Genomic DNA, 72089 nt, shown 5'->3' with positions numbered 1-72089 from the left:
CCCTGCAAATTTCTCTGTCTCATCTCTCCATCTCCTGTCTGGCCTTTTTCTGCTACGCTTACAATTTCTTGGTGTCCAGTCAGTCAGCCTCTTGCTCCATCGGTTATCCCTTATTCTTGCCGTATGGTCTGCCCACCTCCATTTCTGTTCTTTTATAACTTCTATAATATATATATATATATATATATATATATATACAGCAGATGTATCATGGCAATTATGAAAGCTACAGATGATTTCTGTAGATATGGCTGCGGTTGTGAGAGTTTTGGTACTGATATTTTATAAACGTGCTGATAGTAATGGTAAGTGTAGAAGTTATAAGGTACCTAGGTTCTTGTCGCAGTGAAGGGTCCTGAGGAGAAGTGATCCGCTTAGCTAACGCTTCACTGACACATTTAGATGGGGAAGGCTTTGGGAATGTCGGTGGAGAAGTCTGTCTATCTATCTATTGCCAGACGCCTTAATCCCATACGGTGTAGCCACATACAAATCGCCTCCATGTCGCCCTCTCCCCCGCCTTTTCACTGCCCCACTCCCAGCTCACACACCCCCTCTCTCATATACCTCCACTCCATCCCTCCATCTAATTCTTGACCTCTCCCTCCCTCTCTCCCCCTCCACCTCACTCACACTCTCCTCGTTAGTCTCTCACTTTCCATCCTCTCCACTTGGCCAAACCACCTCAATGTGTTTCTCCTAACGCTTCCTATCACATCCACATCCACACACGCACCTTCACATCTCATATGTCAGTCTGTCTCTCCATGTGACTCCACATGTTCCCCACAGATAACTCATTTCCATTGCTCTCACTCTAGACTTGTGTCCCTCCAACAAGGTCCAAGCTTCACTTCCATTCGTTAGAGATGGTATCACAATACTGTCATGTAGTAACTTTTTCACTTCCATGCTCACTTCCCTGTTTCTTATCACTGCTTTCAAGGAACCAGCAACCTTTCTTCCTTGTTGTACCCTTCCAAGCACTTCACCCTCCAAACTTCCATCCTTACTCATCACACTACCCTAGTACTTAAACGTACTCACATTTTCCATTTCCTCCTCATCCATCCTCACTGTACATTCAGTGACTTCGCTTTTCTCGAAGACCATAACTTTACTCTTCACTACGTTCACCTTTAGATTCCGTTTCTTACACACCCTCCCAGACTCATCCACCAAGCCTTGCCGCTCCCCTTCGTCTTCACTTAACAATATCAGTACAGGGAGTTTCCAAACACTGCCCTCTCTCATTAGGGCCACTCCAACATCCACTGCCCTATCTTGTATCTCTTTTATAAACCCATCCATGTACAGACTGAACAACCATGGAGACATGACACATCCCTGTTTCAGTTCAACCTTCGGACAGTAAAATTCACTCAATTCATATCCACACGCACTGCAGCCTTAGCACCCTCATACATACTCTTTACAGCATTCAACAATTTCCCATCTACTCCATATATGCTTAATACTTTCCACAGTCCTTGGCTATCCACCCTGTCATATGCTTTCTCCAAATCCATGAAGACCACATACAACTTCTTTCCGTTCTCTAGAAACTTTTCAAATAAAGATCTAGGAATGCATATCTGATCTGCACAATCTCTTCCCTTCATAAAACCTCCCTGTTCTTCTCCAACTAATTCCTCTGTTATTTTCCTGACTCTGTCAATAAGTATCCTACCATATACTTTTCCTATTACACTAAGAAGACAAATGCCCCTGTGAGAAGTGCGACTGGAAATTTACGAACATGTTCAAACACATGAAAGAATATACTACTGCACACTCTTAAGTACCGGTATCCCCCACAGGTGAAACTGAATAAAGGTCAGGAGAACTTTTAGACTGACGCCACTAACCCGACTTCCCGAGGCCCAAATTAATCACTGAAGGTGATTAAACATTCGCTAATTCACTCTGGCTAATGTGAGCAATGCGGCAATCAACAAGAACTGCAACCAAGCAATCATAAGCTTATCAATCTCGGCATGCAATAAATAAAAGACGGACGCACGCAATAAATTTAAGACTCACACACGCAATGCAAATTAGGTGCAGCTGACACTACTCTTGATTATTTTGCCTCTGGAGCTGTGCGTTTCGAGGGCTTGATTGATGAGTGGATGGGGATGAGGCGCCTTTGTTGTTGTTGTTGTTGTTGTTGTTGTTGTTGTTGGGCAGGTCACTGGTATTACTCTAAATATTTGTAGCTTTTTTCTTTCCAGTTCCTAGATCTTACTCACCTGTTTTATAATAATGGGAATAAAGCAACAATGATGATGATGACGGAAAACGTGACAAGGATAAAAATTACAATATCCTACAGATAATGACGATGATGTTGATGATAACTGTAGTGGTTGTGGGCAGAAGACATTATATATATATATATATATATATATATATATATATATATATATATATATATATATATATATATATTACTGAGCAAGCTAGGTAAGATGAGTCTAGAGAAAAACGTATTCCTCTTACGCCAGTTCTTTCTAAAGATATCTGGTTCATACCAGTCACGATACGATAAATCATGATGTGCTTAAAGAAAGTGCTGTAGTGATGAAAGTCAGGTTACTGCAAGCTTTATCAACAATGAAATTTTTGGCGATGCTGGTAGCAGTGCTGAAGTTTGTTGTAGTAGTGATGGTGGTTGTAGTGGTGATGTTAGTAGCCGGGATAATGGTTGCAATGTCGTTCTGTTGTAGTAGTTATGATAGTCATAGTGATCATGGCGGTTGCACTGATGTTGGTAACAGTGGCTATGTTGGTGGCAGTGGTGATGATGGTAGCAATGGTGATGTTTGCAATGGTGATGGTCGTAGTGGTGATGTTGATGGCAGTGTTCATTTATAGTAGTTATGTTTATGGAAGTGTTCGTTTATAGTAGTGGTGATGGTGGTCGATGTGATGTTGGTGGCAGTGGCTATATCTGTGGAAGTGGTGATGCTGGTTGTAGAGATGATGATGATGGTTATGGTGATGGTGATGATGGTAGTGGTGATGGTGGTAGCAGAGGTTATGGTGGTAGCGGTGATGTTGACTGTATCCGTGGTGCTGGTAGCTGTTACACGGGCAAAAGTATTGTTCGTGTTCTTTCAGAAGCTATAGCGTTTTCACTTGTCCAATTATGTGGTGAGCATAAAATACGCGATCTACACAAAGCTATTGTTTGTTGAAGCAACGGACAGGTCAAATATACCAGAACTTTAGAATGACCAGTACAAATGTACTTTTACTGGAAGGGATGACAGAAGTGAAATGCTGGTGAGTAAGGGTGCAAAAGACAGGGGAAGGACCTATAACTTCTTCAGTCCGATGGCGAGTTCTTTATTACATTCTGGCACCAGGCAGGCTAGGGTATTAAGCAATTAAAAAGTATCTCCAGTAACTAGTTAAGTCCTCCGTTAAACTGAAGAAAATAGCCAGGTAGTAGCAGAAATAGAATGCAAAATACATCATCGGAGTGAAGTTATTAACTCATTCAATCCAATGAAGCATTTTTCCTTTTTTTCCTGCTACTTACATATAAGTATATTTAGCCAAAGGAAGGCTTTTCGAACTAGATGGGTTAAAATTAGATATTCACGTGACTATAAGAATTCTTTAAGTTAAATGAGAAAAGTAGAAAATAAAATCTATACAATAAATGGCTCTGGATGAAATAGGTTAACCCAGTCACTTCAATGACGTCTTTCATTTTTATCACACCAGCACCAGACAATTGCATTCAGTTAAGGAAGGACCTGTAGTAGTAAAGGGATAACTGAAAAATAAACCTGACCCCTCTAGTTCGAAAAGTCTCCACTTAGCTGACAAATGACGTCTGGGGATAACACGCATACAACAGACATCCTTGTAGCTGTTAGTGGTTTACCCTAGACAATCGGGCCAGGCAAGTGGCCCTAGCAGGACCGTCCAATGCAGTGAACCAATGTTCCTTGCGGTTGACAGCGTCTCATGATAGCGAGGCATTTACGTCTCTTCATCCAGTTAATTATGGAATCATAGTAGGCTCCACTTCACCCAGTTATTTGGTTGCATAATTACCACTCAGCGTTCTAAAATGCTTTTCTAGGTTACATATAATCATTAGGCTTGTCACTCTATGTAGGGCCACTGAAATGGAGAGAAATGTAACAATAATGACAGGAAGGAAAAGGAGGAGCAGGAAGTGAGGAGGGCAATCGCGGAGACAGAATGATAAAGGTGATGGGAGAAACAGGCAGCATTACATCAAGTAAACGCCACCACCTAGTTTAGGTGTTGTGAAGATTTGATACCTTGACAAGGGAAAAGAGGCGTCAAATTTGCAAGGACCTTCATCTCATCTGGGACTGTGCAAACAAAAAGCAAAGTAAACGAAGGCGGGGAAGACGCCACGAGACGCCATGAGGCCTTTAGCAACAGTGTTCATCTCCATAACTTACTGTAAGTGTCTGTGCCTATGGCTGGCAATTCCTTCAGTGTTCTGGGATACAAGTCTATGCATCATCATGTTATCACACTTACCTCCCCAAAGTGTTACCCAAGATATCCATATTACCTACCACCTCGCAAAGGGTAGATGAACACTTGAGTCGAGTGACGCCTTCCAAACATTTCGCTGCTTCTGCCTTTCACTTTCCTCTGCGGGTTAATATTCCTAGGTTGAGGGATTATCGATATATTTCTCTGCACGATGATAATTGTCCTTGATATGATGATCAGACTGGTGCTCCAGATGGACGCCTTCACGTAGTGACACCGAACAGATCGGGCAGGTCAATTGCTGAGTAATTCAAATGCCCTTCAACTGTTTCCCTGTTCCCCGGAAAAGGATGATGGGATGATGGATGGCAGGAAAAGAGCAAGTCCAACCCGCAGTCCACCTGGTTAACGTTCAGAAGGGTCTCCGACAACAACAACTGCAACCAGTAAAGTGCACTTTGTGAGCGCCTGACGAGCGAGCGAGCGCTCTGTTTTTACAAGTTCCCTCTGATATAATATGTCTTCATGATGGTAGCTGAACAATGAAAAATATACTGGAACGAAAACTCTCTCTCTCTCTCTCTCTCTCTCTCTCTCTCTCTCTCTCTCTCTCTCTCTCTCACACACACACACACATACACACACACACACACACACACACACACACACACACACACACACACACACACACACACACACACACACACACACACACACACACACACACACACACACACACACACACACACACACACACACACACACACACACACACACACACACACACACACACACACACACACTCCTTTGGAAAACTCGAGTTTCCAAGGGGTTCCTGCTCTTTGTGGGTGAGTTTTTAGTTGATGACAATATTTATTGAATGAATGTATCATATGCAGAACGAATTTCAACTCTATTTCACATGGGAGTAAAGGTATTAGCTTCTGCTTAGCGTGGCGGTGGGTCAGGCCGGGCCGGGTCGGGCCTCTCATTTCTAAATTTAACTGAGAGTAAACATCACTCTCTCGCTCGTAACAACATCATCAACAACATCAACAACGACAGGGAAAAAAACTGACAGAAGTACCCGAAGTGCAAAGCAGATGCAGTGGAACAAACATTATGCGAACATTTCTATGTGATTATACAATAGGTCATCTTGATGATGAACGTAACAGAGGCTGGGTGGTTGTGGTTGAGAGGGAGCCAGTGACCATGAAGAAGCCGGGCAACCACGGTAACTTGCTGTGTTGTGTTGTGTGGGCACCATCCTCCTGATGAGAGCATCAGAGGGGATGAGCCGTGATGGCCAGGAGAGACCCATTGTTAAGAAAGTCATTCAGTGCTGCCAGGGGCTTCTCCTTCCTGGATTATATTTGCCCCTATTTCTGGCCTGCCCTGCCTCTCTTGAAGGATAATGAAGCTTTTAAGTTCTTTGTCGTTAGCCCCTTCATTTAGAGATCGCGTAGATTAATAAATTTGTCGGTATGTATCTACATATCATCTAGTTCTTTATTGGCTCAACAAGAGAATACAGAATGGGGGCTAGGCTGTTTAGCTGAAGTAAATGTGGCTGGTGTGGTCACTCGCTTATTGTTGAGTGACATTATGTAAGCAATAAACCCCAAACAAGTGTCTCCGATGTAAACCCTTATGAAACATATCGAAGTGGATTCTTTGACCTAAACCACCGCACATCCATTTAGTTATATAGTTAGCAGGCAATATAGTATATGGTTAGCTGGGCTACATGCGAAAACTTTTGGCTCTTCACTGAGTGAACAGTCACCTAAGGGGATATACTGCACGAAGTGAGCGGATGGTGAACTCCCCCATGACAGTGTTGTAATCCAAACATAGACGAAAAACCACTGTACAACCTGATGAAGTGGGGGAAAATTGGGACAAAGTTTGAAGAACGGGGGTTAGGTGTGTGGTAGTTACTTTAACACCTTGACGCCTATTACATCATTTACCTTCCATTGTTCCTGCTGCCTGATAATCTTATTCACATTAGAAGAGCGCCCTAGTATTGAAGTAATTTGTGCTACATAAATTTGATATAACCCATCCTATTTGAAAAGTGTCTCCCATGTACAACAAAACAGTCAGAAAATACGAAGACAGAAAATTGTAAAATGCGTCACCGAGTTGAATGGTTTTAATGCAGTCTCACAAAATTCCAGCAAAACAATGACTTCAGGACGAGAACATTTTTAGCTACATCATTCTTGCTTCCGCCAGATGATTTTATTTGGCTTAGGACTAACTTCCCAGCCTCAAGTGATGCACTGTGTAATTATATTTGTAAGGATAATTAATAATCCTATACCGCTTGCTTTAAATTGGCCTAGATTTTAGTCCTTTTCCAGCATATTTCACGTAGCTCAGTGGAGAAAAACAACAATACATACGTAATTTCCACAACACTTCTTCGTGACTAGCACCAAATTCTACTGTTAATCTACTGTTACAGCTCAGCATTCAGGATGGCGAGAGAAAATCAAGGTCAAGCTAAAATTGCAGCTGTTGTTGTTGTTGTTGCTGTTGTTGTACTACCCCAGTCGGTCTGATCAAGCAGACCCATCAACTGCAGGCAATTAGCCACCCATGCAGGGCCATCCCGTGCAATGAATCGATGGTATCATATGGTTGACAAAGTCTGGCCACAGCGAGGTGCAGGTATTAGAGTGGAGGTTTGGTTCTTGGGTGTGCGCCATATTTGCGTCATTCCACCCATTGAACAGGGGCATCATAGTGGGTACTACGTCACCCCGTTGTTTAGTAATATGCTTATCATCAAGTGCTATAAATGATTCCTTAAGTAACATGAAGCTATTTGGCTTGTCGTTCAGTGTAGAGAGATCAGATGAGGAAAAAAAAAATAGTGGCAGGAAGAATGGGAGAAATAGGAAAAGAGGAGAACAGACATAAGAAAAGAATGATAGACATGAAGGAAGAAGTAGGTAGCACTACCTCAAGTGAGAGGATGATGGACGCCCCCACCTACCACTATGCCAAGTTAGAGTAACAAAAGTCTAGCACTGATCACAACAGTGACAGTAGTGGTTGCCGTGGAAAATGAACATGATGAAGGTATTGATGATAGCGCTGATGATGATCCAGATGGTAGATGTGATGGTGGTAGTTTCACTGATGATAGTATCGTAGCCGTAGATTATGATGGGAGCTGTGGTGGTGGTGGTGGTGGTGGTAGCAGTGATGGTGGTAGGTGCAGTGATGGTGGTACCGTAGCTGTAGATATGACGGGAGCTGTGGCGGTGGTGGTAGCAGTGATAGTGGTAGTTGCAGTGATGGTAATAGTTCGCAATAGTGATGGTGGTAATTGTATGATGATGATGGTAACAAGAGTGATGGTGGTAGTTATAGCAACGATAGCATAATAACTGTAGCAACGGTACTTGTCGCAGTGATGGTGGTAGTTGTAAGGGTGGTAGTGGAATTTGCAGTGATGGTGGCAGAGAGTTGTAGTGATCATGATAATGGCAGCGATGGTGGCAGCATTAGCGATGATGGTAATTACTATGGCGTTGGATACGACAGTAATGGCTGCGAGAGCGATAATGTTGGTAGTAAGGGGGATTGTGGTAGATACGAGAATGCAGGTAATAGAGGAGGTACTGGAGGTGGGGCTGGGCGGAACTGCCATTTGCTATTGACATTCTTGATTAAACCTGGGTCTTGAAGTTTACGAGAGAGAGAGAGAGAGAGAGAGAGAGAGAGAGAGAGAGAAGCATGATTATTTGAATACGATAACACACAAACACACAAACATACAAGTGCGCGCATTCGTCTACGAGTATATACATGTGCATACAGTACATACATACTTAGAGAGTAAAGCAGACAAGCACGCGACAATATAACGATAAACATAAAAAGTAAGGTCCCGCAACACAGCATGTAAAAAACAAAACAGCTGAAAGTAAACACACCTGTACAAGCCAGGAAAGCGCACAGAGATACACACACACCCTCATTCGAACACACATGCACATACTATCAAACTAGGAAAATTATCAAATTAACACACATGCAGGTAAACAAACCCATACGCACCTGCACACACACACACACACACACACACACACACACACACACACACACACACACACACACACACACACACACACACACACACACACACACACACACACACACACACACACACACACAATCCCCCCGCAAATACAAACATACAACCAAACGCACATATACAATACGTTCACTAACAGTAAGGACACACACAAACACACACACACACACACACACACACACACACACACACACACACACACACACACACACACACACACACACACACACACACACACACACACACACACACACACACAGCAAAGCTTGATAAATAACTAAAAAAATCGCCAATTATTCAATTAATGTGAGCCCGAACTTCCATCACGGTCATAATTGGTACGTTCATTAGCCTCCCTCCGTACCCCTCACCCTGCCTTACCCTGACTCATCCCTGCCTCATTCCTGCCTCACCTCACCCTGCTTCAATTCTCACCCTGCCTCATCCCTCACCCTGCCTCACCTCACCCTGCCTCACCTCACCCTGCTTCAGTTCTCACCCTGCCTCATCCCTCACCCTGCCTCATCCCTCACTCTTCCTCCTGTCTTCCCCCTCCATTTGCCTGACCTTTAACATTTCTCACCTTTACTCACCCAAAATGATCCTTCTCCACTGCTCACCTTGCCTTACCTCACTCTGACTCTTTGCTTCACCTCTCGCCCTACCTCATCCCTCATACGTCATTTTGCTCCCCCCTCCCATTACAACTATCCTTTGAACTCGCTTTACCCTCATCCTTTCTAATCCTTTCTCACCCTGCTTGATTCTGCCCTACCCCTCACCCTGCCTCACGTTACTTCATCCTACTTCATCACTCTTTCACCCTGTCTCATCGTTACTATCAACCTAACAGTATGCTTTTTCTATTACCTCACCATCCCTCACCCTGCCTTACCATCACCCCTTCCCTCACCAATACTCAACCTCACCCACACACCATCACCCTCATCAACCCTCACCTTCGATCACTTCCATCCTCACTCTGCCTCACCCTTTCATTTCCTTACCCCTCACCATGCATCTCCCCTCACACTGCTTCATCATGCCTCCCATATCGCCCTGCCTCCCCCCCTAACCCAATTTCTCCCCTACCCTAGCCTGCCTTACCTTCATTCTCAACTTGCCTTCCCTTTCACCTTGATTTATCTTCACCCTGTCTCATTCTGTGTCTCCTCTTACCTTGCCTAACCACCACCCGGCCAATATCCTCATCCTGCCTTAACCCCTCACCCTGTCTTGCTTATATCCTGTCTCACCCTGCTCATCTTGTCCTGTCCAGTCTCGTTCCTCACCTTCATCCTGCCTCCCCATTACCTTGCCTCACTCTTGTCCGGTCTCAACCAAACCCTGTCTCACCTTACCCTGCCTCATTCTCACGCTGCTCACTCTACTTTACCTCACCTTCATCCTGCCTTACCCTCAACATGTCCCACCCTCTTTCTCACCCCCACTTTTATCTTCAGCCTTTTCCTTATTCGCAGCCTTCCTCATTCACTCTCACCCTTTTCCACCCACTTCCTCTGAAGTATCCCATCTCAGTCGCCCTGGATGCCTTTCCATTGACAGCAAATCTCACACCTACATAAATGACAGGATAAGTTTAGAAAAAGTAGCACCGGTTACTCACAGTTTGTTGAATTATTTGTTGACCTTCTCCTTTGGCATGCAAAAACACACCTGAAAATAAAGAATAAATAAGTGGGAGAGTTTGTATATGGATTGCGAGAGCTAAAATGAACACAATTTTGAGTGGATAACTAGAATCCATCTACTTATAACCAGAGGACTACCTGCCGGAGGGGGTGGCCACTAACATATCGCCTTTGTCAACCAATCCTCAGCTATTAGGTTTCCTTCCGCCAAACTCGCATCACTCTCATTCAAGTGCTTCTGCACCCCATCCCTTCACCTCGCCTTCAGTCTCCCTCTCTTCCATCATTTCACTCATATAAACTCTAAATTTCTTAGTCTTCTTTCTTCATATAGTCAGACTGTAATACCCTGGGAGGGTCAGGCCAATACCAGTCGGCAAGACCAGTTTTTTACGTACGAAAAAAAAATTCGGATAGTGTTAGACCTTCACCAAGAGCAAGTTTAAGCAAGGTGGGACCCCCGAGGGTCGTCTCCCACTAGGGAGGAGGGGTCACCCATGGGGTTCCCAGTCAATGCCGGTATGCCCGTTAGATATTTACCTAGATAAGCGAAACTTTGTATGGTTGTAGGCCCCCAGTAAAGGGAGCTTTTAGTCAAGATGTGGCTTCTCTAACACCAGAGGAGGGGAGACCAATTTTCTGCCTGGGAACAAAAAAAAATTACACAGTGACTGACCACTAAGGCCAGGGGTCCTCCAAGGGTCTCAGGCAATGCTGGTTTACGTTATTTTTTTTATTAACCTAGGAAAAAAACTGCAGAGTGGTAGGCCTGAACCCAGACCAGGCTTTAGGAAGGTTGGGTTTCCTCCTTTCTTCTAAGTGGGATCAGCACTAGTTTTTACCTAGGAACTCGAAATTTTATCAGTGGTAGACCTCTACCTAGACCCACGATCGAGCATGATGAGACCCGGGGAAGTGGACCGAAAGGTTTATGGCAAATGCAGGCATGGAGTTTTAGTGTGTTTGTCTCTGTATCCCCCACTCCTTTTTCTTCAACTCTCTCTCTATTTCTGTCTCCTTCATTTTCTCACTTCATCCTCCCTGTTTGCACATTTACCCCTCTTACTGACACTTCCACAGAGGCAACCAAACACAGTGCTTGTCCCTAATTGTCATTTCATTTCTCACTTAATAACTCACTCACTCATTCACTGAGTTAAGATATTTTCTTGAACAATGAAGTCAGAGCCTTATGGAAGGAGTTTTAGAAAAACGAAATATTGCACAATGATAGACCTCCCCATGGGCCAGGTTTCAGGCAATTGGGGCCTCATGGGCCTCCTCCAGGTAGGCATGATTAGTTTTGAACCTAATAACACTAATTTTGGCAAATAGAGTTTTACTCCAGCCAGGTTATTTGCATGGTGGGACCGACGAAGGAGAGCCATCCCCCTGTGTGCCCTTGGACAATGTCGACATGAACGGCAAAAGTTTTTGAATAAAGTACCATGAACATTGCATAATGATAGATGTTCACCTTGGCCACAATTTGGAGGGGTGAAACCACCAAGGGTCACCCCTCACAGTGGAGGAGGCATACCCCTAGGGTCCAAGCAAAGTCATTATGCCTGGCCATAGTTTTGAACCTAGGAAACATGATAATTATTGACCACCTAGCAAGGCAATAATGTAGTTGCCTACATCTGTGTGTGTGTGTGTGTGTGTGTGTGTGTGTGTGTGTGTGTGTGTGTGTGTGTGTGTGTGTTTCTCTGTGTTTGTGCATGTCTGTGTGTGTGTCTGTTGCCAAAATACCTCAAAAATAAATGGGCATATTGTATCCAAATTTTGTGGGCAGTATCCCAGTTTATCTGGTTTGTTAGTTATTAATTTAGACAAAGCTGTGACGGTATACATCCGATTACCAGAAGAATACTGATTTTTTTTTTTTTTACACAGGAACTCAGAGACACTGAAAAGCGTCGACCGAATGCTATTTTTTTTTTTTTTTTCAGTTTTGGCGAACTTGCGATGATATGCCTCTGAAGGCCAAAGAATTGCAAATCTAGGTTTTTAGTAATGGTGGGCGATAAGCATTTGTGGGCGAATGGTCTGACTTATTTGCATATGGGTACGTGTTTATCCCAGCCACGTTTTAAAAAGGCTAAGAGCCGTTATGACCACTCTCACAGGAGGAGGGGAGGGAGACCCACAGGGGTTACAATGTCACAGTGTTTTGCATAAGGATATGAAATTTTACATAGTTGTACATCTTTACTGGGGTCACGTTTTAGGCAGGGCGAGACGCCAAAGGCCTTCCTCTACGAGGAAGACAGCCGAAGTCATAAAGCAAGATTATGTTTTTTAACATAAAAAGCATATGACAGGGTGGATAGACAAGGATTGTGGAAAGTGTTAAGAATATATGGAGTAGATGGGAAGTTGTTGAATGCTGTGAAGAGTATGTACGATGGTGCGAAGGCTGCAGTGCGTGTGGATGGTGAACTAAGTGAATTTTTCTCTTTGAAAGTTGGTTTGAAACAGAGATGTGTCATGTCTCCATGGTTGTTCAATCTGTACATGGATGGGGTAATAAAAGAGGTACAAGGTAGGGTAGTGGATGTTGGAGTGGCCCTGGTGAGAGAGGATAGTGTTTGGAAACTCCCTGTACTGTTGTTTGCAGATGATACTGTGTTGTTGAGTGAAGACGAAGGGGAGCTGCAAGGCTTGGTGGATGAGTTTGAGAGAGTGTGTAAGAAACGGAACCTAAAGGTGAATGTAGGGAAGAGTAAAGTGATGGTCTTTGAGAGAGGTGAAGTCAGTGAATGTACAGCGAGGTCGGATGGTGAGGAATTGGAAAATGTGAGTACGTTTAAGTATTTGGGTAGTGTGATGAGTAAGGATGGAGGTTTGGAGGGTGAAGTGCTTGAAAGGGTACAGCAGGGAAGAAAGGTTGCTGGTTCCTTGAAAGCAGTGATAAGAAACAGGGAAGTGAGCATGGAAGTAAAAAAGTTACTACATGACAGTATTGTGGTACCAACTCTAACGTATGGAAGTGAAGCTTGGACATTGTTGGAAGGACACAAGTCAAGAGTGAGAGCAGTGGAAATGAGTTATTTAAGAGGAGCCTGTGGAGTCACGTGGAGAGACAGGCTGACGAATGAGGATATAAAGGAGCGTTGTGGTGTGGATGTGGATGTGATAGGAAGCGTTGTGAGGAACACACTGAGGTGGTTTGGCCATGTGGAGAGGATGGAGGGTGAAAGACTGACGAAGAGAGTGTATGTGAGTGAGGTGGAGGGTGGAAGAGGGAGGGGGAGACCGAGGATGAGATGGAGGGATGGGGTGGAGAGGTATATGAGAGAGGGGGGTGTGAGTTGGGAGCAGGGCAGTGAAATGGCGGGGGACAGGGCGACTTGGAGGCGATTTGTTTGTGGCCACCCCAAACGGGATTGAGGCGTCTGGCAATAGATAGATAGATAGATAGATGTTTTTTAACTTAGGAGTAAGGAATTTTTCATGCTAGGAGACGTTCACCCTAACCACGTTTTGGTCAGGGTGGGACCCACGATGTCCATCCCTTGTGGGAGGGAAATGATTGGCTCTAGGTGGAAAACGCCGTAGTTTTTAAGCAAGTACACACAATCCTGTGCAGCATTAGGCCTTCATCTGGGTCACACTTTACAGAGAGTGGGAATCCCAGGCGCACCCCTCCATCTCTTTGGCAAATAATTATCTCTCTCACTTCTACAATATTTCAGGGACGGGTGCGACTACCAAATGTGCTTATTGTCTTGTTCTCCACCTCTCATTTTTTTATCAACCCCTCCTACTCTTCGTCTCTTTCTTTCCACCTTACTCATTGCCCCTTTTCCAAGTTCCCTTCTCTTTCCCTCCGTTTCAATCTTCTTTTGTATATTTTCCAACTCCTTAATCCTTCCCCCTTTATTTCCAACACTCTCTCACCTGCGTCCTCTTGCTTACTGATTTTTTTTTTCTCCACATCTCTCTCTTTTCTTTTTTCTCTTTCCCTCCTTTTTCTCTTACTTTTCTCCCCTTGTCCTCTGTTTCAGTTCTTTGTTTCCATCTCCCATTGTCTTTTCCTCTCTCTTACCCCCTCATGTTCTCTCACTGGCAATCGGTCCAAGTCATTCTCTCCACCTCCCTCCCTTTCCCTACTCTCACCTCGTCTTTTCCTCTCGCTGTCCCCTGGTTCGACTCTCACCGAACAAATGCACAACACCTGTACAACACCTAAGTCACCCCCGGAACTCACTCGCTGCTCTAAGATGAATGAGGCAGGTGGCAACGACGCTGGGTAGGAGGGAGAGATCGGAAGGAGAGGGAAAGGGCGGGAGGAGGGAGAGGGATGGGAGAAGAGAGGAAAGGTGACAGGATAGAATGGAGAGGAGGGAAGGGAGGTATAAGATAGGGGAGAAAAGAGTGTGGGGAAGGAAGCGAGAAAGGACGAGGGGATGAAGCAAAAGGAAAAGGGGGAGCAAAAGGAAGAGAGATGGGGAAGAACGAGGGGAGGTCCAGGAGTAATCAGGAATAATGAGAGGAGAAAAAAAGGAGGAAAGGATGGAAAGGAATTGAAAGGAAGCAAGATACGGAGAAAAGAAGACATATAGTCCAGTATAAAGAAGGAGAGGAAGGGGATAAGGAGGGAATAGTACAAATAAGAGCAAAGGGCCAAGAAGCATGGTAAGAATGAGAGGGGGGAGTAAGGTGAGAAAGGTGATGAAGAAGATAGGAAACGTGTAAATTTGAAAGAGGAAAGCAAGAGCAGAGGAGGGATGAAGGATGAGTGAAGACAGACAACGAGCCAACTCTCCTTGGTAACATTACACGATGAAGAAATCTCTAGTGACCTACTAGCGATCAAATTTATGAGCATCGTTATGTCGTCACCCTGAATGGGACTTTCTCATCGCTAGACCACCAAATGTCTCTTTGCAGAAGTGTAGCTGGGTATATGAGGCCCTTGGCGCAAGAAGGGGCGAATCAAACAAAATTAAAATAGGTCTGAAAATGGCTTCATACTGTACTGGAGTTTGAGAACTTCTTTAAACCACAAAGTTTTTGTTTTTTACCTACACAATTGTTATTTACACCATTATTCGTATCAAACAGTTGTCTTCGGTGTTAAATTTCTATAAAGGTGTTTCAATTGGTACCATAAATTTTCACAGATTAATAAATTTTTGGCAAATAAAAAAATATATAAACCATAACTTTTGTTTTTTACTTACACAGTTCTTATATACACAAACTGCATGCATCAAACAATTGTCTTCTGTTAAATTTTTACAAAGATATTTCATTAATACCATAGATTTTCATGGGTTATAAAAATTTTTTGGAAATGAAAGAAAAAAAAAACTCGTAAGTAAGCCAGTTTTTCTTTTTTAATGCTAGGAAGAAGGAACCAAAGGCCACGGGCCAGCAATAATTGTTCCTTCCGAGAGAAAAACAAAATAAAAGAGAGAGCCAAATTCAAGATCCGATCATTTCGAGATGCCTGGACACACTGCGTTTGAAAGACTGGAGATCATAGGAAGCAGGGAATACAGACAGAGGGAGACAGTTCCAGCGTTGACCTGTTGCACAAATGAAGGACTGGGAGTAACGGTTAACTCTTGCATAAGAGAATTGGACAGAAAAGGGATGAGAATTTGCTGCTAGACGGGTGCTACGCGCCCGTTGTAGAGGTGGAGGAATGCATGCAGACAGTTCAGAGGAGCAGTGACCATTAAAGTAGCGATAGAAAAGAGATAAAGATGCAACAGTACGGCGAAGAGACAGAGGTTGAAGGGAGTCAGTAAGAGGAGGAGAGTTAATGAGACGAAAAGCCTTTGTTCCACCCTATTGAGAAGAGCTGTATGTGGGGAGTCCCCCACACACATGAGAGTTGTACTCCACACATGGACGGATAAAACCCCTGTATAGAGTCAGCAATTATGCAGGGGTAAAGAAGGAACGGAGTCGGCTTAGCACACCTAATCTCTTGGAAGCAAAGTTTACAAGAAATGTAATATGATCTTTCCAAGATAAGTCCCGAGTAAATGAAACCCCATGCATGTTCAAGGATGATGCAGGATTAAGCTGAATATTATTAAACGTTAGTGGTAGATTTTGTCGGGTTGATAGGTGTGAAAACTGAGTCTTTGATGCATTAAAAACAACCAGATTTTTTTACCCCAGTCAGAGATACGAGCCAAGTCAGACATTAGGTGTGCCATAGCCTCATCCCTTGTTTGCTGAAGTAGCTGCTGTGATGGACGTTGCGGAAACGAATGGAAATGTGAACGGTGGTCATCAGGTATGAGTGGATATGGTTAGATGTACAGCTGCCTTAGAAGGTCATTGAGTTGGTGATAGGACAGAGCCCTGAGGAACACCACTGTTGATAGATCTGGGAGAAAAACGATGGCCGTCTACAACTGAGGCTATAGAACGACAGAAAGGAAGCTAGAGATGAAGGCACAGATAGAAGAATAGAAATCGCAAGAGGACAGTTTGGAAATTAAAGATTTATGCCAGACTCGATCGATAGCCTTTGAGATGTCAAGTAGAATGGCAAATCTTTCGCCAAAGTCCCAAAAGGAGGATGACCAGGAATCTGAAATATAAGTGAGAAGATCGCCAGCGGAGAGTCCCTGACGGAACCCATCCTGACAATCAGAAAGAAGGTTGTGATAGGAAAGATGCTTTAAAATTTTTCTTTTAAGAATTGACTTGAAAACTTTTGAGATACAGGATGTTAAAGCAATTGGACGATAGTTAGAGGGTTGGGAATGGTCACCTTTCTTTGGGACTAGCTGAATGAGAGGAAACTTCCAGCAAGAAGAAAAGGTAAAATTTGATAGACAAAGGTGAAAGAGTTTGCCTAAGCAGGGTGTAAGCACAGAAGCACAGTTCTTGGGAACAACAGATGGGACTCCATCAGGCCAATATGCCTTATTAGTACTGAGGCCTGTGATGGCAGAAAATACATCAACTGAAGAAATTTTAATGTCAGCCATGAGGAAGTCAGAGGGGGGAAGTGATGGAGGAACAGCACCGGAATCATCTAAGGTGGAATTGGAGGAGAAAGTCTGAGCGAAGAGATCTGCTTTATCAGTAGAAGAAATAGCTACAGAGCCATCAGAGTACCAAAGAGGAGGAAAGGTTTTTGGCAAGGTTCCAGGAGGAGCAGGAAGAATTCGAGTTGGAAAGTTGAGAGCATTTAGTACGGATGAACTTATTTTTAGCTGTGCGAAGAACAGACTTTGCACGATTCTGGCAGAAGCATATACAAGACGTGATTCAGGAGTGGGTTGGCTCCGGTACCTTTTATAGGCCCTCTCCTTGTTGTGGACAGCATTAGAGGAAGCGTAATTATACCAAGGCATTTTTGCATTAGTCAAAGGAAATGAGAAAGGACTGTATGCTTCCATGACCGAGAGAATAACATCCTAATGCGCAAGGCACAGTCAGATGGCTCCCGGCCATGGAAGCAATAATCATTCCAGGAACAATCAAAGAAGTACTGCCTGAAGGCCTCCCAATCCACAGCTCCAAAGTGCCACAGACAACATGTCTTTGGAGGGTCCACAGACCGTACCAGGGCGATAGGACAGGTTTATGTGATAAGGTTGTGATCGGAGGAGCCCAATGGAGAGAAAAGATTAACAGCGTAAGCAGAAGGATTAGTTGTAAGGAAGAGGTCAAGTATGTTGGAGCTCTCTCCAAGGCAGTTAGGGATACGGGTAGGGTGCTGACCAAGCTGCTCTAGGTCATTAAGGATAGAAAAGGTGTAGGCTTGTTGACCAGGTGGATCAGTGAAAGGAGAGGAGAGCCAAAGGTGGTGGTGAACATTGGAAACTCCTAGGATGGAGATTTCAGAGAAAGGAGAAATCAATAGAATGTGTTCCATTGTAGAAGTAAGATAGTCAAAGAATTTTCGATAGTCAGTAGAATTAGGAGATAAGTAAACAGCGCAGATATATATAGTCAGAGAATGGCAGGAAAGCCGAAGCCAGAGTGTAGAGATTTTGGAAGAATCGAGTTCAGGAACACGAGAGCACGATAAGTCGTTGCGTATATATACACAACAGCCACCTTTGGCTTTGAAATGAGTATAGAGAAAGTAAGAGGATACAGAAAAGGGTCTGCTGTCAGTTGCCTCAGACAGCTGAGTCTCAGAAAAAGAAAGTGAGGTTTAGAGAAGGAGAGGTGGTGCTCAACAGAACAAAAGTCAGAGAAAAGGCCGCAAATGTTACAGAAATGAAAAAGGAGAGAGTCAGACAGTGGTTCCAGGCAGCTCGAGTCGTCACCGGGAGAGGGGCTGAAGGTGGAGGCATTTATGGTCCCCTCCCCCCCCCGGGGGACTCCGAGGCCACGTGTTGCGCTGCCATGATTTTTTTTTTTTTTTTGGAAAGGGAAGTGTAGTGTGTACTGTGCATGTAGTTTGGTGATGATAGTTAGAGAAACTTGTACTGGAGAGCATGCTGGTCTACTCTCTGTGTTATTGAGACACTGAAAAAGTTCAGCAAAGGGGGATGGTCAGGACCTAGTCCCAAGGGCTGATGAAACGGGAGTTCCAGCTCTCCCTGTCATCAGCTTTCCATCGACCTTGGGAGTACTGCCCTGCTCCACTGGTGTTACAAGATACAGTGTTGTTTTTGTGTCATATGAAACTAAGAAACATGTAGATTCTAAGAAAATTATGAATGTTTTGTATGTTATGGTCTTTCATAGAAGTCTGCAAACCTGGATGCCATTTTCTGACAGTAGGCCTATGTTAGTTTCATCCATAGGTACTTACCAAAATTAAGAATGTGAAGGCTGTAAATATTGATTTTTTATATGGCGTGCATTCCAACAGTTATATTTTAGCTGTGGAGGTTTCGGGAGTCTAGACACCTGCTCTGCATTGATCACCAACACACCTGTGTTGTTGATATTCATCCCATCCCTCACCAAAATCGCCTCCGAAATCGACACTGTCAAAGCCAAGGCAAAATACACCTTGTTACTTTCGACCCTACTGACCAAAATCCAATGGCAGGTTTGGCGAATATCCTTTTACATTCGAAAGTAGATACACTGAGGTACCTGTTGCAGCAGGAATCTCGGTTTCAGTCCGGTTGACGGATTCGCTCCTTCTCGCACCGAGGGCTTCATTTAGGCCTCGCTTTTTTTTTTTTTTCTTTTTGCATTCCATGAAGCACTCCAGTGACGTGACATAATTTATAGTTTATTTCTGCCGCCCTCAGGGAATATCCACGCATTTCTGTAAAGACTACTAGAAGTGAAAAAGTTAATGAAGGCTACTATATCAAAAGCCCTCGATTTCGAGAAGTTTCTCCTAAACTCAAAGGAAATCTCCTCAGAGGATCCCCCTCCCCCTCCTCCCCCCCAAAAAAATAAGAACACGGAGGGCTACACCCGCGCCTGCCAGCCGATGTATGGGCTGAATATTTTATTGGGTCCCATCTTGACCTTCGACCAACTGCACTTAAAATCAAATTACTTTCTTTTTCCCTAATCCTCTCCCCTTCCAACAAACCTTGTTTAAATTAAATCGAAACAATGTGAGTTGACGTTGTCTTGTGGCCTATAGTTTTCCTTTTTCCTCTGACCCTGACCTTTGATTATATTCTCTAAATCGAATCTCTTTATCCTTGTCTTGACCTGATCCCTATAGAAGGTTTTGTGTAAAGTGAATAAAAATTAATTAATTGACTTTCCCATGTGACCGTGACCTTAGACCCTGTGGTCTCAAAAACAGTAAGTCATGTCTCTGGGTGGTCCTCAACATTACTACTAAATTTTAGTTCAAATCAGATTAAAACTACTGTAGTTACTTTGTTCACACACAAACATATGGGTGGATATTTTTTATTTTGTCGTGATATTCACCTGTTACAGATCATTCTCAAACTTGAACCCCATCGTTCTTTCAGTACCGTTAGCCTTTCAACCAAGTTTGTTGCAAATTGAACAAATTGAATAAAAACTATTTTAGCTGACCTTGCTAGGTGAAAAATATATTTAGCCCTGTGACTCTGACCTCTGACCTATTATTCTAAAGAACAGTAAACCCCCTGGTTGTCCCTCTACTCTTGCACCAAATTTGGTTATTATAAAATAGTTTTGAGATATCTTTATCACACACACACACACACACACACACACACACACACACACACACACACACACACACACACACACACACACACACACACACACACACACACACACACACACACACACGCACACACGACGAGCCAAACATGAAACATTCTCTTGCTACGTGAGCACAACTGCTACAAGTAAAGCACACACAGAGATCGCATACCTCCTCCAGCATCTATACCATGCAACTTAGATCACCACTAAAATTTAATCAACTCTTCCTTGGGCTATGACCCTCATATTTACAAAATATCTCTGAAATCCATTAATAACTTTTTGAGATATATTGTAGACAAACAGACACAAAATAGTTCAGCACAGTGACTCGAACTCAGATAACCACCAAAATATTGTAAATTCTTCTTTGGCACGTGGTCCAAATATTCCAAAACTTTCGTTGGAATCCACCGATAACTTTTTCAGATACCCTGTAGACAATCAAACAGACAAACAGGAGTGAATACATAACCCCCTCCAACTTCACTGGCAGAGGTAGCCAGATGGAGCTTTTGAGCTCACACACAGCGACACCCGCACCTTTAATGGTCTAAAGGCTGAACATCTAACTTTGCACTGACACCTTTACCTTCCATCCTATTGTTACGAAAATCTATTTACTCTATCCTTCTCTGACTTTCAACACTTTCACTACTGTTCGAGTAAATTTTGGCATGTCATCTTGACCCCTGACTTATTTTCACGAAATCTGAAAATCTATATCAATAGCTGACCCTCAATCATCACACCAAGTATGGTCGAAATCGATTATATTTTGTCTGAGTTATTGGATCATACAGTACATCTGAACTTACCCTTTGACAATAACCTCTGGCTGTTCTCAAAATCGAGTCACTTCATCCTTGCCATACCATCTTTCCATCAAGCTTGATGAAAATCTAATAAATATTATTGAAATCAACTTTGCCGTGTGACTTGACCTTGAAGCTGTTTCTCAAATCAATAGGTCAATACATTACCTTACCTTTCAGCCTTCCACCAAGTTTGGTCAAAATCAGATCAAAACTGCTATGGTAATTATATTCATGTAAAGACACAAATGGGTCAGATTTTGACTTTGTCCAGTGACCTAGGTCAGTAAATGCTTGCAAGCTCAAATTCCTGCATTTTGCCCTCCTTTCAACCACTTCATCAAGTCAGGTTAAAACTGGATCAGATTGTTCAAGCTGTCCTTGCCCTATGACCTTGACTGATTGTTCTCATAATCAAATCCCTTTATCTGTGCCTTATACTGAACCTTTCCACCAAATATGATCTCAGTTGGATAAAAGATATTTTGAATTACCTTTTTATGTGACCCTGGTCTATGGTCTATTGTTCTAAAAAAAAAAACAATTGGTCAACCCCAAGGCTAACCCCCAATGCTTCTAACAATTTTAGTCCAAATTAAATAAAAACTGTTTTAATTATTTTTTTTTTCACACACAGACACACATGGGTTAAATCTGACCTTGAACTGTGACTTCAACATTTAACTGATTGTTCTCAGAATTGACTCCCGTCGTTCTAACCTTGCCCTCAACTCTTCTATCAGTTTTCTCTTAGGTCAATGTAAAATTTTTTCAGCTGACAATGCTATGTCACCTGGACCTTTGACGTATTTTTTTTTTCCAAAAACAATACATTAGCCCATTTCCTGACCCTCAACATTTCCACCACGTTTGCTTAAAATCAGATAACTCCCCCCCCCCTGGGTTATAATGTTAGTTTCAGACAGAAATACAGGCACACATCTAGCATCGATTTCAGCGAGCTCGAAAATTAACGTACGTCACCGGGTTAAAGCCGATAATTCATTTCCACTAGAAATAGCCTCTCAGCTGAAACTAAACGTATGTAGGTAGCAAGATTAAAATTCAAATGACGTTATCGTGTCCACTGCTGATTCTGAGTTTTGTTGTTGCAAAGACTAAAAATAGACATCAACCGTAATGCTGAAGAAATGCCGTATGCTATTTCGCAATATGAGTTTCCTTTTTTCTTCTATTTTACGGAATTTGAGTGATTTATTATTAATACAGTTTAAACAGCAACCAGCTTTACAGATTTGGCTCTCTAATGGTTCCGTTTTATCTAATTTAGCCCAGTAATTGTTCTGTTTTTGAAGCACAGACTGCTGTATAAATTTCTAAGCCTTACTTTCAACAGAGCTATTTGATATGCTGTGATTTGCTACACATTTTTTTTACTTTATTCGATTATATATATATATATATATATATATATATATATATATATTACATACACAATATATGCAAGACATCTATCTATAGCCCGACGCCCTAATCCCGCAAAGGGTAGCCGCAGACATAACGTGCCCAAGTCGCTGTCACCCACCATTTGACTGCCTTCCCCCCAGCTCACTCACCCCTCGCTCATATACCTCTCAACTCCATCCCTCCACCTCATCCTCGGTCTCCCCCTCCCTCTCCCTCCCTCCACCTCATCCTCGGTCTCCCCCTCCCTCTCCCTCCCTCCACTTCACCTACATACATCCCTTTAGTCAGTCTTCCATTCTCCATCCTCTCCACATGTCCAAACCACCTCAGTGTATTTCGCCCAATTCTCTCAATCACATCCACATCCACCCCACAATGTTCTTTCACTTCTTCATTCGTCAACCTGTCCCTCCATGTCACTCTACATGCTCCTTTCAGGTAACTCATTTCTACTGCATTCATTATTGACTTGTTCCCTTCTAGCAAGGTCCACGCCCCGCTTCCATACGTCGTGGTAGGGATCACAATATTATCATGCAGTGACTTCTTAACTTCCATTCTCATCTCCCTATTTCTCATCACCGCTTTCAGCGAACCAACAACCTTCCTTCCATGCTGTACCCTTTCAAGTACTTCATCCCCCAAAGTACCATCCTTACTCATCTCACTGCCCAAGTACTTGAATACACTCACATTATCCATATTCCCACAATCCAAGCTCACTCTGCATTCTGTGACTTTATTCCTCTTAAACACAATAACTTTACTCTTTTTTACGTTAACTTTCAGATTCTTCTTCTTACACAGTCCCATATTCATTCACCAAACCTTGCAACTCCCATTCATCGTCAATCAACAATACTGTATCATCAGCAAACAGCAACACCGGAAGCTTCCACACTTCACCCTCATTCATTAGAGCCACCCCCACATATATGCCCTACCTTACACTTCCTTTACAACCCCATCCATAAATATATTAAACAGCCATGGAGACATCACACATCCCTATTTCAGTCCCACATTTAGATCAAAGAACTCACTCAGCTCACAATCCACCCGCACTGTAGCCCTGACTCCCTCGTACATACTCTTCACAGCAAAACCTTCCACATACCTTGCCTATCTACTCAGTCATATGCTTTCTCCAAGTCCATGAAGGCAGCATACACTTTCTTTCCTTTCTCTAGATACTTCACCACTAAATAGCTTAGAACAAATATCTGATCTACACACCCTTATCCATTCCTAAATCCCCCTTGTTCTTCTCCAACTTCCTTCTCATATATATATATATATATATATATATATATATATATATATATATATATATATATATATATATATATATATATGGGGGGGGTAATATGTATAGGCTACATATTATACTAGAAAACAAAAATATTCATCTAAGATGGTTGTTTAGAAGTAGGAATGGCAAAAGTGCACAGATAAAAGATGAAAAAAGCAAAGAAACAAGAGAGCATTCAGGATGGGAGAAGATTATGAAACTTATACCCATTACTACTTTCCACCAGCTACAAGTCTGTGTCTAAAGTGTGGAGTGTAGTAATGGGTATGGGTCTTCAAATCTCTTCCCATCCCGAATGCCTTTTTTTTTTTTTCATCACCAATTATCTGGCCACTTTTGCCAGTCCTACTTCTTAACAATTATTTAGGAAGAATTTTATTTTTTTTCTAGTTTATGAGCTTGTTTGTGGAAGTACAATTCACCATAAAGCATGAGTGAGATTTGAATTGTTACATGCATTGCATACTGAAAAACTTAAACGAGGGTGCCTTCCCGTTAAAAGAAATGTTCTGGAACGTCCTTTAATTGCAGGCGAGCTGTAGCTAACCAATATTGCGCATGCGGTTTTCAGGTCGTAACTCGCGAGCCGTAGCCTGAATAGTGTTTTAAACATGAAAAGAAACATCAACACTTGACAAGCAGCGTTTTGGTGTATGGTACGCATTTTTGTTTGGGAGTTATGACTAATGAAAAAAAAGAAAGAACAATAAAACTGATATTTTTGCGACTCCTACGATGGTTAGCAAGACTTTGCGAGTTGTTTTGCACCTGAATAGTGAAAGTCTTTCAGTTTATAAGCTCAGAACTGAGCTATGTGACCGTTTTCGAGCGTATGTTCCAATTGACATGAATGGCAAAGTTGGGAATGTACGAGTGGATGGAGTGGTTGGTCAGTGGGGTGTGCCAGCTGAAGTAGATGGGAATGGTAGTGCTTTGGTGGACATCTGTGCTTGTAAGGGGTTGGCAATAGCCAACACCTACTTTCGTCATAAGATGATCCACCTGTATACATGGAGAGTAATGAGGAGGATGGATGGTGAACTTGTTGAACGAAAGGCAATGATAGACTACGTTTTTTTTTTTTTTTATGCGAGGAAGAAGGAACCAAAGGCCATGAGCCCGCAGTAACAGTTCCCTCCAAGAGAAAAACAAAATAAAAGAGAGAGCCAAATTCAAGATCCATTCATTCTGAGATGCCTGGACACACTACGTTTGAAAGACTGGAGATCACAGGCAGCAGGAAATACAGACAGAGGGAGACAGTTCCAGAGCTGACCTGTTGCATAAATGAAAGACTGGGAGTAACGGTCAACTCTTGCATCAGAGAGTTGGACAGAAAAGGGGTGAGAGCCTGCTGCCAGACGGGTGCTACGCGCCCGTCGTAGAGGTGGAGGAATGCAAGCAGACAGTTCAGAGGAGCAGTGACCACTAAAGTAGCAATAGAAAAGAGATAAAGATGCAACAGTGCGGTGAAGAGACAGAGGTTGAAGGGAGTCAGTAAGAGGAGGAGAGTTAATGAGACGAAAAGCCTTTGACTCCACCCTATTGAGAAGAGCTGTATGTGGGGAGCCTCCCCACACATGAGAGTTGTCTCCCACACAGGGGCGGATAAAACCCCTGTATAGAGTCAACAATTGTGCAGGGGTAAAGAAAGAGCGGAGTCGGCTTAGCACACCCAATCTCTTGGAAGCAGATTTTACAAGAGATGTAATATGATCTTTCCAAGATAAGTCCCGAGTAAATGAAACCCCAAGCATGTTCAAGGATGATGCAGGATTAAGCTGAATATTATTAAACATTAGTGGGTATACCTGTGGAAGATTTTGATGGGTTGAAAGGTTTAAGAACTGAGTCTTAGATGCATTAAAGACAACCATATTATTTTTACCCCAGTCAGAGATATGAGCCAAGTCAGACATTAGGTGTGCCATAGCCTCATCCCTTGTTTCTTGAAGTAACTGTTGAGATGGGCGTTGCGGGAACCGAATGGAAAGGTGAAGGGTGGAGTCATCAGCGTATGGGTGGATAGGGTTAGATGTACAGCTTAGAAGATCATTGATGAATAAAAGGAAGAGAGTTGGTGATAGGACAGAGCCCTGAGGAACACCACTGTTGATAGGTCTAGGAGAAGAACGATGGCCGTCTACAACAGCGGCTATAGAACGACCAGAAAGGAAGCTAGCGATGAAGGCACAGATAGAAGGATAGAAACCGTAGGAGGGCAGTTTGGAAATTAAAGATTTATGCCAGACTCGATCGAAAGCCTTTGAGATGTCAAGTGCAATGGCAAAGCTTTCGCCAAAGTCCCGAAAGGAGGATGACCAGGAGTCTGAAAGGTAGGTGAGAAGATCGCCAGTGGAGCGTCCCTGACGGAACCCGTACTGACGATCGGAAAGAAGGTTGTGATAGGAAAGATGCCTTAAAATTTTTCTATTAAGAATTGACTCGAAAACTTTTGAAATACAGGACGTTAAAGCAATTGGACGATAGTTAGAGGGTTGGGAGTGGTCACCCTTCTTTGGGACTGGCTGAATGAGAGCAAACTTCCAGCAAGAAGGAAAGGTACAAGTTGACAGACAAAGGCGAAATAGTTTGCTTAGGCAGGGTGTAAGCACAGAAGCACAGTTCTTGAGAACAACAGGAGGGACCCCATCAGGCCCATATGCCTTGTTAGTACTGAGGCCAGTGATGGCAGAAAATACATCAACTGAAGAAATTTTAATGTCAGCCATGAGGAAGTCAGAGGTGGAATTGGAGGAGAAAGTCTGTGCGAAGAGATCTGCTTTATCAGTAGAAGAAATAGCTACAGAACCATCAGAGTAGAAAAGAGGAGGGAAGGATGATGAGGTAAAGTTGTTAGAAAGATTTTTGGCAAGGTGCCAGAAGGAGCGGGAAGAATTCGAGTTGGAGAGTTGAGAGCATTTAATATGGATGAAATTATTTTTAGCAGAGCGAAGAACAGACTTAGCACGATTCCGGGCAGAAACGTAAAGATTATGTGATTCAGGGGTGGGTTGGCTCCGGTACCTTTTGTAGGCCTTCTCCTTGTTGCGGACAGCATTAGAACAAGCGTGATTAAACCAAGGCTTTCTTGCGTTAGTCAAAGGATATGAGAAAGGAATGTATGCTTCCATGCCCGAGAGAATAACCTCCGTAATGCGCAAGGCACACTCAGATGGCTCACGGCCATGGAAGCAATAATCATTCCAGGGAAAATCAAAGAAGTACTGCCTGAGGGCCTCCCAGTCCGCGGCTCCAAAATGCCACAGACGATGTTTCCCTGGAGGGTCCACAGGCCGTACCGGAGCGATAGGACAGGTTAAGGTAATAAGGTTGTGATCGGAGGAGCCCAACGGAGAGAAAAGATTAACAGAGTAAGCAGAAGGATTAGTTGTGAGGAAGAGGTCAAGTATGTTGGAGCTCTCTCCAAGGCGGTCAGGGATACGGGTAGGGTGCTGTACAAGCTGCTCTAGGTCATTAAGGATAGAAAAGATGTAGGCTTGTTCACCAGGTGGATCCGTGAAATGAGAGGAGAGCCAAAGGTGGTGGTGAACATTGAAATCTCCAAGAATGGAGATTTCAGAGAAAGGAGAAATGGACAGAATGTGTTCCATCGTAGAAGTAAGATAGTCGAAGAATTTTTGATAGTCAGTAGAATTAGGGGATAAGTAAACAGCACAGATATATTTAGTCAGAGAATGACAGGAAAGCCGAAGCCAGATTGTGGAGAATTCAGAAGAATCAAGTTCAGGAACACGAGAGCAAGATAAGTCGTTACGTATGTATACACAACAGTCACCTTTGGCTTTGAAATGAGTATAGAGAAAGTAGGAGGATACAGAAAAGGGTTTGCTGTCAGTTGCCTCAGACAGCTGAGTCTCCGTCAGAAAAAGAAGGTGAGGTTTAGAGGAGGAGAGGTGGTGCTCAACAGAGCGAAAGTTAGATGAAAGGCCGCGAATGTTGCAGAAATGAAGAAGAAGAGAGTCAGACAGTGGTTCCAGGCACCTCGAGTCGTCACCGGGAGAGGGGCAGATGGCGGGGGCATTTATGGTCCCCCCCCCCCTGGGGACTCTGAGGCTGGGTGAATTGATGCCATTTTTGGTGAGTTTTGAATAGGAAGTGTAGTGTGTACTGTGCATGTAGTTTGGTGAAGATAGTTAGAGAAATTTGTACTGGAGAGCATGCTGGCCTACTCTCTGTGTAACTGAGACACTGAAAAAGTTCAGCAAAGGGGGATGGTCAGGAACTAGTCCTGAGGGCTGATGAAACGGGAGCTCCAGCCCTCCCTGTCATCAGCTTTCCATCCACCTCGGGAGTACTGCCCTGCTCGACTGGTGCTACAGTCTACTCCACGTGTGTGTGGATGAGCGAATGAGAAGACAAGTGTTGGATGCAAGAGTGTGGAGAGGGTGGGGGAATGGAGTCTCGGACCATCACTTAGTGTTGGCCAAGGTAGAGATGCAAAGAAAGTGGTTGAGGAGACGAAGGGGAAGACAGGAGGAAGCAGCTCCTGTGAGAAGAGTGGAGAAATTGCAAGAGAGTGAGAAAATGACAGTGTATAAGAGCATAGTGGAAGAAAGATTGGGAAGGTATGAGCTAGAGCAGATGGAAGGGGTGGAAGACATATGTAAGATATTCACGGAAGAGATAGGCGCAGCGTGTGAGTCGGTTTGTGGAGTGAGGAGGAGATTCAAGGGTGTGCAAGGGACAGCATGGTGGAATGATGAGGTGAAACGAGCTGTGGAACAAAAGAAGAAGGAATATAGTGAATGGTTGGCGAGTAGAGGTAGGGGAGAATATGAGAGAGAGAAGAGAGAGGTATATGTGAGCAGGAGAATGGAGGTTAAGAGACTGGTGAAGGAGAGTAAGAAGAAAGTGGATGAAGAGTTTGGGAGGAATCTGAGTGTGAAATGGAGGGAGAGTAAGAAATTGTTTTGGAAGGAGGTAAAGAAAGTAAGGCAGTGTGAAAGGGGAAATAGTAGGGGAGTGAAAGATAGGAATAATAGATTGTTGGTGGAGAAGAGAGAGAAATTGAGGAGATGGAAGGAGCATTTTGAGGATTTGTTGAATGTAGAGAGTGAGAGCAGTGTGAGTATAAGTGGTTGGGGAATGGCTGGGAGAAGAAGAGATGAGAGGAGGGAGGAAGAGATCAGTAGGGCGGAAGTAGTGGAAGCGATGAAGAAGATTAAGCTGGGAAAGGCCCCAGGAATTGATGGAGTGTGTGGTGAAATGCTTAGGTATGGGGGTGAGATTGTTGTGGAGTGGATATGGAAGTTGTGTAGATTGGCTTGGGAAGAGGGAAGGGTTCCAGAAGACTGGAAATCAGGTATAATTGTTCCTCTGTACAAAGGAAAAGGGGAGAGAGAAGTATGTGGTAACCATAGGGGTATTTGCCTTCTTAGTGTGACTGGTAAAATATATGGTAGATTACTCATTGATAGGGTTAGGCATATGACAGAGGAGCTAGTTGGAGAAGAACAAGGGGGATTTAGGAAGGGAAAAGGGTGTGTAGATCAGATATTTGTTCTAAGATGTTTAGTGGAGAAGTATCTAGAGAAGGGAAGGAAAGTGTATGCTGCCTTCATGGACTTGGAGAAAGCTTATGACAGAATAGATAGGCAAGGTATGTGGAAGGTATTAAGAATATATGGAGTGGAGGGGAAATTGTTGAGTGCTGTGAAGAGTATGTACGAGGGAGCTAGGGCTACGGTGAGAGTGGATGGTGAGCTGAGTGAGTTCTTTGATCTCAATGTGGGACTGAAACAGGGGTGTGTGATGTCTCCATGGCTGTTTAATATACATATGGATGGGGTTGTAAAGGAGGTGCAGGGTAGGGCAGTGGATGTGGGGCTGGCCCTAATGAATGAGGGTGAGATTTGGAAGCTTCCGGTGTTGCTGTTGGCTGATGATACAGTATTGTTGAGTGAAGATGAATGGGAGTTGCAAGGTTTGGTGAACGAATTTGGGACAGTGTGTAGGAGGAGGAAGCTGAAAGTTAATGTAAACAAAAGTAAAGTTATGGTGTTTGAGAGGAATGAAGTCACAGAGTGGGCAGTGAGGTTGGATGGTGAGGATATGGAGAATGTGAGTGCATTCAAGTACTTGGGTAGTGTGATGAGTAAGGATGGAACTTTGGGGGATGAAGTACGTGAAAGGGTACAGCAGGGAAGGAAGGTTGTTGGTACACTGAAAGCAGTGATGAGAAATAGGGAGGTGAGTATGGAAGTTAAGAAGTCACTGCATGATGGTATCATGATCCTTACCCTGACGTATGGAAGCGAGGCGTGGACCTTGCAAGAGGGGAACAAGTCAAGAGTGAGAGCAGTGGAAATGAGTTACTTGAGAGGAGCATGTGGAGTGACGTGGAGGGACAGGTTGACGAATGAAGAAGTGAAGGAACGTTGTAGGGTAGATGTGGATGTGGTTGAGAAGATTAGGAGACATACACTGAGGTGGTTTGGACATGTGGAGAGAATGGAGAATGAAAGACTGACTAAGAGGGTGTATGTAGGTGAGGTGGAGGGAGGGAGAGGGAGGGGTAGACCGAGGATGAGGTGGAGGGATGGAGTTGAGAGGTACTGTATATGAGGGAGGGGGGAGTGAGTTGGGGGGAGGGTAGTCAAATGGTGGGTGACAGAGTGACTTGGAGGCGTTTTGTCTGCGGCCACCCTTTGCAGGATTAGGGCGTCGGGCTATAGATAGATAGATAGATGTTCCTATACCCTATAGGACAGGACATCATTTTGAACCTGTCATTCCTACTTACCGCGCTCCTTGATAATTATATACTGTATATATATACCAGTATATATATATATATATATATATATATATATATATATATATATATATATATATATATATATATATATATATATGAGAGAGAGAGAGTATATCGAAGATTTTGTGTAGTTTAACTTTGCCAGAAAAAAGTGGGGAGAAGGTGCACAAGGAACGTGAGTCATATTTTCCACTGCATAACTGGAAAAAGGAAACTTAAATCTTTTAATGTTTAGCTTCGAAAATATATGAAGCTAGTTATAGCTATGTCCGCTCGCGCGCGCCCGTGTGTGTGTGTGTGTGTGTGTGTGTGTGTGTGTGTGTGTGTGTGTGTGTGTGTGTGTGTGTGTGTGTGTGTGTGTGTGTGTGTGTGTGTGTGTGTGTAAAAAGATAACTCAATCTTGATAAGGTTAATCAAACTTGGTGGAAAATTTAAAGGCCAGCGAAGGAGTAAACGTAGCCTATTAACCTGTAGAACTATAAGTTGAAAGATCGAGGGCACATGGCATGGTCAATTTACAATTTTAATCCAATTTAGACCAAATTTTGTGAAGGAACGAAGAATATGGGAAAGATAAGAGGATAAAAATTTAAGAACAATCATTTGAAGGTCATGCTCACAGGGAATGGTCAAAGGCCAAGGTCACACAACAAGCTTTACTCAAACGATTTTTATTTGATTTGACATAACCTTGGAGGAAGAGTTCTGGATCAGGCAAGAACGAAGGAATTCAATTTTCAGAGCAATCAGTCAAGGGTCAAAGTTACATGGCAATGTTAAAATTCTTCAACCGTGTGTGTGTGTGTGTGTGTGTATGTGTGTGTGTGTGTGTGTGTGTGTGTGTGTATGTGTGTGTGTGTGTATGTGTGTGTGTGTGTGTGTGTGTGTGTGTGTGTGTGTGTGTGTGTGTGTGTGTGTGTGAAGCTTGGGGGGGAGAGAATAAAATAACTGTTACAGTTTTGATCTTATTTTTATTAGCTTTGGCGGATATGTTGGGGATCATCTAAGAAGCTGACTTACTGTTTTGGGGAATCATCAACGTCATATGGAACAATCAAGAATCAAAGTCAAAAGAAACGGTCACTGGCCAAACTCAGTGGGCCAAATCAGTTCAAACAGATCCGAAATTGTGGTGGGGGGGGGAGGATTAAAAGTAGGTCAGACTGAAGCAATTCGATTTTGAGAGTGTCTAAGGTTAAGGGCACAGTTCAGTGTCATATATTCGGCCTTTCGACGTACTGTTGGGCGCTGGTGTTGCAATCTGAGTTCCCCTTTTTTTGCTGTATATTGGTTCTGAACATTCACTGCATCATCATCACCATCATCATAGTCATTACCATCACCATCGTTATTTTCAACATAAACTCACTAATATTTAAGATGTAAGAGTTTAGAATAGTTTGATCCACGATATCCACATCAAAGCTGATCAGAGCCACATCATCAATGGGTCAGTCTGGTCGAGAATCACAAGTTAAATATAAATCGATTCTATTGTCACTTTGGCTTGGGCTTGTGTCCCCTGGTGGTTATACGAGAGAGAGAGAGAGAGAGAGAGAGAGAGAGTAATAAGAGACGGGGAGAACGAATGCAACATAAAAAGTGATATATAGGTATAATGTAGAGACAGAAGTATAAAGCTAGTTAAGTGATATACCCAGTAAAAGGAGAAAAAGGTAAGAACGAGGGAATGTGCAAGGGCTAAAGTGAGGGAAAGATTAAGGGAAAAAAAGTATAAGAGGTGGAAACGCAATAGACCCACAATAAAGAAAGGGATATGAACAGAACACGGAAGAGAGAGAGAGAGAGAGAAAGAGAGAGAGAGAGAGAGAGAGAGAGAGAGACTGCGTCTGTGTGTGTATCCTTTTGTGTGTGTGTCATTGTGTGTGAGGGCATGTGTGTGTATGTGGTGTGCTGTTACCATGGCAGCTGGACGCGTGTGGGTGCGTGCGTGCGTCCGTGTGCGCGTGCGTGTGTGGTGTGTATGTGTACGAGAGAGAGAGAGAGAGAGAGAGGCGTGTGTGTGTGTGTGTGTGTGTGTGTGTGTGTGTGTGTGTGTGAGCGCATAATACCCAGCAGGTTTGGTTAAACAGCAGCATTAGTAAAAACAGCCCACCCGTAAAAAGAAAAAGCATCAATTGCAATTACCGTATTTAATGTATATCCGGCACACCAAGCACCAGTACCACCACCACAAACAACAGTGACAACAATGGAAACTCGAGATACTACTACTACTATTATTCCTATTACTACTACTCTTACTACTACTCTTACTACTACTACTACTACTACTACCACTACTACTACCACTACTACTACTACTACTACTACTGCTATTACTTCTACTGCAACTAATAATAATACTGCTGCTGCTGCTGCTGCTGCTGTTACTACTACTACTACTACTACTACTGCTACTACTACTACTACTACTACTACTAATAATAATAATAATAATAATAACAGTAATAATAATAATAATAATAATAATAATAATTTCATTCATTCATCTTCCAATCCTACATTGCCCCATGAGGAGCATAGGAGCCCGGGGCTAGGCAAGTTGGTCCTGACATTTAAAATGAGAGTGACCAACCTCACTCATCCCTGGGTGGCAATATGTGAGCAATAAACCCCAACCACCCCTTGGATATAAACCTTCACCGGCTCAATCCGATTGGAGCCCCGTAATTACCCACTAAACCACCGGGCGCCAAATAATAATAATAATAATAATAATAATAATAATAATAATAATAATAATAATAATAATAATAATTTATAGAAAAAAAGAACCAAATTCTTGAGGCCTATTTTTACTATTACTAATGCTACTCCTACTCCTACTACTACTACTACTACTATCACTACTTCAGCTACTGCTGCCACCGCCACCACGTCTACTACAACAGCAACTTTAACAACAACTGCTACTGCTGTTAATACTACTCCTACTACTAAAGTAAAAACAATTGCAGCAAGGATGAGGTAACAACATCTACGTCACCACAACAAACAGCATCATCACAACCACTGTAACGACCACCACCATTAATAACATAACCGACAACAACAAGTCACTTCATTACTAACTTCACCGCTTCCTTGGTAGCAGCCGTTATTATTTTTATCGCCGTTGCCAGGATCATGAACGATTATATATTCTCCAGTCATTATTAGCTCATTACTAATTCTAGTCAACATTTTCATCACAATAACATTCATTGTCGGTAACATCACCACCACAACACCACCATAATCACAATATTTTTTTTTATTTTCGTTGTCACTGTTCTCATTAGTTTCGTTATCATTATTGCTATCATCATGATCATGATCATTATCGTTTGTTTTCATTTCCTTGTCATAATCACAACTATTTTAATTATCATTACGCCACCATCATCGTCACCATCATCCTTATATAGTATTTTTTGTCGTGACCATCGTCATCATTATCAAATCATCATCATCATCATCATCATCATCATCATCTGAGTTGTCACAATCATCATCACCAGTAGCAGCAGCACCAGTATCGTTCGTACAAATCCTCATTTTACAAACTGGTGATATCGCGTTTCCGACCACCACTCACTGCCACGCTCTAGCAACTTAGGTTCTGGATCGATGGACTGAAACGTTCTATGCATGCACACCTGGGCCTAGTATCTGGAGACACCCCTCTCTCTCTCTCTCTCTCTCTCTCTCTTTTATCAAATGTAATGACACTGAGAGGCAGTGCAAAGCGAGGAGTGCGAAAGCCACAAAACGCGAAAACATTCATCTCAGTAAGGGCACGTATGGCACTTATCCTAGTCGGTTTCGCTCGCAGACATGGTAAGGGACAATCTCAGTTCGAATATGCTCTCTAGCCTGTTATATATGTGCTTAGCCTATAATGGGATATAATCTGGAAACAACTGTGGGAACTGTACTGCGCTTGATCGTGAATGTTGGCTGTCTAGTTATCATTATCACTGTCGCTGCCAAAATGACCAACTGTACTGTTAATTATCGTTTCCATTATTATTTATAGTATCACCATTATTATTTATCACTACCATCAGCGGCAGCATCACCTCACTGAATCATTCATCAGTTTCATTATTACCACTATCAAACTTATGCCATTCATCAGCAACATCAGCATCCTGATCATCATTATCACACTATGTTCTTCTTTTTCTTCTTCCTCATGAACATTAGAATCATCATTGTTAACAGCCTGCGAAGGTGTGTAGAGGAATATCCTGGAAGATGTTGGACTGCTGATCTTCAGGAAAAGGATCTACTCTCATCACCATTATCATCATCATCATCAACGCTATCAGTAACTTCATCAAAATCATTAACATCATTAATGGTGTTACATTATCATCACCGTCATCATCGTTTGAGTCAACATCATCACAGTCTTAAAACTCAACACATTCATTTTCACTTTCATTATTAATAATAACAACAACAACAACAACAACAACAAAGGTTAGACCTCAAGGAAAAAACAAAAGCATAAATTTTATTTCAACAGCACAGAGCAAATTAATTGTACAAGACGAAGTGAAAATTAAAGTGTAACGTTTTTCTCCCCCCCCCCTCTCTCTCTCTCTCTCTCTCTCATCAGGAAAAATGTGGAATATTTTGTTTCAGAGAGAGAGAGAGAGAGAGAGAGAGAGAGAGAGAGATGAGGTGAAGTGACAGGAGGAAATGAAAAGATGGTTGGGGTTGGGGAGAGAGAGAGAGAGAGAGATGGGGGGGGGCAAGCGATACATAAGGCAGGCAAAGAATATGAGAGAAGAAGAAAAGCTACTCATAAAGAAAGTTATGTAACTGAGAAAAAAAAATGAGGTTGAAAAGTCATAGCTGGCAATAATGGAAGGAGAATGGAAATAAAGACAAACAGAGCGAGACGTAAATAGATAAGTACATAAAATAATTATAAATACACGACTAAAAAGAAAAACATACCGAAAGACAGGAAAAAGGTTAAAAAGAATTAGAACAAACAATTCTTGGTAAAGCGAAATGAAAAACTAACAGGAAAGGATTTAGTACCACTCGGGAAAAAAAGAAATGTAAAAGTCTGGATAAAAGTAAGGCGGAAAGAATTATATTTTGATAAATGAGTTATTTGAACAAACAAAAACTAAGAAATAATATATACAAAACATAAATAAGGACATGGATGCGAAAACTACAGTATGAAAGCTAGAAACAGTATTACTGAATTTCAATGACACACACACACTAGCAGAGAGAGAGAGAGAGAGAGAGAGAGAGAGAGAGAGAGAGAGAGAGACTGGGGGCCACGGCGTCACTTTGGAGAAAATTATGTAGTGGAGAAGCAATTAGAAGTGATGTATGATAACTGGGGTAATTAATGATGACCTCTCTCTCTCTCTCTCTCTCTCTCTCTCTCTCTCTCTCTCTCTCTCTCTTCCCTTCTTTTGGCTTCTTCTCACTTCTTGACATTCCCTTTCTATCGTTTTCATCTCTCCCTGTTTACTTTCCATCTGTGTTTACACATTTCTCTCTTCTTTCTCTTCCCTTCCCACTCATTATTTCTTCCTCCTCATTTCCTCTTGTCCTCCTATTTTTCTTATCTGCTCTCCCCTCCCCATTTAGTTTTTTTTCTTAACCCTGCCTTGCTATCACCCTTATTTTCCTCTCCCCATCTCATTTCTCTGACTTTCCCTCCTTTACTCCCCTTTCCCTCGCCATTCACTTCCCTCCCCCCTCTCTCTCTCTCTCACTCTCTCTCTCTCCTTTCTCATTTTTTCTCTATCATTTTTTACCTATCCTTTATTTTTCATATCACCCTGCCTTTCTTCCTCCTCCTCCTCCTCTTCCTCTTCCCCCTCCTCCTCCTCCTCTTCCTCCTCCTCCTCCCCTTCTTCCTCCTGCTTCTCCTCCTCTTCATCATTTTTATGCTCCCAGTCGCATTTTTTTCCTCCTCTCTTTCCTCTCATCAATTTATTATTCCCCTCATTTCCACTTATTTCTCCCCATCCTTCCCTGCCACACTGTTTTCTTTCCTTCCCATTCCTCTAAAATTCTTTCTCATTTCCCTCTCATTAATATTTTCTTCCTCACCCTTTTCCTTCCTTCCTTGTCTTCTCTAACATTATTTCTTCTTCCCTATTCTTTTCTTCCTGTTACTCTGACCTTTCTGTCTCCATAATGCTTTTATCCTTATTTTAATTTCTTTCCTTCCCACTTCGCATTATTCTTCCCTTCCTCCAATTCCTCAGTTCTTTCTCACTTTCCTCTCCATATCGCATCATTCTTTTTTTCATTGTTCTTAAAGTTCTTCTCCTTCTCTTCCACTCTTTCTTCTCCCACGCACATTTTCTTCCTTCACCCTTCCTCATTTCCTCCCATCCATCTCTTCTTTAATCTCACTTCCTCCCCCTCCCCCCCCTCTCTCTCTCTCATATCATTATTTCTCCTCCTTCCTACCTTCATTCTTCTCATTCTTCTTGCTTCATTTTCATCCTTTTAATTCCTAGCGTCACAATTTTACTTACAGTTTATTTTTCACTATAAACTTTTCTGATTTAGCATTCTTTTTCTTGGTATGAAAAAGGACAGTTTTATGTACATTAACTGAATATAGATTAGCAGTAGATCACCAGTCTCTCTCTCTCTCTCTCTCTCTCTCTCTCTCTCTCTGCATATATATATATATATATATATATATATATATATATATATATATATATATATATATGAGGGAGGGTGAGGGCAGTTGTTTCTGAATAGGTACACAAATACCTATAGGTCATTCTGCCCAGGCAGCCACTCACAGGATTGTATTCTCAAATTTACCTCTGTGTGCGTCGCTTCGTGTGTTTGATTGCTTGAGGGGTTGTTTCCTTAGTTGTTTGATTGCTTACTTTGTTTCATTGGCTATTTGATTCTTTGATTTGTTGTTTCCTTAGTCGCTTGATTAGATGAGTATTTTGTCATTGGTTGTTTGATTGCAGGAGGGGTTGTTTCATTGGTTGTTTCATTGCATGAGGGGTTGTTTCAGTGGTTGTTTGACTGCTTGAGGGGTTGTTTCAGTGGTTATTTGATTGCTAGAGTGGTTGCTTTATTGGTGGTTTGATTGCTGGAATGTTTGTTTCACTGCCTGAATGGTTCCTTCACTGGTTTTGGTTGCTTGAGTATCGTTGGACTGATCGATTGGTTACTAAACTGGCTGATTGATGATTGGCTGTTTGCTCGATTTTTTCACTAACTCTTTTGCTTGTCTGTTGTCCCAGTAATTGCTTTTTTTCTGATTCATTGTTTCTTTGCTTGACTGATGACTTGTCTGAGAGTTTAGTTTCTGACTTACTGACTGACCGTTTTAATGACAATGACTGCTTGCATGCCTGATTACATGATTTTGCATACTTGACTTGTTGCTGATTTACATGACTGACTTTTGACATCATTCTTGGCTGAAAATTAAACTGTGTATTTATCAGCTGATTTTTAAATAGCTGTAATTTACTGATTGATTTACTGATTATATTCCTCTTTAAATGTAGGCTATAATGTTTCCTTGTTGGTTTGGCTGACTGATTTACTAATTACCTTCTTCCTAACTTACTTCTCCTTCATTTGGACATATCATTACTTGCTTGCCTGTTTGTGTTTTTTTGTTTTTACCACAGTTATTGTTTGTTTCATTAGTTGTTTACCCGATCTACTCTTCTACGCATTGCCTATCTGCCTGCTCATATGCATGCTTGCCGGTACATTTGCTTGCATGACAGATACAGGGTTGTGATGCTGAGATATGAAATTCTTTGGGCATCAAAAGCATTCGCGAAGTCTTTTTTTTTTTTTTTTCTTTTTTTTTGCTAGGATTTATATGTTTGCTTAAAATTGTAGTGTTGCTTAAACTGTATCCCAGCAACAATAAAGTAAAATAATTATCTTTCTCTTTTTCATTAATGTGCTAGTTCTTGCGGAGAGATTTCTGGTATTGAGGCAAATTGGTTTAGAGAGAGAGAGAGAGAGAGAGAGAATTTCAGTCATGTATTGCAAAATGAAGCCTAAAGGTCAAGGCCAGATGCTGTGTTGAAATATAAGCTTCCTTTTTTAAGGCCCAGCTGTGTACACTCACGAATATACGTCTATCTATCTATCTATATACCTAGGCTGCTTCCCCCAAGGAAAGGGAGGTAGCCGAGACAGGACGACACTCTCCCCATTTACTCATCCATGCAAACACATTCATTCATATCTTAGCCCCAAAGGGGAGAACGGACAGATCCTCACCGCACCACACCGCAAAAGGGTCAACTGCGCAATGCAATCATTGACATCCACAGCAGGGCCTGACAGCAGAACTGGTTTACCCCTGCCACATCATAACAGACCCATCCCATTACCCGCACCTGACCTGACTAGCTGATCAGACCAAATGCGGGAGAATATCCCCTCAGGGCTGTGTCATCACTTATTCATTCACAATTTCTCTCCATTTATTTCTGTCACGCACAGCCACTCTTCCTTGCTCAACAGACATCCCTCTCGCATCCAGCGCTCTCTTCACACTGTCCATCCATCCTATTCGTGGTCTTCCTCTCAGCCTTACACCTCTCACATCAGATCTAGTTATCTTTTTCACCAATCGCTCATTATCCATTCTCTCCATATGCCCAAACCATTGCAACACCCTCTGCTCAACTCTACCAGCCATCTCCCGAACAACTCCAGTTCTCCTTCGCACTTCATCATTTTGCACTCGATCCATATGCGTCACTCCACACATACTCCTCAGACACCTCATCTCCATTACATTCAAACTTTTCCTCTCTGCTACTCCCATATTCCATGTTTCAGCCCCATATAATGCAGTCGGTACCACAAAACCCTCATACAGCCTTCTCTTTACATCCATTCTAAGCGAACAACACCTAAACACTTTCTTCATTCCTCCCAGCACCTTTCCTACTTCATTTTTTTCTAAACTTCACTTCTGCATCTGTTCTTCCATCCACAGCAACATGTGACCCTAGATATTTAAAACACTCTACCTCCTCAAGCAACTCACCATTCAAACCTATATTCATCCCCCTACCATCTATCAACCTCGTGCACTTCATCACTTTACTCTCATTCTCATTTACTTTCAATTTCCTCCTTTCACACACCCTTCCAAACTCCTCTACCAACTGTCTCAATCTCTCCTCTGAATCAGCCACCAGTGCAGTATCATCTGCAAATAGCAGCTGCTTCAAATTCCACTCTCCACCATCAACATTCACCAAACTCAGACCTCCACCTAAAACTCTTGCATTCACCTCCCTTATGACACCATCCATGTAAATATTAAACAACCAAGGCGACATCACACATCCCTGTCGCAGCCCCACTCTCACGGGAAACCAATCACTCACAGCATTTCCCACTTTTACACACGCTCTACTATTTACATAAAAACTTTTCACTCCTTTTAGTAACCTACCATCAAGTCCATACAATCTTAAAACAGTCCACAAAGTCTCTCTATCTATTCTATCATACACTTTCTCTAAATCCATGAATGCCCAAAACACATCCTTGCCTTTCGCTAAATACTTTTCACACACTTGTCTCACAGTAAACACCTGATCCATGCATCCCCTCCCTCTCCTAAAGCCACACTGTTCATCACCAGTCACTCCCTCTGTACCCTCTCTACCTCTCATAATTAACACTCTACCATAAACCTTACCTACAACACTCAACAGACTTATATTCCTAAAGCTAGTACATTCATACTTATCACCCTTGCCTTTATACAACGGGACCACACAAGCACTTGCCCAGTCAATTGGCACCATACCTTTCACAAAGCACCCATTCAACAATCTTACTAACCAGTCAACAATAGTCACTTCACCACCCTTCAGGCATTCCACAGCACACCCATCCATACCTGCAGCTTTCCCTGTTTTCATCTCCTTTACTGCCTTCTCCACTTCTTCCTTCGTGATCAAAGAATCATTCAACTCTCCCGACACATTTATTCCTTGCACCCTTCCATCCACCACAATCTCAGCCACCCTTTCCTCCTCTACATTTAACAATCTTTCAGAATACTCTGCCCATCTCTTCCTTACTGCATCCATCTCAGTTAACATCCTTCCATCCTCTGCTTTTACTCGTTCTTCCTTCCCACACTCTCCCTTTCGCACCCTTTTCACCTCCTTCCAAAACATTTTCTTATTCTGTTGAAAATTCTCTGTCAGCCGCCTACCCTACCTGTCATCTGCTGCCACTTTAGCATCACGCACAGCCCTTCTCGCCCTATTCCTCTTTTCCTTATACCTTTCATATGACATCTCATCCTTCCTCTGCAGCCACACTTCATATGCACGTCTCTTCTCAGCCACAGCCATACTTACTTCCTCGCACCACCATTCACTTCCTTTTCTTACACCACCACCCACACCTCTCACACCACACACCTCTTCTGCATGCCCCACCACAGCACTCTTAAATAACTGTCACGAATCAAATTCGCGACATTTCCCTTTTGTGAGAAGCCACGAACTATTAGTGGAAAACTCACTGTTTATCGTTCAGTTAACCGCTCATTCGGTCGGAAGCTTTGTCAAATCAATTTTTCAGTGTCATACGTGATCGTCTCTGTGTGAGACATTAGCGCTTCCGCTGAGCGATTTGTTTTGGGCGTGTTTCGCTCACTTGACCATTAGAAAAATGTGGCCTACTGCTCCCCCTTTTTTCCCACGACTTACTCAGTCGAGTGTTTGCTTTGACGGAGAGAGGTCCTGTGCTCCAGAAGTGTGAGAGGAGAGGTCAGCTAGCACCCAAGCTCCACAAGATCACAGTCTCCAGTGCTCCCACCCTTGGTGATACAAAGCATTCATCGATCAATATTTCCTTTTTGTATTATCCTAGTTTTAAGAGCTTAGTTAAGGTGTTATTTCCTGGGCATAAGGATTTAGCTTTTGTGTGAGTGAGTGAGTGCGATCTCATTAATTTGATTTGAAATGTAACGTTAAATTTATTTTTGTAATCAATAAATTTAACAGTTCTTTTTCTTGAGCTTAATGTAATGTAAACTCTTGTTTCATTTTCTCCAATTAAGCTTATTTTCCATATAGCTCCTAGTTTGCATAAACGTTTGCCTTTCATAACTGGTACTTAGGCCAGTTTTGTGTATTAAGCTTAAAATCCGTTGTGCCACCTAGGAGTTAAGCATCAGCAAGAACCTGATATTATTATTAGTATTAGTTATTTATTGTCAGGGGTGAAGTAACTTTCTCCAGAGGCTAACAGTACTAATTCAGCATTTGTGAGTAATTAGTCTCTGCTGTGTACTGTTGAGAAAGTTTATAAATTCTCGTTCTTAGAGAATCGTTGCTTGATTTAGCAAGACAATCATTGTCCCTGCTCTTCAATATCATTATCATTATTTTTAATAACTGCATTTATTTTTAAAAACCCCGTGACAATAACTGTCATTCCTCCTCCACACTGCCATTTTCCTGATCTTTCACTGCGTTCCACTCATCTTTCAATTTCTCCTGATACTCTATCTTTTTCTCTCTTTTATCCAACTGACTCACTTTCAAAACCTCCCTCCCACACCTAACCCTCCTAGCTCTCACGAATATACGTACCATATCGTGACATTAGATATAATCACTTCTGTCAAAAGACATCATTATCCGTGTTACCATCTGACGATGTAATTCAGCTTAGGAGAGACCTGTGGTTATTACGTAGCAAATGACGCCTGTATTAAATCCTTCAGGTGTAAAAGAGTCTCTCCCAAGCTGAATAAATTCGTCCGAAGATAGCAAAGTTTACTCCTTTGGTAAGATGACTCGCTTTGAATTTTATTTCTGCTACTTCAGGGCGATTTTATACAGGTTACGGGAAGCTGTCTTAACTAAAAGGCGTAGCTATGGCCATTATAACTCCTTCACACACTAGGACTGTCCTAAGCTGAATAATGTGTTTGGCAACAGAAAGAATGATACAGTATCTTAATGATGTCCTCTAGCTGAAAGGCCAACATCGGAGTGATTTACAAACATTATTTTCCTAAGTATTTCGATCTGTCTGACAGTGGTAAAAGATATGCAAATACATGGTTCATTTTTACTTTATATTACAAAATCTAACTAACGCTCTGCTCATGATCGGGATAATTCTAGTTTTCGATTCCAGTTATCATCAGATGAATCCAATCAGCCTACAGTGATTCACAAGAATCTAAGAAAGTACTGTTGTCATGAACCCTTTCATGTTCATTACAACAGAAACAATCAATTCCAGCAATCTCTAAACGAATATACAGTACTTAGCTGATTGAGTCAAAGAACCACAACAGAATAAAAATTTTTAGAATAATACATGGGATTTAGAGCAGTAATTCAAGTCTTCATCTTTTGTGTTAGAGTGAAAAACAGAGAGAAGAAAAAGAAATCGACTATTGCGTAAACGCTGAATATACAGTATATATATATATATATATATATATATATATATATATATATATATATATATATATATATATATAATAGATCTTCCTCTTGCGAACCTTAGTCTTGCCAGCCAGGAAAAGTAGTACCAACGTTGTGATGTACAGCATTTTTATTAATTCAAACGTTTCGGAAACACAATCTCCATCATCAGTGGATCTAAAGGTTTAAAAGACAACAATCATCAATCAGTGTCAGGAGAAATAAGAAACCTGTGTTTTTTTCAAAGGTACATTACATAAGCTTAAAAAAAAAAAAGGATAAATAATAAGAGGGAAGCGATATAAAAGGGATAAGGTATTAAAATAGTATGCTAACTCCTTGCAATATCAGAAAACGAGACAAAGGACAATTATGCTAAATATAAAAAAGAAAAAAAAAAACAAGGAATAGGAATGGACCTGTTAAAGTCGTTACTGCGCTAATAGTGAGGTAGCGCTAATCGAACTACTGAGACTGGGTCGTATTTTATGAATCAGAATAGATTCGGCAGTGATCAGACCAGAGTAGGACTGATATGAAGTTAGTATACGAAAATTGGCGGAAGAGAAAGGGTAATCAGAAAGGTGAGAGTGTTCTCTGATAGAAGAATAAGAGGCTTTAGAGAGGAACTTTCTATCTTCCATCAGAGAACATTCAAACCTTTCTGATTACCCTTTCACTTCCTCCAATTTTCATATACTAACCTCATGTCAATCCTACTCTGGCCTGATCACTGTCGAATCTATCCTGATTCATAAAATACGACCCAGTCTCAATAGTTCGACTAGCGCTACTCCACTACTCGCGCAGTAACGACTTTAACAAATCAACTCCAATTCTTTTTTCTTCATTTTTCTTTGTTATATTCAGCATAATTGTCCTTCGTCTGGTTTTCTGATTTTGCAAGGAGTAAGCATACTATTCTTATACCTTATTCCTTTTATATCGCTTCCCTCTTTTTATTTTTCTTTCATTTTTTATGTAAGCTTATGTAGGCTAATGTACAGTTGCGAGCAGATGACTCGAGGCCACCTAGTCCACCAAGATGTTGGTGTTTTATCTGTCAACAGTGGTAGCTGTGATCTTGACCGAGATTCAGTCGGCTGTTTGAGCGAAACAAACCCAGTGACAAATATTGTCAATGTGCAGTTCTAACTTGTCTCCAATCAATATCATGTAAGTAAACGTATTATACTGATAATGATTAACGTGTCGTATACATGGTAGATATATTTATACCATAGTATTACAACAATGGCATCCAAACAGTGCTGCGTTCATTCATGTGAGACACACGGGTATCCCGAGTGTGCTGCTCCATCACCACCTCGGTTTGTGACGTAGGCACCACGTGACGTCACGTATGGGGAGAGGCATGAAGGTGGAACTAGTTGACCCGTTCATGATGATAAACATTTATTGAGAGTAATCGTTCGACTTTATCACTCGAATATTAAAGAAACATTGGTTTTCTCTGTCAAAACAAGCCTATTACAACGTCTAATCTCATAAATTAAATGCCGCAGCCTACCACTTGCCCCCTCACCCCCTTCCCATCACACGTCCCACCTCGTCCCGCCCTTCCTCACCCATCACCCTCCATATAACTCCCACACCCCACTCCCCTTGTTCCGCCTACTGTGGTGTGAACCATTAACTGTCCCACCTGTTTTAGAGTCAGAGGTCGACGAAAGTGAGGTTAATTGTGAGGGACGACTGGCATGACGGTGTTTTTTGTGATAATAATGCTAGGTTGTGGGGAAGCCGATAACCCTACGGCATATCTCTTGAAAACTGGTAAAGGTCGTTTGGTTTACGATGATAGTCGAACAAAATAAATCACTACCGATACCCGTGTTTCCCACATGAATGAACGCACCACTATTTGGATGCCAGTGTTGTAATACTATGGTTATAAATATATCTACCATGTGTATGACACGTTAATCATTATCAGTATAATACATTTACCTGCATGATATTGATTGGAGACCAGTTAGAACTGCACATTGACAATTTGTCAATGGGTTTGTTTCGCCCGAACAGCTGACTGAATCTCGGTCAAGATCACAGCTACCACTGTTGCCAGATAAAACATCAACATATTGGTGGACTAGATGGCCTTGAGTCATCTGCTCGCAACTGTACAGTTGCGAACAAATGACTCAAGGCCATCTAGTCCACCAATATGTTGGTGTTTTATCTGGCAACAGTGGCAGCTGTGAACTTGAACGAGATTCAGTCAGCTGTTCGGGGGAAACAAACCCAGTGATAATTTGTCAATGTGCAGTTGTAACTGGTCTCCAATCAATATCATGCAGGTAAACGTATTATACTGATAATGATTAACGTGTCATACACATGGTAGATATATTTATAACCATAGTATTACAACACAGGCATCCAAATAGTGGTGCGTTCATTCATGTGAGACACACGGGTATCGGTAGCGATTTATTTTGTTCGACTATCGTCGCGAACCAAACAACCTTTACCAGTTTTCAAGAGGTATGCCGTAGGGTTATCAGTTTCCCCGCAACCTAGCATTATTATCACAAAAAATACCGTCATGCCAATCCTCCCTCACCGTGAACCTACCTTTCGTCGACCTCTGACTCCAAAGCAGGTGGGACAGTTAAAGGTTCACACCACAGTAGGCAGAACAAGGGAAGGGGGATGTGGGAGTTATATAGAGGGTGGTGGGTGAGGAAGGGCGGGACGAGGTGTGACGTGTGATGGGAGGGGGGTGAGGGGGCAAGTGGTTGGCTGCGGTATTTAACGTGTGTGAGATTAGAGGTTGTAATAGGTTTGTTTTGACATAGAAAACCAATGTTTCTTTAATATTCTAGTGATAAAGTCGAACGATTATTCTATATAAATGTTTATCATCATGAACGAGCCAACTAGTTTCACCCCCATACGTGACGTCACGTGGTGCCTACGTCACAAACCAAGGTGGTGATGGAGCTGCACGCTCGGGATACCCGTGTGTCCCACATGAATGAACGCACCACTATTTGGAAGCCTGTGTTGTAATACTATGGTTATAAATATATTTACCACGTGTATGACACGTTAATCATTATCAGTATAATACGTTTACTTGCATGATATTGATTGGAGACCAGTTAGAACTGCACATTGACAAATTATCTCTGGGTTTGTTTCGCCCGAACAGATGACTGAATCTCGGTCAAGTTCACAGCTGCCATTGTTGCCAGATAAAACACAACATGTTGGTGGACTAGATGGCCTCGAGTCGTCTGCTCGCAACTGTACCTATGAAAAAACACAGGTTTTATCATTCTTCTGACACTGATTGATGATTTTTGTCTTTTAAACCTTTAGATCCACTGATGATGGAGACTGTGTTTCCGAAACTTTTGAATTAATAAAAATGCTGTACATCACAACGTTGGTACCAGTGATGTATCGGATATACACCTCCGCCTCCGCCTCCACAGAGCCTCCACAGTGAAAATAATGTCCGCATTACTATCCGCGTCCGCGTCTTCAGACAACAAAAGCTCCGCATCATTATCTGCCACCGCGATTTCAGATAATAAAAGCTCCACGTCAAAGAATTGCAGATTGCTGATCTCCACCCATCCAATATTTCTCCTTTCTCTTTTTGTCATACTTCTTTTTCTCTCTCCTTTTCATCCACAATTCTCCTCTCCGTTCCTCTCACCTACCAGTCCCTCTTCCTATTTCTGTTTTCTTCTCTGTTAGCTCTCTTCCTCCCTCCATCTCTCATTGTTCCTCTTCTCTCTCTCTCTCTCTCTCTCTCTCTGTCGCAATAGTTACACGTGCTATGTTAATATATAGGCACATCTGGACTAAAGCCAATATTTTTTTGCACACTTAAGTGTGGCTGAAACTTGTCACTTGATACTACATAAATGCACTGTAATATGTGTAAAAAAAAATCCGCGTCAGTATCCGCAACTGAGGACTTGGAGGTAAAAATCATCCGCAGTTGTGTCCGTGTCCGCAAAAATTTACCTCTGCAGTTTTATCCGCAACCGCATTTTATGAGAAATAGATATCTGGCTTCGCCTCCGCCTCCGCGAAGCTCTAACATTTCGTATCCGATACATCACTAGTTTGGTACTACTTTTCCTGGAAAGACGATATACTTGTGGGTATATATATATCACTCCGGTACGGCCTGTGGACCCTACAGGGAAACGTCGTCTGTGGCATTTTGAAGCCGCGGATTGGGAGGCCCTCAGACAGTACTTCTTTGATTTTCCCTAGAATGATTATTGCTTCCATGGCCGGGAGCCATCTGAGTGTGCCTTGCTGATTACGGAGGTTATTCTCTCGGGCATGGAAGCATAAATTCCTTTCTCATATCCTTTGACTAACGCAAGAAAGCTTTGGTTTAATCACGCTTGTTCTAATGCTGTCTGCAACAAGGAGAGGGCCCACAAAAGGTACCAGAGCCAACCCACTCTTGAATCACATCATCTATACGTTTCTGCCCAGAATCGTGCTAAGTCTGTTCTTCGCTCTGCTAAAAATAATTTCATCTGTACTAAATGCTCTCAACTCTCCAACTCGAATTCTTCCCGCTCCTTCTATCACCTTGCCAAAAACCTTTCTAACAACTTTACCTCATCATCCTTCTCATCTCTATTCTGCTCTGATGGTTCTGTAGCTATTTCTTCTACTGATAAAACAGATTTCTTTGCACAGAGTTTCTCCTCCAATTCCACCTTAGATGATTCCGATGCTGTTCCTCCATCACTTCCTGCCTCTGACTTCCTCATGGGTGACATTAAAATATCTTCAGCTGATGTATTTTCTGCTGTCACTGGCCTCAATACTAACAAAGCATATGGTCCTGATGGAGTCCCTCCTGTTGTTCTCAAGAAGGCAAACTCTTTTGCCTTTGTCTGTCAACTTGTACCTTTCCTTCTTGCTGGAAATTTGCTCTCATTCAGCCAGTCCCAAAGAAGGGTGACCACTCCCAACCTTCCAACTATCGTCCAATTGCTTTAACGTCCTGTATTTCAAAAGTTTTCGAGTCAATTCTCAATAGAAAAGTTTTAAGGCATCTTTCCTGTCACAACCTTTTTTCTGATTGTCAGTACGGGTTCTGTCAGGAACGCTCCACCGGTGATCTTCTCACCTACCTTTCAGACTCTTGGTCACCCTCCTCTCGGGACTTTGGCGAAAGCTTTGCCATTGCACTTGACATGTCAAAGGCTTTCGATCGAGTCTGGCATAAATCTTTAGTTTCCAAACTCCCCTCTTGCGGTTTCTATCCTTCTATCTGTGCCTTCATCGCTGGCTTCCTTTCTGATCGTTCTATAGCCGCTGTTGTAGACGGCCATTGTTCTTCTCCTAGATCTATCAACAGTGGTGTTCCTCAGGGCTCTGTCCTTTCTCCAACTCACTTCCTTTTATTCATCAATGACCTTCTAAGTTGTACATCTAACCCTATCCACTCATACGCTGATGACTCCACCCTTCACCTTTCCATTCAATTCCTGCAACGCCCATCTCAGCAGTTACTTCAACAAACAAGGGATGAGGCTATGGCACACCTAATGTCTGACTTGGCTCGTATCTCTGACTGGGGTAAAAATAATCTTGTTTTTAATTCATCTAAGACTCAGTTCTTAAACCTTTCAACCCGTCAAAATCTTCCACAGGTATACCCACAAATGTTTAATAATATTCAGCTTAATCCTGCATCATCCTTGAACATGCTTGGAGTTTCATTTACTCAGTACTTATCTTGGAAAGATCTTATTGCATCTCTTGTAAAATCTGCTTCTAAAAGATTGGGTGTGCTAAGCCGACTCCATTCTTTCTTTACCCCTGCACAATTGTTGACTCTATACAGGGGTTTTATCTGCCCCTGTGTGGAGGACAACTTTCATGTGTGGGGAGGCTCCCCACATACAGGTTTCCTCAATAGGGTGGAGTCCAAGGCTTTTCGTCTCATTAACTCTCCTCCTCTTACTGACTCCCTTCAACCTCTGTCTCTTTGCTGCACTGTTGCATCTTATCTCTTTTCTATCACTACTTTAATGGTCACTGCTCCTCCGAACTGCCTGCATGCATTTTTCCACCTCTTCGATGGGCGCGTAGCACCCGTCTAGCAGCAAACTCTCATCCCTTTTCTGTCCAACTCTCTAATGCAAGAGTTAACCGTTACTCCCATTCCTTCATTTATGCAACAGATCAACTCTGGAACTGTCTCCCTCTGTCTGTATTTCCTGCTGCCTATGATCTCCAGTCTTTCAAACGCAGTGTGTCCAGACATCTCGAAATGAATGGATCTTGAATTTGGCTCTCTCTTGTATTTTGTTTTTCTCATGGAGAGAATTGTTATTGGTGGGTCATGGCCTTTGGCTCCTTCTTCCTCGCATAAAAAAAGATATATATATATATATATATATATATATATATATATATATATATATATATATATATATATGTGTGTGTGTGTGTACCTAAATCTATCATCATCATCAGCCGTTTGAGTATCCACTGCAGGACCGGCCTATTCCGACCGAAGTCGGGACGATACAGCCAATGTATCTCTACCAAGTGGCTTAAGCTGTCTGGTAGAGATTGTATGTAGGGTGAGAAGCGTTTGTAAGTGTAATTGTAGTGTTGGAGTGGCTTTGGATGTGTGTGTAATCTGTGAACCAAGTGTAATCGGCCAGCGGAAGCCGACTGGGTGCAAGCATACTTTATAGTAAGCGACACTGGTTCAACGACAGCACCCCTTGTGTCCGCCATGGCAGTAAGTGGCCAGGTGAACACTCCCAAAGTTTATTACCCTGGCGGGGCGCGAACCCTGGTTCACCCGTGTATGAAACGCACACTTTACCACTGTACCACAGAGTCTCTACCTATATCTAAATCTATATTTTTATCTATATCTATCTATCTATCTATCTCTCTATAGACATATATACATGGCGGGGGACAAGGCGACGTGAAGGCGATTTGTTTGTGGCCACCCCGTATGGGAAGAAGGTGTATGGCAATAGATAGATAGACAAACAGACAGGAAAAAAATATAAAGACAGATGGCTAGCCCGACGTAAAAAGGACTGAATGAAACAGACAGACGGAAGGACAGGAATATTGGAAGATAAATAAATAGAGTTAAGGTTACTGATAGGTCACTTGAGAAATTAAATAAAAAATTTGTTTGCTTTCAGTTGGCTGAAGAGCTGTGACACAGCAGTAAACAGACGGAGAGAGAGATAAATAGGTAGATAAACAGACAGGTAAGTAGGCAGGTAGGAAGGCAGGTAGGTAGGAAGGTAGGTAGATGCAAACGGAGGTGAATGAATGAATGAATAGATAGAAAGGCAGAGGTTAATAAATAGGCTAATAGAGACAACAAACAGATATAGATAGATGGAAAGGTAGATTGACAGAGACTGATTGACTGACTGCTGATAGAAAGGTGGACAGGTAGAAAGACAAACAGATGGGAAGGTTTATTGGAAGATAAGCAAATAAGCAAGGCGGCCAGTCAGACAGATAAATTTAAGGATAGTTGCCCTGACAATTAAATAGATCGACAGATGGTGAGTGAGTGAATAATGAAAGGAGTGACTAACTCATACCATATACATAACCGTGTGTGTGATATTTACAGAGTATAATAGGATATTTACATATATTCAACAGTTGGTATCATATATATAAAAAGTGGCAGAGAGAGAGAGAGAGAGAGAGAGAGAGAGAGAGAGAGAGAGAGAGAGAGAGATAGGGACAGTGAAGGACAGATAGATAAAAACACACAGACAGATAGACAGTTCCTCGCTTCTATTTAATTGGCATCCTGACACAAATTAAACAGAGACAAAAGTTCGTTCTCAGGCGACTAGAGAAATTGAATTAGAGCACGAGAGAGAGAGAGAGAGAGAGAGAGAGAGAGAGAGAGAGAGAGAGAGAGAGAGAGAGAGAGAGAGAGTTACAAAGACACCCACATCTTAAGTTCGTTGCCCAGTGCTATAGCCTGAGAAAGCCTCGCGACCCAATCGGGCCGTTCAGCACTTGCCGAAATTAGAGCCGCCTCTGAATCATGTTTCGCTTTGGAGTTAGTGTTTTACGGCCTTATCAGACCGCAAAGCACTTGCCCAAATGAGAGCCGTTTCTGAAGAGCTACCACCACCACCACAGCTACAATCACCACCATCATCACAGGTACCTTCAACATCACCACCAACACCACCACAGGAAACACCATCACCACAGCAACCACCATTTCCACCACAGCTACCACCACCACCATCACAGCAATCACCATCACCATCACAACCACCACCATTACCATAACAGCTACCACCACCACTATCATCACCATAGCTACCACTACTTCCACCATCACCACCACCATCATCATCACAGTTACTAGGACCACCAACACCACTGCTACAATCACCATCACCACCACCAACATCAAAGTTTCCACCGTCACCACCAACAACATCACAGTTTCCACCAAAACCACCACAAACATCACAATTTCCATTATAACCACCACCACCATCAAAGTTTCCACCATCACCATCATCAACATCACAGTTTCCACCAATACCACCACAACCACCACTACCACCATCATCACCATAGCTACCACCACCGCCACCAACACCATCATCATCACAGCTACCTCCACCACCACTAGCATCACCACCATCATCATCACAGCTACCACCATTACCAAAAACACCACGGCTACTACTATCACTATTATCATCACAGTTACCACCACCAGCACAACCATGACCATGACTACCACAATTTTCTGCTGAATATAATCATCTGTCCGAAGCATCAATGAAGTAATAGACATCAGATTGTATATGGTTTGATTGCAATTGTGCCAGAGCTAGAACCCAAAAGTCATTAGCATATAACTCTTACTTAAAAAAAAAAAACTGGAATCAGTCAATTTAAAATTGTTATAAACCATGGAAAAGCAGTGATAAATGTTGCTAAATATAACTTTCTTCACAACCAAGCATCCAGATTATTAAACAATCCTAATGACAGTAGAATATTCTTGTCAACTCTCAGTTCTTTCAATAATAACTTCAATAAGTCATCACTCATTCTCCCACTAAAATCTTCTGATGGTAACATTACAAATGACCCACGTGGAAAAGCAAACATCCTTGTCAAGACAGTTGTCAGTAATTCTACTTTAGAGGAAGTCAGCCAGAATCTCCCTGCACTAGAACTTTTACTCTCCAGAAATTTGTCACACTTAAGATACACACTAGATATATAAAATCCATCCAATACAATTTATCAACTAACAAGGCTACATGTCCAGACGGGATTGCTCTAATTGTTTTGAAAAACTGTTCCTCTCAACTTGCTGCTGTTCTAGCTAAATTATGCAGACTATGTCTACGTACTTCTTCATTCACTGATTCTTGGAAAGTAGTCAATATCAGCCCAATTCCGAAAGGTAATTCCTCTGACCCCTCTGATTACAGACCAGTAGCTATCATCTCTTCTCTTGCTAATGTATTTGAGATTGGAATTAAGCACATAGTTAAACATCTTGAATTGAACAACTTAATTAGTGATACACAGTATGGTTTTCGCCACGAAAGCTCCACTATTCGTATACTCAATTTCCTGACTCATATCATCCATCAGTCAATTGACCAACATGGAAAAGCTCATGCAGTAACCCTTGATATTTCTAAAGCTTTAGACAGTGTGGCACCATTCCCTGCTAACCAAACACCCTTGTACTCATATGGCCTAACGTCTTTTATTCCTCTGATTTCCTCATCTCAGTGACAGAAAGATTAAAGTAGATGGTGTATATTTCAATTTCCACTCAAATAATGCCGGCATGCCACAAGGATCAGTTCTGGCTCCAACCCTATTCCTAATTCGTAAATGATCTCTTATCTGTCACCCATAATCTCATCCATTCACATGCAGATGACTCAGTACTTCACAGTTCATTCACACTTAAATACCCATTAACAAAGTTCAGTATCTCCTCATAACTCAGTACAGCAGTCTCCATAAATCAAGATTTATCAAAGATCACCCAATGGGGACAAAATAAACATTGTCTCATTAATCCTAGTAAAACCAAATACATACAACTTACTAGTAGATAGATTTTGCCTGATTCTGATATTACCTTTAATGCTACTAATACTCCATTCTCTAAAACTATTGAAATTCTTGGTGTTTCACACGACAGTACCCTCAGCTGGACCTCTCATGTTAGATCACATGCTAAACCGCTTCAAAGAACTTGGATTACTGTACTGAGTCTGTAACTGTAACTTCTTCACCAACGAGCTGATAGCTTTAATTTATAAGTCATGTGTGCTCTCAGCTGAAATATATATATATATATATATATATATATATATATATATATATATATATATATATATATATATATATATATATATATATATATATATATGCGAAGAAGAAGGAACCAAAGGCTAGAAGCCCACAAGACAGTCCCCTCCAAGAAAAACAAAACAATACAAAGGACAGCCAAATTCAAAATCCGATAATTTCGAGATGCCTGGACACACTGGGTTTGAAAGACTGCAGATCATTGGAAGTAGAAAATACAGACAGTGGGAGACAGTTCCAGAGTTGACCCGTTGCATAAATGGAGGACTGGGAGTAATGGTTAACTCTTGCATTAGAGAGTTGGACAGAAAAGGGATGAGAGTTTATTGCTAGACGGGTGCTATGCACCCGTCGTAGAGGTGGAGGGATGCAAGCAGACAGTTCAGAGAAGTAATGACCATGGAAGCTGAGAGAGAAAAGAGATAAAGAGGCAACAGTGCAGCAAAGAGACAGAAGTTGAAGGAAGCCAGTAAGAGAAGCAGAGTTAATGAGACGAAATGCCTTTGACTCCACGCTATTAAGAAGATCTGTATGTGGGGAGCCTCCCCACACATTAGAGTTGTACTCCATACAGGGGCGAATAAATCCCTTGTATAAAGTCAACAACTGTGAAGGGATAAAGAAGGTACGGAGTCGGTTTAGCACACCTAATCTCTTTGAAGCAGATTTTACAAGGGATGTAATAATCTTTCTAGGATAAATCTCGAGTGAATGAAACCCCAAGCATGTTCAAGGATGATGTTGGATTGACCTGGATTTTTTATTAAACTTTTATTGGGTACTCCTGTGGAAGATTCTGTCGGGTTGATAGGTGTAAAAACTGAGTCTTTGATGCATTAAAAACAACAAGATTAATTTTACCCCAGTGAGAGATACAAGCCAAGTCAGACATTAGGTGTGCCATAGCCTCATCCTTTGTTTGCTGAAGTAACTGCTGGGATGGACGTTGCAGAAACTGAATGGAAAGGTGATGGTTGAAATCGTCAGTGTGAATGGATAGGTTTAGATATACAGCTTAGATCATTGATGAATAAAAGGAAGAGAGTTGGTGATAGGACAGAGCCCTGAGGAACACCACTGTTGATAGATCTAGGAAAAGAACGATGGCCGTATACAACAGCGGCTATAGAACGACCAGAAAGGAAGTTGTAGATGAAGGCACAGATAGAAGGATGGAAACCGTAAGAGGGCAGTTTGGAAATTAAAGATTTATGCCAGATTCGATCGAAGGCCTTCGAGATGTCAAGTGCAATGGCAAAGCCTTCGCCAACGTCCCGAAAGGAGGATGACCAAGAGTCTGAAAGGTAGGTGAGAAGATCGCCAGCGGAGCGTCCCTGACGGAACCCATACTGACGATCAGAAAGAATGTTGTAACAGGAAAGATGCATTAAAATTTTTTGTTAAGAATAAACTCAAAAACTTTTGAGACAGGATGTTAAAGCAATTGGACGATAGTTAGAGGGTTGGGAACGGTCACCCTTCTTTGGGACTGGCTGAATGAGAGCAAACTTCCAGCAAGAAGGAAAGGTACAAGTTGAAAGACAAGGCAAAAGCGTTTACCTAGGCAGGGTGTAAGCCCAGAAGCACAGTTCTTGAGGACAACAGGAGGGACTCCATCAGGCCCATGTTCCTAGCTAGTATTGAGGCCAGTGATGGTAGAAAATACATCAGCTGAAGAAATTTTAATGTCAGCCATGAGGAAGTCAGAGGGAGGAAGTGATGGAGGAACAGTACAAGCATCATCTAAGGTGGAATTGGAGGAGAAAGTCTGAGCGAAGAGATCCGCTTTATCAGCAGAAGTAATAGCTACAGAGCCATCAGAGTAGAAAAGAGAAGGGAAGGATGATGAGGTAAAGTTGTTAGAAAGGTTTTTGGCACGGTGGCCGAAGGAGCGGGAAGAATTCGAGTTGGAGAGTTGAGAGCATTTAGTACGGATGAAATTATTTTTCACAGAGCGAAGAACAGACTTAGCATGATTGCGGGCAGAAACATAAAAAAGATGTGATTCAAGGATGGGTTGGCTCCGGTACCTTTTATAGGCCCTCTCCTTGTTGCAGACAGCATTAGAACAAGCGTGATTAAACCAAGGCTTTCCTGCATTAGACAAAGGATATGAGAAAGGAATGTATGCTTCCATGCCCGAGAGAATAACCTCCGTAATGTGCAAGACACAGTCAGACTGCTCCCGGCCATGCAAGCAATAATCATTCCAGGAAAATCAAGGAAGTACTGCCTGAGGGCCTCTCAATCTGCAGCTCCAAAGTGCCACAGTCACTGTTTCTTTGGAGGGTCCACAGGCCGTACTGGAGCGATAGGACAGATTAAGGTAATAAGGTTGTGATCGGAGGAGCCCAACGGAGAGAAACATTAAGAATGAAAGCAGAAGGATTAGTTGTAAGGAAGAGGTCGAGTATGTTGGAGCTCTCTCTAAGGCGGTCAGGGATACGGGTAGGGTGCTGTACAAGCTGGTGTAGGTCATTAAGAATAGAAAAGATGTAGGCTTGTTCACCAGGTGGATCAGTGAAAGGAGAGGAGAGCCAAAGGTGGAGGTGAACATTGAAATCTCCTAGAATGGAGATTTCAGAGAAAGGAGAAATGAAAAGAATGTGTTCCATCGTAGAAGTAAGATAGTCGAAGAATTTTTGATGGTCAGTAAAATTAGGGGATAAGCAAACAGCGCAGATATATTTAGTCAGAGAATGACATTAAAGCCGAAATCAGAGTGTAGAGAATTCAGAAGAATCAAGTTCAGGAACACGAGAGCAAGATAAGTCGTTGAATACATATAAACAACAGCCACCTTTGGCTTTGAAATCAGTATAGAAAAAGTAGGAGGATACAGAAAAGGGTTTGCTGTCAGTTGCCTCAGACAGCTGAGTCTCAGTTAAAAAGAGAAGGTGAGGTTTAGAAGAGGAGAGGTGATGTTCAACAAAGAGAAAGTTAGAGGAAAGGGCACGAATGTTGCAGAAATGAAGAAGTGAGTCAGACAGTGGTTCCAGGCAACTCATAGAGGCGGCACCGGGAGAGTGGCGGATGGTGGCTGCATTTGTGGTCCCCTTCCCCCCGGGGACTCTGAAGAAGGTCTTATGTTCACCATTTTTCTTTTTTAATTTTGAAAAGGAAGTGTAGTGTGTAGTGTGTAGTGTGTTACTGAATATATATATATATATATATATATATATATATATATATATATATATATATATATATATATATATATATATATAGATCTATAGATTGTGGTAGGTGGTGGCGCTCACCATCCACGCACTCGATGTAGTGCTGCTGTCGGGTGTCTCCCTTTTCCTCTCCTCCATCCTTCTTTCCTTCCATCCTCTCCAGTCTTTCTTTCCTTCTTTCTTTCCCTGTCTTTCTGCCTACGGGTAACTTTACATTCCCTCTTCTGTCTTTCTTTCCTTCATTCTTTCCTCTTCCTTCTGCCTGTGGGTGACTCTACACTGAGTGACAAGCCCAATGGTTTCCTGTACACCAGGAAAGCATTTACTACGCCGGGTGGTAACCATATAACCACTTTTTGGCGCCTGGTGGTTTATTGGGTAATTATTGTGCTCCAGTCGGATTGAGCCGATGAAGGTTCATATCCAAGGGATGGTTGGGGTTGATTGCTCATGTAATGTCACTCACGGATGAGTGAGGCTGGTCACTCTCATCTTAAATGTCGGGACCAAGTGCCTAGCCCCGGGCTCCTACGCTCCTCATGGAGCAATGTAGGAATATATATATATATATATATATATATATATATATATACTTTATGGGAAAACACTTCTGTCTAAGTTTAACTGAAATTGGGGTATATATATGGGTCATTCAAAACTGGAACTGTTTTTAATATCTTGAATAATTCAGTATTTTTCAAATGTGGCGTCTGTGCATTCTAACAGAAAGGTATTTTGTGTTTTTTAGTATAAAATCTTCTGAAACTAACTTATAGCAATTTATTTTCCCCCGTTTATTACCGTCTCTTTACTTATTTTGTTTTCACAGAGAAAGCATGGTAACCAGAAGTGCATCATCGTTCTGGTTGATCGGAAAGCCACAGCCGGATCTAACAGGGAGCCGGTTGCCCTCTGTGGAACATGTACTAGAAAAGTCAGATGCTCCATCATATGGAAGTGAAGAATATAATTTCCAAAGTTGCTAAAGAAACCATCTTGAAGGTGAGGGAAATCTGGAAAAGAGCCAGCCTTCCACAATTTGATGAAGCTTGGCAGATCAAGAAACTCATGAAACTGTATGAGAAGTACATGAAGTTGAAGAAGAATAAGGATAGAGACAATGAGAAGATGAAGGGGGATCTCGTCAAAGCGGATCTGGAAGAGATATTCGACGTGGCACACTCGAAGGCATTGAGCATGAACATTCCAAATGAAGATAAACGATTTTTGATTAGTCAGCACGAGGACAGAGCCTAGTCCTCAGTGGCTGGTATCAACGTTGTAATGCCCAAGGTCAAGGAAAAAAAGAAGAAACTCGATTCAGACGTCTTGCAGAGAAAACAGAAAGATTTAAAGGAAAGGAAGAGGTTGGAGGAGACAGTCATTTTGGAGGAATCTATCCCTAAGTCAGCGACTTCCACACACGATGATGAATTTATCGGTCCAACTCCAGCCAAATTTCCTTGCTGTCGTCATGCAGCAACAAACAAGAATCGGAAAGCTGTCTCGGACAAGAACTGACTGCTGCCTGGGACCGGAACAATCTTTCGGTGAGCCAAGCAACAAGTTCATATGCTGCTGCTGCCCAGTGCTTTGGTCATAATCTCAAGGAGTTTGTGATTTCGTCAGCTTCAATCTATAGAGCTCGATGCAAGAACAGAGAAGAGATAGCAGCTGGAATCTCTGCATCAGTCAGGGCAAAGGATATCCCATTGACATTTCACTGGGATGAAAAGCTACTTCCACATATCTGTCAAGGTAAGAGTTTGCAAAACCTGATTGCTGTACTGGTTTCAGGGGAAGAGACTGAAAGCTTTCTAGATGTTCCAGTAGCATCGAATGGAACTGGAGAAGAACTCGTTCGTGTTGTGCACAAAGGGGTTCAGCAGGCCAATCTTGAAGACAAGATTGCTTCGTTGAGCTTCGATACTACTGCATCAAATACTGGAACACACTGGGATGCTGGCACACTAATTGAGCAAGAACTCAGAAGATAAATTGTGTGGCTGGCTTGCAGACATCATGTTCAAGAAGACATCTTGAAAATCTTCGAAGCTTCCCTTAGATCTTCATCTGGACCAGATATAGCATTATTTAAGGGGTTCTAGTCACACTGGCTCCTTATCAATCAGTCCTTGTACAAGACTGTGGATACCGATGAAGATTTTGTGGAACTGTTCGCCATCAACATCGCACTTCAGGAACGGAAGAAGTACATGTTGGTAGGCTTGGAATCAACCCTTCAGAGAGGAAGTCATCCTCGTGAAGACTACAAGGAACTACTCATGCTGGCCTACATCTTCTTGGGGGTCAACTTCACCAGCCAACTTTCCGCCCACCAGTATCAGGCGTGATGGATAACAAAAGGGATTTATGTGAGTAAGACTGTGATGTTCGGTAGCAATTCGCAACAGTGATGCAGAGAGGCACGAGGCATGCGCCAGATTGCACTTTTCGTCTCCTTGATTTATGTTGAAGCATGGAATGAAGGATTGATACTTCAATGGGCACCTCAAAATGATCTTTTTTTTTTTTTTGTTTTATTTTGTTTTGGAGAGCTACTTGGATTGGAGAGCTGATGTGGCTGAAAAGGCAGCAAGACATCACTTGTGGTATCTGACGGAGGAGCTTATGTGCCCTGCCTCCTCTGATGAGCGTCTGGAGTTTCAGTGAAGTGGGACATAGCAAGGCAGTCTTGATTTGAACAGGCCCGGGTCTTCCGTCAATATCTGACTGTGACTTCACAATCGGTGGCCATTGCAGCCATTGAATTATTCCGCCAGCCCACCCCCCACGTTATAAACAGTGAGGCACGCCTGCAATTCACCAACTTATTTCAAATTTTTCCTCTCTCCCATCTGGATTTCGTTCACGGTAAGCCTTACACGTATTATTAAATATGTATAGCAATACTAGAATGCATGAAAAGCATCATTGCTATTACTGAAAGCATTTTAAATGAGAAATTAGAGGTATCAGACTGTCAACAGTGGATATCTTCTAGTAAAGTAGTAATACGTTCGGCAGCGAAATTACAACACAGTCTAAGTTTCTCAGTGTTCTTTATTAACTGTGCATAATATATTTTGGTGGATCACGGTCGTACTGAGATGTTTATTTGGTTACTGATGCCTTCATTCCACGCAAAATAACCTAAGCTACTCACTGGTAGCTTGATTTGTTCTTTTAATTCTATGTATTCAGTGAAATATCTAGGTAACAAGGATAACAACCGAAAAGTATAGGCCTGGCATAGGATAAGAAGCAACATTTATAACCCCAGCCCAGGCTAAGCAAAAACATTTATGGGCCTTGTCTAGGCAGGAAGAAACGTATAGGTTAGCCCATGCCAAGAAAAATGTGCATAGGCCAAGCCTAGGCCAGGAAAAAAGTGCATAGGCCTAGCCTAGGCCAAGAAGAAATGTGTATGGGTCTGCCCAAAGCCAAATGTAATGCCTTTGCCTAAATCTTATGCTTAAATGATGACAAGAATTGTTAGCTAAATATGAATTTTAGCAAGGCTGGGGTCTATTTTACTGATTCTCATGTTTCCTATACTTTGATGAGAGGGACTTAAAAAGAAATTTACGCCAGTTAGAGCATAAATAGAAATGAAAATATGATACAGTTCAAGAAAACTTATTTAAAGGACAAATATCAGTTCGGTAAAATTGCTGTTGGGCAAGTCTTTAATACCCATTATTTTGTATAAAATTAATTTAGTCCCCATTACAGTTAGGTAAAGTTGTTGCACTGTTTTATGGTAGAAGCTGTTACATGGATGATAAACTAATCTGACCTTACCTCACAAGGAGAGGAGAAAAAAAAAATACCGATGATTGGAATATAGTGTTACATAGCCTATGATTTCATCATCCTTTGTGTAATTCTAACGTACAGTATGCTGCATGTTTGATCACGAGCGTGTTCTACCTCACTCCCCCCTTCTACCCTTATAGTAGAGTAAGTCGTTCTTTCTGTTGTTCAGAGCAGGATTGTCAACTCTTTGTCCCCTATGGCTTCATTTGCGCGTCCTTCTTACAAGTTGTATCAAGCTCTGCCGGCCCCTATATAATGAGCTCAGTCTCTGCATTAATTGCCACTTAGATCTACTCCTCATTTTGCTCACATCTCTGTCCTCCCCTGTACAGTTGTTATTATTGTGAGTGCTCAGTAAGTCTCCAGCCATCTAGCAGCTGTGTAATTTGAGTATAAGTGTTATTACATTTTTTCCTTGTAATGTATATCATAAGGTGTTGATTCGTAGGCCTAGTGAGGTTTTTGTGATTCATGTGTTTTTATGTCAGTCATTCTTGATAATATTTTGTATCTGTAATAATATATCTTGCATTAACTGAGCATTATCTGGTTTTCTCATTTTATCAGGGCTGACTTAGATAAATTTACTCTTTCTAATTTCGTGTTAATAGAGGCTATTGCAGTTAACCATATATTTAACCTGTTTTTTGCCATTACATTATCATTATGAGTCCTGAATGTTTAGTTGTTAGTTTGAGCATTAAACTTTAACTTATAATTTTACCTAACTCTTTTGTTTTGAACCTGGAACTTTGCGGGACAGTTTTCTCTGTTCCGTAACATAAATTTGGCGACCTCTTATCAGGATATTCAGGATATTATCATAAGGATATTGCTTGATATTTTGTGACTGTGATTTATTCATGATGTCTACTATTACTACTCTTGATGAAGCCAAAGATTTTTTGTCAAATGTGCAAACAGTGTGTGATGTAGAAAATAGAACAAAGAATGAACTTAAGCTTGTTGCTCAACAATTGGGAATTGTTGTTTGCTCTCATCATTCTAAAGATCAAATTGTCGACATGATTAATGAAAGCTTGTTTAATGTAACTCCTCCGAATGAGCAAACGCAGATTGAATTAGCTAAGTTACAGCTAGCCCTGAAGGAGGCTCGTGCTAAGGAGGCTGAGTTTCAGGCACGTTCTCAGGAGGCACAAATTGAACTTTCTAGGATTCAGGCAGACCATGAGTATCGCATGAAACAAGGTGGGGCTGGATCATCTAGCTCTGATGATTTTGATGTGGCTAAAAATGTTAAACTTGTCCCTCCTTTTAATGAATCTGATTTAACAAAGTATTTTCAGTTGTTTGAGAGGGTAGCTACAGGTTTTAATTGGCCCAAAGAGTATTGGCCAGTACTCCTTCAAACTGTTCTCACCAGTAAAGCTCAAGTAACTTATGCATCTTTGCCTCAGGATCAGTCTGATAATTATGATGTAGTTAAGAGCTTGATTCTTAAGGCCTATGAGCTTGTTCCTGAAGCTTATAGAGTAAAATTTAGGACAACTTATAAGCAAGATAAGCAATCCCATGTTGAGTATGCAAAAATCAAAGAAGATCTGTTAGAGCAGTGGTTAAATTCTAAGAATGTGGATTCTGATTTTGGTAAATTTAAGCAGATGATTTTGTTGGAGAACTTCAAAAGGTGTATTAATAATGATGTAAGCCTATATCTTGATGAGAGAAGAATAGATAATTTGTCTGATGCTGCAGTTTTAGCTGATGAATATGTTCTCACTCACAAGAGATATTCTAGAGAAAAAAGGAAAGCTGAGAGTAAGTACGTTGGCTCTACTCAGAGTACAGGTAACAGGAAAGAGAATAAAGATGATGTTTCTCAGGAAGTAAATACCAGCTCCACCTCTAGGTTTCAGAAAAGTAAATGTACTTATTGTAGTAAGCTTGGTCATACTACAGAGAAATGTTTCAGGAGACAGCGTGATGTGAACAAAAAGGAGTCTTTAAATATTCAGTCAATTGGTCTAGTGTCCACCCTTGAGAGTTCCCAGAATTCTTTAACTGAGTTAACTGAACCTGCTTTGAGGGGTAAATTAAATTCTCATGATGAAGCTCCTCTTTTGAGCAGTAACGTGGGTGACACTCTCAAGAGTTCATGTGCTAATTTCCTGTCTGATGGTTTTGTCAATCCTCTGGACAGTAATGACAGGAAATCAGTTAAAATATATCGTGATACAAGTGCTTGCCAATCCCTTATGCTGACCAGTGTTCTAGGCTCTAATGTTAATTCCTCTGATGAAACTGTAATCTTACAAGGTGTAGGGAATAATTACTTCTCTGTCCCTCTGTGCAGAGTGAATTTAGAGTCTGGTTTTGTTAATGGTTCCGTTATGGTTGGGTTGGTTGAGACACTCCCAATGTCAGGTGTAACTTTCTTACTTGGAAATGATATTGGTGGAAGTCAAGTGTGTCCAGCTCCTCAGTTGTCTAGTGAGCCAGTGGCTGCGACCCAGGATTGTGATGTCCCTGATGTGTTCTCTGCATGTGCTGTCACTAGGGCTAAGTCTAAAGTTACTGGTGACTTAGAGGATAATGATGATGATGATGTTATCCTAGCTGACACTTTTCTTGCTAATTTGGACCACTCACCAGATGAGGCAGTACCCCGTAGTGTTGATAATTTGTCTCGTCAAGAGTTGGTTGAGTTGCAGGTTGCTGACCCTGAGTTGAAAGGTCTAGCTAACTCTGCTTGCAGTGAGGAAGAGTCAGCTGGTGCTTCTACTTGTTATTATATAAAGTCAGGAGTACTTATGAGAAAGTGGAGACCCCCAACAGCATCAGCCGACTGTGAATGGGAGGTTGTACATCAAGTTGTCATCCCTCGTGTTTGTAGGCAGGATATCATTAGAGTGGCTCATGATTCCAGTTTGGCAGGACACCTTGGAGTGAGGAAGACTGTGGCACGCATTTTGAAACACTTCTACTGGCCAGGTATCTTCAGAGATGTTTCCTGGTATTGTAAGTCTTGTCACACCTGTCAAGTTGTGGGGAAGTGTAATCAGACCGAAAAGGTTGCACCTCTATTTCCCATTCCTCCTTTTGAGGCGCCATTCACCCGTGTGTTGGTGGATATTGTGGGCCCTCTTCCTAAGACTTCTTCAGGATTTTCTTATGTGTTGACCCTGATTGATATGGCTACTCGTTATCCTGAAGCCATTCTACTTAGAAATATCTCAGCAAAGAACGTGGTTAAGGAAATGCTAGGGTTCTTCACAAAGTTTGGTCTGCCCAAGGAGGTACAGTCAGACCGGGGAAGTAATTTCATGTCAAATGTTTTCAAGCAGTCTCTGAAAGAGTTGGGCATCACCCAGATCACGTCTTCAACTTACCATCCCCAGACCCAAGAAGCGCTGGAGAGATATCATCAAACACTCAAATCGATGCTCAAGAAATACTGTTTGGAACATCAGAAAGACTGGGATAAAGGCCTTCCATTCGTTGTATTTGCCGCAAGAGAATCTCCAAATGAATCACTGGGCTTCTCACCTTTTGAACTACTGTTTGGCGATGAAGTAAGAGGACCCCTTAAGCTACACAAGGAATGCTGGCTGTCGGAGGAAGATGACGTCAACCTGCTGGAGTATGTGATGAAGTTCAAAGAACGGCTGTCCACTGCTTTACAGCTGGCGAGAGAGAATTTAGGAGCTGCTCAGGAGAAGATGAAGACTTGGTATGAGAAGAAGTCCAGGTTATGCCACTTTCAGCCAGGAGATCAGGTTTTGATTATGCTACCGGTGCATGGGCAATCTCTTCAAGCCAAGTTTAGTGGTCCTATTTTCGTGGAGAAGAAACTCAGTGATGTCAACTATGTCATCGCCACACCAGATCGTAGAAAGACCTAGCAACTTTGTCACATCAACATGCTAAAGTTATATCACAGGCGGGACGAAAATAACCCAGTCTGCACTGTAGCTGTTCCACCCGAGTCTGCAAGTGAAGTTCTCCCATGCAGCATGAGCCTGAGTGATAGTTTGGGGAAGAATCCTGATATCATGAATGATCTCCAGACTAAGCTTTCTCATCTACCTCCCAAGGAAAGGCAGGAGTTTTCGGCATTACTGCAGGAGTACCGCCAAGTGTTCCGTGCCACTCCAGGAAGAACCACTGTGTTGATGCATGATGTCGATGCTGGAGACGCAAAGCCAATTAAACTGCCTCCTTACCGTGTGAAGCCAGTGAAAGTTCCTCTCATCCAAAAGAAGCTTGGCTACCTGTTGGACCACAAGATGATTGAGCCCTGTCAGAGCGAGTGGAGTTCTCCTGTCACTCTAGTCCCTAAGCCAGGTGGGTCACAGCGGCTTTGCATCGACTACAGACGTGTTAATCAGATAACCAAAACAGACACTTACCCTCTCCCTCGCGTGGAAGATTGCATAGACAAGATCGGAAAGGCCAGGTACATAAGTAAGTTTGATTTGTTAAAGGGATACTGGCAAGTACCTATGACTGAACGTGCTAGGGAGATCTCATGTTTTGTAACACTAGGAAAGACTTTTGCATGTTCTGTAATGCCATATGGTATGAAGAATGCACCAGCCACATTTCAGAAGCTCATGAATGTTGTAACAGAGGATTTGGCAGGGTGTGTTGTTTATATTGATGATGTATTAATCTTCAGTGACAACTGGAAAGATCACCTATGCCATGTCAGTAAATTTCTTGAGCGTTTGGTTCAGGCTAATCTTGTAGCTAATATATCAAAGTGTGAGTTTGGTCAAGCTAAAGTTCAGTACCTTGGGTACGTAATTGGTGATGGACATGTTGCACCACCAGGAGCTAAGGTTCAGGTTATGAGTGATCTTCCCAGACCTAAAAGTAGGAAAGAGCTACAAAGATTTTTGGGAATGGTAGGTTATTACAGGATATTTGTTCTTAACTTTTCAATTCTTGTATCACCACTTACAGACCTACTGAAAAAGGGAGTTAAATTTGTCTGGACCGATGACTGTGAATCCTCTTTCAGCAGACTTAAAGCTATCCTATTAAGTCAGCCAGTGCTCGCTACTCCAAATTTTGCTAAGCCTTTTAAGATGGCTGTTGACGCAAGTGATACGGGAGCTGGGGCTGTTTTGCTGCAAGAGGATGATCAGGGTATTGAACACCCTGTATCTTATTACAGTAAGAAGTTCACTCCACCTCAAAAGAACTACTTAACTATTGAGAAAGAGCTTTTGGCCTTGATTTTGGGTTTACAGCATTTTTCATTTTATCTGTGTTCTGGTTTTGACCCCATAGTCATTTATACCGATCATAACCCACTGAAATTCCTTAGTAAGTTTAAAGATAAAAATCAGGGATTGACAAGATGGAGTCTACTTCTTCAGGAGTATTCATTAGACATACAACATATCAAGGGAAAAGAAAATGTTATTGCAGATTGCTTATCTAGACTTTAGACAGATTGTTTTAGAATAATAAGAAATTTCCTTTGTAAATTTCTTTTTTCTTTGTGGGGAGGTGTTACATAGCCTATGATTTCATCATCCTTTTTGTAATTCTAACGTACAGTATGCTGCATGTTTGATCACGAGCGTGTTCTACCTCACTCCCCCCTTCTACCCTTATAGTAGAGTAAGTCGTTCTTTCTGTTGTTCAGAGCAGGATTGTCAACTCTTTGTCCCCTATGGCTTCATTTGCGCGTCCTTCTTACAAGTTGTATCAAGCTCTGCCGGCCCCTATATAATGAGCTCAGTCTCTGCATTAATTGCCACTTAGATCTACTCCTCATTTTGCTCACATCTCTGTCCTCCCCTGTACAGTTGTTATTATTGTGAGTGCTCAGTAAGTCTCCAGCCATCTAGCAGCTGTGTAATTTGAGTTTAAGTGTTATTACATTTTTTCCTTGTACTGTATATCATAAGGTGTTGATTCGTAGGCCTAGTGAGGTTTTTGTGATTCATGTGTTTTTATGTCAGTCATTTTTGATAATATTTTGTATCTGTAATAATATATCTTGCATTAACTGAGCATTATCTGGTTTTCTCATTTTATCAGGGCTGACTTAGATAAATTTACTCTTGCTAATTTCGTGTTAATAGAGGCTATTGCAGTTAACCATATATTTAACCTGTTTTTTGCCATTACATTATCCTTATGAGTCCTGAATGTTTAGTTGTTAGTTTGAGCATTAAACTTTAACTTATAATTTTACCTAACTCTTTTGTTTTGAACCTGGAACTTTGCGGGACAGTTTTCTCTGTTCCGTAACAATAGTTATATAGCAATATCCTTATATAATTATATAACTGTATTTACCAATACCTACCCCAAGAAAAAAAAAAAAAAAGGCTCATTATATATGCGATGCAATTCAATGGTAGATAGAAGCTTAACCTATACAATACTGGTTGATTACGTATATACGTATAGTGTCTATAATTTCTTCCTTTGATGTACTGTTTCTGCTTTGTTCAACAATTCAGTTTTTTACCTGTGTGTAGGTTATTTATACCTTATTTTCCAAATTCCCCGGGAATTCATACAGATTTACTGTTAATAGATGCATTAGAAACAGTAAAGTGGACATAATATTTGGTTTATTCAAGTGGGCTTATTCAGAATCCAGGTGCACAAAAGGTGGGCCACCGACGTTGTTGCCAACCTTGATTTGTGTGTATTATTTTACCGTGCAAGTAAAACAATTATTTTCAGTTTGTACGGTGATAAATAATCTTTACACAGACAGGTATTCTAATATCTTATAAAATTTGCATCTGAAAACATCTATTCATTACAATGTTTTAGGTCTTAAATTCGGGAACAGTGTAATTTTTAATGTTTATCATAATAATAAATAATAATAACTAATATTTGTATTAACACCAATAATCATCAATAAATATAAATGGCCATACATAAGTAAGCAAATATTAAATGTGTACGCATGAGAGAGAGGCAAAGGTAGGAGGAATTTGTGGCCACCGCCTGTGACGTCATCAGTCTCTCCTCCGGCCCTGTATATCAAGACGGCCTTAGACATGGTGAAGAACTTGACAAGGGAGAGTTGCAGCAAAGGCTTGAAAAGGCTCGAGGGCAAGAGGATCTGGCTGAATAAGCCCTTTGTGGACTTCGTTTCCGAAAAATTGGCCAATCTGATCAAGTGTCTGATGGATTCTGGCTTGGAGAGAACGTTCATGAACAAGGATCCAGAAGAATGGGAGGATGATGGAAACTACCAGTTGGCACTGAAGCGAGTGAAGTCCTTGAAGGCGGTCAATGACACTGCTGAGCGTGGCATTGCCTTAATAAAGCGTTTCAATTCATCGATCACAACGAAAGAGGACAAGAAACAGTTCCTGCTCAAGGTGGCTTGCGAGCATGCACAAGTGGTTCCAATGAAAAGGAAGAAGGAGCAGGCGGAAGTGGCTTTTAGTTAGTGTATTAGTTTCTGTATGGTACTTTGAATAAAATATATATATATATATATATATATATATATATATATATATATATATATATATATATATATATATATATATATCAAACATCTCTTTTCCACTACATTCAGAAAAGTCATCATTTTGAGCGACCTCTAAATATATTTCTGTTTTCTCCAGAATTGGCTTGAATGAATATTAATGTGATCTGTAACAAGGGCATGATGTACTTGAATGAAATAGTAAGGTTGAAAATTTTACCCTATTTTTGAAACACCCTAATATATATTGTTACGGAGCAGAGAAAGATAACGTACACTTTAAGTGAGAATGCTAAGAGTCACTACTGTCCCGTAAAGTTCCAGGTTCAAAACAAAAGAGTTAGGTAAAATTACAAGTTAAAGTTTAATGCACAAACTAACAACAAAACATTCAGAACTCATAAGGATAATGTAATGGCAAATAAACAGGTTAAATATATGGTTAACTGCAATAGCCTCTATTAACACGAAATTAGCAAGAATAAATTTATCTAAGTCAGCCCTGATAAAATGAGATACCAGATAATACTCAGTGAATGCCATATAAATTATTACAGATCCAAACTAGTATCAAAAATGACTGACATAAAACCCAACATTAATCAAAAAAGACCTCACTAGGCCTAAGAATTAACCTTATGCTACACAGTACAAGAAAAAATACAACAACAGTTATACTCAAATTACACACAGCTGCTAGATGTTTGGAGATTTCTTGAGCACTCACAATAATAATATCTGTACAGGGGAGGACAGAGATGTGAACAAAATGGGGAGCAGATCTAAGTGGCAAATATGCAGAGACTGAGCTCATTATATAGGGGCCAGCAGAGCTTGATACAACTTGTAAGAAGGACGCGCAAATGAAGCCATGGGGACAGAGAGCTGAAAATCCCGCTCTGAATAACAGAGAGAACGACTTACTCTACTATAACGGTAGAAGGGGGGACTGAGGCAGAACACGCTCGTGATCAAACATGCAGCATACTGTGCGTTAAAATTACACAAAGGATGATGAAATCATAGGCTATGTAACACCTCCCCACAAAGAAAAAAGAAATTTACAAAGGAAATTTCTTATTACTCTAAAACAATCTGTATATGGCATTACAGACCATGCAAAGGTCTTTCCTAATGTTACAAAAAATGAGATCTCCCTAGCACGTTCAGTCATAGGTACTTGCCAGTATCCCTTTAACAAATCAAACTTACTTATGTACCTAGCCTTTCCGATCTTGTCTATGCAATCTTCCACACGAGGGAGAGGGTAAGTGTCTGTTTTGGTTATCTGATTAACACGTCTGTAGTCAATGCAAAGCCGCTGTGACCCACCTGGCTTAGGGACTAGAGTGACAGGAGAACTCCACTCGCACTGACAGGGCTCAATCATCTTGTGGTCCAACAGGTAGCCAAGCTCCTTCTCGATGAGAGGAACTTTCACTGGGTTCACACGGTAAGGAGGCAGTTTAATTGGCTTTGCGTCTCCAACATCGACATCATGCATCAACACAGTGGTTCTTCCTGGAGTGGCACGGAACACTTGCGGGTACTCCTGCAGTAATGCCGAAAACTCCTGCCTTTCCTTGGGAGGTAGATGAGAAAGCTTAGTCTGGAGATCATTCATGATATCAGGATTCTTCCCCAAACTATCACTCAGGCTCATACTGCATGGGAGAACTTCACTTGCAGACTCGGGTGGAACAGCTACAGTGCAGACTGGATTATTTTCGTCCCGCCTGTGATATAACTTTAGCATGTTGATGTGACATAGTTGCTTGCTCTTTCTACGATCTGGTGTGGCGATGACATAGTTGACATCACTGAGTTTCTTCTCCACGAAATAAGGGCCACTAAACTTGGCTTGAAGAGGTTGCCCATGAACTGGTAGCAGAATCAAAACCTGATCTCCTGGCTGAAAGTGGCGTAACCTGGACTTCTTATCATACCAAGTCTTCATCTTCTCCTGAGCAGCTCCTAAATTCTCTCTCGCCAGCTGTAAAGCAGTGGACAGCCGTTCTTTGAACTTCATCACATACTCCAGCAGGTTGACGTCATCTTCCTCCGACAGCCAGCATTCCTTGAGTAACTTAAGGGGTCCTCTTACTTCATGGCCAAACAGTAGTTCAAAAGGTGAGAAGCCCAGTGATTCATTTGGAGATTCTCTTGCGGCAAATACGACGAATGGAAGACCTTTATCCCAGTCTTTCTGATGTTCCAAACAGTATTTCTTGAGCATCGATTTGAGTGTTTGATGATATCTCTCCAACGCTCCTTGGGTCTGGGGATGGTAAGCTGAAGACGTGATCTGGGAGATGCCCAACTCTTTCAGAGACTGCTTGAAAACATTCGACATGAAATTACTTCCCCGGTCTGACTGTACCTCCTTAGGCAGACCAAACTTTGTGAAGAACCCTAGCATTTCCTTAACCACGTTCTTTGCTGAGATATTTCTAAGTGGAATGGCTTCAGGATAACGAGTAGCCATATCAATCAGGGTCAACACATAAGAAAATCCTGAAGAAGTCTTAGGAAGAGGGCCCACAATATCCACCAACACACGGGTGAAAGGCGCCTCAAAAGGAGGAATGGGAACTAGAGGTGCAACCTTTTCGGTCTGATTACACTTTCCCACAACCTGACAGGTGTGACAAGACTTACAATACCAGGAAACATCCCTGAAGATACCTGGCCAGTAGAAGTGTTTCAAAATGCGTGCCACAGTCTTCCTCACTCCAAGGTGTCCTGCCAAACTGGAATCATGAGCCACTCTAATGATATCCTGCCTACAAACACGAGGGATGACAACTTGATGTACAACCTCCCATTCACAGTCGGCTGATGCTGTTGGGGGTCTCCACTTCCTCATAAGTACTCCTGACTTTACATAATAACAAGTAGAAGCACCGGCTGACTCTTCTTCACTGTAAGCAGAGTTAGCTAGACCTTTCAACTCAGGGTCAGCAACCTGCAACTCAACCAACTCTTGACAAGACAAATTATCAACACTACGGGGTACTGCCTCATCTGGTGAGTGGTCCAAATTAGCAAGAAAAGTGTCAGCTAGGATAACATCATCATCATCATTATCCTCTAAATCACCAGTAACTTTAGACTTAGCCCTAGTGACAGCACATGCAGAGAACACATCAGGGACATCGCAATCCTGGGTCGCAGCCACTGGCTCACTAGACAACTGAGGAGCTGGACACACTTGACTTCCACCAATATCATTTCCAAGTAAGAAAGTTACATCTGACATTGGGAGTGTCTCAACCAACCCAACCATAACGGAACCATTAACAAAACCAGACTCTAAATTCACTCTGCACAGAGGGACAGAGAAGTAATTATTCCCTACACCTTGTAAGATTACAGTTTCATCAGAGGAATTAACATTAGAGCCTAGAACACTGGTCAGCATAAGGGATTGGCAAGCACCTGTATCACGATATATTTTAACTGATTTCCTGTCATTACTGTCCAGAGGACTGACAAAACCATCAGACAGGAAATTAGCACATGAACTCTTGAGAGTGTCACCCACGTTACTGCTCAAAAGAGGAGCTCCATCATGAGAATTTAAGTTACCCCTCAAAGCAGGTTCAGTTAACTCAGTTAAAGAATTCTGGGAACTCTCAAGAGTGGACACTAGACCAATTGACTGAATATTTAAAGACTCCTTTTTGTTCACATCACTCTGTCTCCTGAAACATCTCTCCGTAGTATGACCAAGCTTACTACAATAAGTACATTTACTTTTCTGAAATCTAGAGGTGAAGCTGGTATTTACTTCCTGAGAAACATCATCCTTATTCTCTTTCCTGTTACCTGTACTCTGAGTAGAGGCAACGTACTTACTCTCAGCTTTCCCTTTTTCTCTAGAAAATCTCTTGTGAGTGAGAACATACTCATCAGCTAAAACTGCAGCATCAGACAAATTATCTATTCTTTTCTCATCAAGATATAGGCTTACATCTTTATAAATACACCTCTTGAAGTCCTCCAGCAAAATCATCTGCTTAAATTTACCAAAATCAGAATCCACATTCTTAGAATTTAACCACTGCTCTAAC

Source organism: Coenobita brevimanus, chromosome 38 (genome assembly GCF_032717465.1).
Source record: "Coenobita brevimanus isolate Jiangsu-jjx chromosome 38, ASM3271746v2, whole genome shotgun sequence".
Taxonomy (NCBI): Eukaryota; Metazoa; Arthropoda; class Malacostraca; order Decapoda; family Coenobitidae; genus Coenobita; species Coenobita brevimanus.
Note: the sequence above shows the minus strand (reverse complement) of the source record.